The 72089-nt window shown below is 37.5% G+C and overlaps 2 protein-coding genes across 4 annotated transcripts; one reads left to right on the top strand and one right to left on the bottom strand.

The window, feature by feature from the left end:
- Positions 1–24205: 24205 nt before the first annotated feature.
- LOC103723518 (myosin-1-like) lies at positions 24206–60286 on the top strand. 3 transcript variants are annotated; one of them, XM_008814448.4, is made up of 23 exons: positions 24206–25219; positions 27236–27337; positions 27429–27572; positions 27668–27818; positions 27929–27956; positions 29256–29421; positions 29660–29723; positions 29854–29867; positions 29955–30039; positions 35422–35525; positions 35622–35760; positions 38950–39068; positions 39155–39307; positions 39385–39474; positions 45150–45227; positions 46262–46420; positions 46509–46712; positions 49444–49649; positions 49749–49884; positions 50235–50364; positions 50515–50661; positions 50758–50837; positions 59180–60286. In XM_008814448.4, the coding sequence occupies exons 1-23, from the start codon at positions 24794–24796 to the stop codon at positions 59846–59848; spliced, it is 3594 nt and encodes a 1197-aa protein (XP_008812670.2). In that variant the 5' UTR covers positions 24206–24793; the 3' UTR covers positions 59849–60286. The 3 variants fall into 3 exon arrangements, with proteins under 3 accessions (XP_008812670.2, XP_008812671.2, XP_008812673.2); XM_008814449.4 differs by having other exon boundaries at positions 27239–27337; XM_008814451.4 differs by having other exon boundaries at positions 25057–25219; positions 27223–27337.
- Positions 60287–64049: 3763 nt separating this feature from the next.
- On the bottom strand, positions 64050–69948 carry LOC103723516 (DNA-directed RNA polymerases II, IV and V subunit 12). Its single transcript, XM_008814447.4, has 3 exons — positions 69693–69948; positions 69464–69556; positions 64050–64391 (listed from the first exon to the last, which is right to left on the bottom strand). The coding sequence occupies exons 1-3, from the start codon at positions 69730–69732 to the stop codon at positions 64369–64371; spliced, it is 156 nt and encodes a 51-aa protein (XP_008812669.1). The 5' UTR covers positions 69733–69948; the 3' UTR covers positions 64050–64368.
- Between the last annotated feature and the right edge of the window lie 2141 nt (positions 69949–72089).

Here is a 72089-nt window from a genome sequence, read left to right on the forward strand (position 1 = left end):
TAAAAAAAAAGTACTCCATAATTGTTTGATTTATAATATTGATTATAATCAATTAAACATAAAATTAAGAAAGCACCCAAGTAGTATTCTTCACATATCAATGATCTTTTTGCATGACTTGAATATAAGGCGTATTTTCTTCAGATGCTATTCAATTATCTATGTTAATTTGCTAGATAAATATATATAACATATGTTATATATGGAAGGATATAAAGAAATATAGAAAAACTACTGATTGAAGAAGGGAGAGGTGATAGGTAAATAGGAACCACGTATGTGCGCAAACAAACTTAGGGCATCGGCTAGTTGGTGAAATAGTTTTATAATTATATGGGTATTTTTCATGAATACCCTCAGAAAAAGTTGATTTGACTATTGGATACCAATATGCTGAAGGATATTGGTACAAGTTTGACAAAAGTAATTGCTTTTAGACCTAGTTAATCTTAAGGCTATTGATGCAATAAAAACAATAATTGAAAAAGAATTTAGACAAATTGAAACTTAACATGGTAACTGAAAGTTTGACAAATAAACATTATACTTCATAATAAATATACACCACTTCATATTCACCCTAAAATGATTAGGGAAGACAGAGAAATTTATAAGAGTGAACATGGAATATATTTCTAAACTATACTGCAAATAATATTGACTAGCAGAATATGGTTGACCATCAAATACTTTTTCCTCTTAAATAAATAGAAGTATTGCACATGACAAAGTAATATGATTGAGCTTATCCTCTCATAGATGAATTCAACACAAGTAAAAAACCTATGTAATGTATGAGAACAATTGAATACATGAGCAAATTTAAAAAATGGTTTTGGTAAAATCCAATAATTTAAGAAATGGATTTGGGCCCATCTTAATGCAAAATTTTGAATTTGTAGATTGTCTATAAATAAAAATTAAGATCCACACTTTTGCTAAATTAGGCAAAAATCTAGCATAATCAAACTTGACAAAAAAAAAGCAATGGAAGCCCCCAATACACTTATTTGAGCAAGTATAACCTCTATGCTCATCCTTACTCTTACCTTTATAAGGTAGCTAATTTCTTCTTTTTATCATGTTGAATAATTCATATTCATTTATTAGATCCTATAATCTCTTCCACTTGGCATTGATTCAAAGTCTATCTAATCTAGATTTAATAAGTTCAATCAATATTCAAGCACTCCTTGATAGAGTAACTTAAGACCAATTAATCTACCATTATCCCTCTTATGTATGCAGATGGATGGAGCAAGGGGGGAGGTAAGGTGGCAAGCCGCCTCCAAAAGCTTCTAATAATCCTTATTGGATAGTAGACCTAGGAGAGAGAGAGAGGTCATTTTGCCCCCCCCCCCCCCCCCCCTCTCTCTCTCTCTAAATTTAGCATTTAATTAATCCTAGTTGCCTTTTAAATGGTTAAATGATTAGGATAATTTTAGTTAAGAACTTTCATTTCAATGGACAATTGATAATCCTTGTAAGATATTATAAATTTGTTAAGCATTTCATTTGAGACTCTTTTTAACCATAGCCCGACTTTATTTCTCTTCCTCCCATATTATTAAAATGTGGATCTCTACGAACTACAATCCAAAAGCCACATACCAAGCTAAATTCCTATGTTGATTGTGCTTGCTATAACACAAGTTATAATAAAAGTTTCTAAAAGAAAAAATAAAATTAAATGATGAAGCAACAAGTGGGAGACATCTATTGAGATGGGTGTGTGTTTTGTAATATAGTGGGCAATGCATATTTGGATAGGTGACACGTCTCCCATCTTGCAAACGGATGGCTATAGTCCATAATGTTGGCATGCCAAACATGGTTGAAAGATGAGCAACAATCGTCTATTTACGAGATAGGTAACGTATCACCTACTAAAATATGCATCACTCTCTATAGTGTAAAACAACCACCACAATGTGTTCTGACTTCTTTTAATTCCTAGTGCATTTTCTGTGGAAGATATATAGAAAGTTAATAAATGCTTACTTTGTAATTGTTATCTTAGTTTATTGAGAGAAGTGAATTGGTAACTTAGAGATTTCATCTTAAAATGAATAACTAATTCATATACAACTTTCTTTTTGGCAATTTATATACTTTGTACATATTGAGATTTGAGAAAGGTGTGACAAATCAACAGGGCAAATTGGTTTGAGTGAAACTTTGGATTAAACTGGTATTATCTTCTTTGTGTGATGTTATATATATATATATATATATATATATATATATATATATATATATATATATATATATATATATATATATATATTATGTTTTAGATTTCCTCTAAAAGAAGAACAATGCAGTTGTGACTCAAAATTTTCTCTTGAATTTGCATTACTGCATCAAGAAGGGTGTCATGTAGTGTAACAAAAGTGAATGGTGCAAGACAACTAAGTGACCTTTTTGAGTGATTTCTCTGAGCTACCATAGTTTTGCTCCTAGAGAAAATCTACTTCAAAATAATCTCTATATGATGAGTAATAAAAGGACTTCCGCATGCCTCATTTCAATTTTGCAAGCAAAATGTGGATCCATCATTGCTACCATGAGGGAGGGATATAAAGGCATTTGGTCAAAGTAGTTAATAGTTTGATCTATAAATGGTCAATATTACTGGTCATTAGAGACTTTCAACTATTTTGCTAGATATTTGTGTTTATTAGCATAGTTGAAGATAACATGAGTGAAAATCATATTTACATAGAACTGGACATATTTGTAGATAAGTGAGTTTACTTTACAAGGTTTAAAGTTTATGCTGAGAGAAGAGTTTTGAAGAAACTGAGTGTGTTGGAATAGACGTTTTCTAGTGATATTGCTCCTATATTGTTCAAGGGATATGGAGGTGCCAATTCTTCTGTTAGTAAAGTCATTGATGGTGGGTATAAGTGACCCAGGCTTGAGTCCCACTCTGACATCAAATTTAGCCGGCTTCACTCTTCGTTCTCAAAAAATTATTGAAAGAGACATATAAGAATATGGTGCAGTGGCTCATTTGCATGTGTGTGAATGGTAGAAGTATATTTTTTTTGCCTTGTGAGTAAATAGTCCTCCAAAGAAAATTTAATGATGTTTTTAAATGGATAATATCAAATATCAGCTTCTTTTTTTCTTTTTTTTTGGTGAAAACAATAGGAGGGGGATAGGAAAACCTCACCCGCATAGCAACCTCCACTGGGCCTCCCTTCCACCAGGAAATGTTCGATGTAGGCTGCAAGTTTCCGCGTACCCTTCCTGACCCATGGGCTCCACTGGGATCAACACGTACATCACCTCAACGCTACCTCAATACCGATAGACCAGATAGCAACTCCACCGGACAAACCAGATAGGGACAATTGGTCCCCTCGTTTAATCGACGCCCGCGCGTTTCAAACATAGGTCACCTCGGTAGAATCTAAGCCATGTTCCAACCGTGCTACCACCTTGGTGGAAATATCAGCTTCACTCAACAAATTAATAGACTAATGATAAACCATTGACAAATCAATATAATTAACAATATATATCTATATCAATCAAAATTGACAATGATGTAAGGATCAATAGTATTAGAAGAAAGTATTAATTCACAAAAATACTAGTTATAAAAATATTATTATACTAATATTAATGTTATCCAAAATTAAACAAAGTCTAGCAAATTGGCAAGATAATATGAAATGAAGACATGCAGCACATTGCTTCCATAGAAGTGTTTGGCCACCCCAATAAGAGCAGGATCGACAAACTTGGATTTCATTAGGATGAGTGTTGGCATGCTAGTATATTCAGAATGAACTGAACTTTAACTGTCTCTCTATTCTTTTGAGAACTGCTTTGCCTTTCAACTGTCCAGGAAAAATGTTTTAGAAAAAAGAAATTGAAGAACTATTTGAAAAGATGGTAAATATTTTATTGTAAACTTTAGTATTAACAAGAACAACGGATGAGAAAACAGCAATAAAGGTTCCCTTATGCCCAACTTCATAGAACTGAGGCTATAGCCTAGTATCATTGGGCTTGTGAAACGCCCAATAGTAACTTGTTAACATAAGATATTTCATTGCTGAACATGCCAGCTAACTTGGTCCGTAAAGTCGCTTAGTAATTATGCCAAAATCCTAGGTTCAAATCCTGCCTTCATCAGGGTTCAAAGAAGTATTTGTGGAAGTCTATTGCTTTTCTTGCAACCTACTTCCCATGGGCATCTTGCTACTGCAAAAAGAAAGGGGAAAATTAGGAGTTTACTAATGACCCAATAACAACTAGTAAATATATAAAACTGAAAAAGAAGATGAAGGTGACAATCTAGATGAGAGCAGAGCCCAATTCAAAATTACCAACTGAAGCTCAATCCCAGACTCAGACTTAGCTCAACCAAGAGCAGAATATTTAACCTTTTTTTCAGAATAGCCATAAGTTCTGCAAGATAGCTAACAAATCAAAAGCTAAAAATTTTAAAATTTCTTTTCACTTCATACATTAATGATAGATATTGCAATCTTCACCAAGAGATATGGATGCCATTCTTCAGAAGATCCTTGCCTGCTTAATGATGCAAAAGAGGAAACCTAGTTCCTCAATACATGCATGCATGGAAGTAGCTGGACTTTGGCATTGAGCACCTAGCTAGCTTGCGTCCAAGTGGGTTGTGGGCTGTTGGGCTGTACGATAAAAGTTGTAAGATGTGTTTGTTGAGGGGGATGGAGGATTGTCTAGGCGGTGGTTTACCCTGTGGTGGATACTAGTGGTTCGAGTCTGGAGGAGTTATTGTCTATCGTTAGCCTCTATGGTAAAATCAATCAGACAGATCTGAGAGGCGGTAGTTTACCCTGTGGTGGATGCCAGTGGTTCGAGTCTGCTTATCTCATCGCGAGCCACTTTATGCACATGCTAAGATGGCTTGCCATTAATGGTACTATTAAAAGATTTTTAAGCTGATGTGTGGGGTGTCTCAAGGCATAGGTCAAGGGAGAAGCACACCGTCACATAATTGCCTCGTGATGGAGGGTCCCTCAAGCCAAGAGATGCAGTCAGCTCCGCCCCATCTTTTTTTTTTCCTCCCTTGCTCCTCGATCCATTATTTTTCCCACTCGCCACCTTTCTCAATTATAGAAGTCACAAACCCACACATGGGCTTGTTCGTTAGTTATGTTCTCATTTCCACTCTTCCCTAATGTGTCCCATTCCAAAGTTTTATAGTTTTTATTCCTTAAATTTTTCATAACCAGATTAAATCTAGAAGCAGCCCTACGTATCCATAATTTGATAGGGCACGTGGCAAGCTGAAATATTTGACTGAATTCTTTGATAGAGCTCCAATGACCAGCTAGGCCTCGATCTGATCCAAAGTCTTTAATAGGACCACACTAGATTGCTTGAGAGATGGTGATCAGTGAGTCCTAGCTACGAATCCATGGATATTTGAAGAGTTGCAATCGGATTAGAGCTCCTAGTAGGTAAAAGGTCCTTTCAATTGATCACCTTTTTCCTGTTTCTATAGTTTGTGATGGTCACTGTTATGGAGTGGGTCTTGGTGACATATTAACCTCCTGCTTTAGCTTTTCTGACCCATCTCCTTGCCATCACTTGTGTTGCTTATCCAAGTGGGGCCCAAAATAATATGCATGGGGAGACACATAGAAAAAAGAATGAGGTGCTTACCACTGATTGGTAGTCTTTAATGGTTTTGTTAGAATCCGGGTTGAATCCTAACTCGACTCGACCCGATTAGGATGTCCATGTTGAAACTTTTGATAGATTAGATGAATCCAATCCTCAAGATGATAAAGTTCATCTTTGGACATGTTTGGACTCTAGCAGAGTAGGGCTCTATCCTTTAAATAGGGGTGTAGCATGCTGCACTCCGTCTATCTATTCTTCTTTTTCTTTCTCCCTCATTATTTCTTGGGTTCCTATACTAAGCCTGGAATTTTGAGGCAGTAGGCTTTCTGTATCCTCTCACTTGTTTATACTGATATCAAAACTTCTTCCCCTTGACTTTGCTCTTTTCCATATCCTTCTCATCAGATTTGCAATCATTGTAAAGAGAAAAAAAACCAATCTTGAGATTCATTGCTAAGTCTTTACTTTATTAATAATTTATTTAGTACTGAATCATATTAAGTTACATTGAGCTTTGGTCTCAATATACTTGAGTTTATTTTTAGTGGAAGTAGAATGGTGATGATTTCATCTTTACTAGAAGATGGTGATGTTTTTGTCTTGTAGTAGGAAAGAGTGTATGACCCTCAAACTTATGAGAAGAGAGCTATGGGAAGAGAGGTAGAAAGTTTTTATAAAACATCTTTGTAAGAGGAACTGTACGTATTATTTTAGCCTTTATTTTATTCTGAATAAATTTATTTTCTCTCCTAAATTATTTCTTCCACTATTATTGTCTGATTAAGTTGGTGTTACTTCTAGATCCTGGGTCGGCATATTTGATCTACACTGAGTAGCATATCATTCTATGTGGAGTGATTGATTAAAACCCTATTTGATTTTGATGAGCTCAAAGCATTAGAGTATATATGTTGTTTACTAATGAATTCAATTGAGTGTTTCAGTGAAAATCTTGTCTAAGTGTCTCAAGACTTGGTTCATAATATTTTGGATAAGTTAAGAAGTCAGTTTGAACCAAAGTCTGAGACTCGAGTCGACTCCAGAGTATTACGAGTCGACTCCAAGCATATCAGGATCACTGGCACGGGCTCGAGTCGACTCCTGACCATTACGAGTCGACTCCAACTGAGAACAGACAGACAAACAGAAAGCATCAACTCAAAATCTGTCAGCGAGTCGACTCCTGAAGTGCGCGAGTCGACTCCGATGTTTATCGAGTCGACTCCGGAGAAGTATGAGTCGACTCCAAGGAGTTACAGGCAGAAAAGTCAGAGAGCGGTTTTCGACCCTGAGATTCGAGTCGACTCCTGTGGAACGCGAGTCGACTCCGATGGTTGGCAGGTCGACTCCAAAGATAGTGAGAGTCGACTCTCAGCAGTACACAAGGCAAAAGTCAGAGAGCGTTTTTCGGACTCTGAGATTCGAGTCGACTCCCGCATTGCACGAGTCGACTCCGAGACACCGCGACCCCAAAGAAGACAGAAGACCAATTTGCTGTCTCTGAGATTCGAGTCGACTCGCAGACAGCTCGAGTCGACTCCAAGGCAGCGCTTCACTAAAAACACAGAAGACTAAGTTTCGGAAACTGAGAGCCGAGTCGACTCCGAAACAGTTCGAGTCGACTCCAAGACTGGACGAGCCAAAAGACAGTAGATCGAGAGTTCGGGCTCTGAGCGCCGAGTCGACTCCCAGGATTGTCGAGTCGACTCGAGTGGACCAAGTTCAAAAATAGATCCACGGACTCCATGGGATGAGCCGACTCCGAAAATGCCAAGTCAGCTCCAGAAGTTGGCGAGTCGACTCCGGGTCAAGTCGAGTCGACTCCCAGTCGAAGAGGCGACTTTAATTCAAATCCGGAACAGTTGCCGAGTCGACTCCAGAAAAGCATGAGTCGACTCCCGCTACAGCCGAGTCGACTCCTGATCGCGCGAGTCAACTCCAACCCACCAACGGACATATTGTCAGGCTGTGCAGAGTGTGCAGAACGGGCAGAAAAAGGTCTCTAACGGCTAGTTTCCGTGGGGGATGGCTTAAATAGCCACAGAAGACTGTAGCAAGGTAGAGAACAACCATTCCACTCAAAGTAATCAAGCTTTCAATCTCTGCAACCTGGTTTTCAACGGAAAAGAGGGAAGAGCAACATTAACTGCATCCACCTACTTCTTCCCAATATTGAAAGAGATCTCCTCCTGCATTCAAGTCGACCAGACATTCAAGAGGAGACCCAAAGTTCAAGAAGCCCTACTCTACTCCAACTCAAACGTGTTTGAGGGCTTCTAACTTCTCTTTTGTTTATATTGTTATTTATCTGCTTTTGAGAAGCTCTGTTTTTCTGTTACTTCTTTTTACTTCCATCTTGTCTTTGCTTGGTTCAATCGGGGGATTGAATCAAGGGTATTGAGGTTGGTTGGTGAGCCGAGTGTAAAACCAACGTGTAAGGGTTCGATTGTGATCCCGGAAAAACAATCGGGTTGGTTCTAGTCGGTGAGCCTGGGAAAACCGACCGAGTTCGTTGTGAGCTCGTAAAACAATAAGTTTGGTTGTGAGCTTGGAAAACAACCGGCTGTAATCCAAGGGGTTATAGTGAATTCCCAAGTGAGACTTGGGGAGTGGACGTAGGAGCAAGGGTTAGCTCCGAACCACTATAAAACATTGTGTTTGTGATTGTTTGTCTCTCTCTATCTCTCGCATTTCATTCACCGCACATAGAAACTAATTAATCATCTCGCAAAAGCATTAATTAGTTATCCACAAAAGTTTTAATAGCCAAATTATTTTAAAACCCAATTCACCCCCCCTCTTGGGTTGTCTATCTGGGCAACAAGTGGTATCAGAGCCTAAACTCTTCTACCCTAAGAGTCAAAGATCAAAATGACAACCCCATTTGGATCTTCCCACATTGAGGGTCAGTCCACCCAAAGACCCCCATTCTTTAATGGATCTGACTACTCATATTGGAAGGCTAGGATGAGAATATTCATCCAAGCCCAAGACTATGAGATGTGGACCATTGTAGCAAATGGGCCATACATCCCATCCATTTATGTAGAGGGGGTCACTGTACCCAAACTCGAAAAGGATTGGGATGAACACGACATGAGAAAGGCACAACTCAGTTCTAAAGCAATGAATGTGCTTTACTGTGCACTAGATAGGAATGAATTCAATAGAGTCTCTACTTGCAATTCTGCAAAAGAGATTTGGGATAGACTTGAAGTGACCCATGAGGGCACGAATCAAGTCAAAGAATCCAAAATAAATATATTGGTTCATAAGTATGAACTATTTAAAATGGATTCTAATGAAACAATCACTTGCATGTTCACTAGATTCACTGACATTGTCAATGGCCTAAAAAGCCTTGGCAAAAACTATACTAACAGTGAGCTTGTCAGGAAGATTCTTCGATGTCTACCAAGGTCATGGGAAGCCAAGGTGACGGCAATCCAAGAAGCTAAGGACTTGAACAAGCTTCCACTTGAAGAGCTCCTTGGATCCCTAATGACTCACGAGGTAACCATGAAGCAACACAGCGAAGAAGAGTCCTCACATAAGAAAAAGGTAATAGCTCTTAAATCCACATCATCTAACAAAGATTTGTCTTGCAGTAGCAGCAGTGAAGAAGAAGATCATGAGGAAGATGATGATGAGGCTCTTCTTGTGCGCAAGTTCAGAAAATTCATCAACCACAAGAAGTCCTATCATCAAAGGAGAGGCCCCTCAAATTTCTATCGCAAGGATAAAGGTAAGGAAAGGGAAAATGAGGGGATTGGATGCTATGAGTGCAAGAAGCCGGGACACATCAGAGCTGAGTGTCCCTTACTTAAGAAGGGCAGCAAGTACAAGAAGAAGAAAACCCTTGTCACCACCTTATCGGACTCCGACGCATCATCTTCATCATCGGATGAGAAACAAAAAGAAAAGGCCAATTTCTGCTTCATGGCCAACGAAAATGAGGTAACATCCGAAACGCATCTAGATTTTACTTTTGATGAACTTTATGATGCATTTAATGAACTAATGATTGAATATAAGGCTATAAACATTAAGAATAAAGAGCTAAAACTAGCTAATCAAACTTACATACATAAATATGATAAACTAGTTAAGGATAAGGACTGTATCACCAAATAAAATCTAGAACTTAAGACAAGCAACCAACTCTTAATTAAAAAAACTAACACCTTAAGTAAAGATAATGAAAAACTAACTAAGGAAATTTCAGAACTTAAAAACAATAAACAAATCTTAAACGAAAATCTCATAAAAGACTTGAATACTCTAAAAACGGAAAAACAAACTCTAACTAAAGAACTTGGAAAATACAAACCTTTGGTTGAAAAATTTACTTATAGTTTTGAAAAATTAAATATGATACTTAATAGTCAACGTGCAGTATTCAATAGAGCAGGTTTAGGATATAAACCTAAAAATAAGCAAAAACTTCTTAGTAACTTCTTTGTTAAAGCAGGAGAAAGTAAAACTAAGAAAATAACCTGTTTTTGTTGTGGAAAATTAGGACATAAGGCAAATGTGTGTAATTATAGAAAAGGAAAAATAAAAGAAAAAATTAAAAGGGTATGGGTTCCAAAAGGAACCAACATGACTAACCATGAAGGATCCAAGAAAACTTGGGTACCTAAGATTACATGATTTGCTTGTGTAGGAGTGTCTTGCAGCCAAGGTCAACAAAAATTGCTGGTACTTGGATAGTGGCTGCTCAAGACACATGACGGGTGACAAGGATCAATTCTTCACCCTTGAAGCTAAGAAGGGAGGTGCTGTGACTTTTGGAGACAATAACCAAGGTCACATCATTGGTATAGGTAAGGTTCAAATTACCCCTTCTACTTTTATTGATAATGTTCGATATGTTGATGGTCTTAAGCATAATTTATTAAGCATTAGTCAATTATGTGATAGAGGCTATAATGTTATGTTTAAACCATCACTATGCATCATAACAAACCCAAATGATAATAGTTTAGTTTTTAAAGGAATAAGACGTGGGAATGTGTATGTTGTAGATCTTGAGGATCTTGCCTAACACAACCCATGCTTAGTTGTTAATGAAACTAAGGACAATGATGCTAGTTGGTTATGGCACCGTAAGTTAGGTCATGCAAGCATGGACACAATATCTAAACTAGTTAAAAGAGATTCTGTGATAGGTTTGCCAAAACTAAGATTTGAAAAGAATAAAATATGTGAAGCTTGTCAATATGGCAAACAATCTAGGAACTCCTTTAAATCCATAAAATGTGTCTCTACCTCTAGACCTCTAGAATTATTACACATGGACCTATTCGGACCAACTAGAACAACAAGCCTAGGTGGAAATAAATATGGTCTAGTCATTGTAGATGATTATTCTAGATACACTTGGGTTATGTTCTTAGCACATAAAGATCAAGCTTTTTCAGTATTTAAAAAGTTTCATAAGGAAGTAACCAATGCTAGAGATACTACAGTAATAGCTATTAGAAGTGACCATGGTACCGAATTTGAAAATCATTTATTTGATGAGTTTTGTAGTAAAAAGGGAATAACTCACAATTTTTCTGTACCTAGGACACCACAACAAAATGGAGTTGTGGAGAGGAAAAATAGAACTCTAGAGAAAATGGCTAGAACTATGTTATGTGAAAGTAACCTCCCTAAGTACTTTTGGGGAGAAGCCATTAATACTTCTTGTCATATATTAAATAGAGTTTTATTGAGACCCATTATAAAGAAAACACCTTATGAACTTTGGAAAAACAGAAAACCAAAGGTAAACTACTTTCATGTTTTTGGATGTAGGTGTTTTGTTCATAATAATGGGAAAGATAATCTAGGAAAATTTGACTCAAAATCTGATGAGGCTATATTCTTGGGGTACTCTACAACTAGCAAAGCCTATAGAGTCTTTAATAAAAGAACCCTAGTTATAGAAGAATCTATACATGTTGTATTTGATGATTCTAGTGACATCTCTTCTAGCAAGAGAGTTAATTTTGATGATGATGCTGAAATTCTTGAAGAAAAGATAGATGAGATGACATTACAAGATGATAATCAAAAATTAATTGAAGGTGCATCATCAAGCCAAGAGGCTATTGTGGATCATGGACTAACTAAAGCTTGGAGGTATGCTCACGGGCATCCTAAGGAATTAATTCTAGATGATCCATCTCAACCTATTAGGACTAGGGCATCCCTTAGGAACTTAAATAATCATCTAGCCTTTGTTTCTCATTTTGAGCCCAAACACATAGAAGAAGCTGAAAAAGATGTAAATTGGATAAATGCAATGCAAGAAGAATTAAACCAATTTACTAGAAACAAAGTATGGAATCTAGTTGAAAGACCTACTGAATATTCAATTATAGGTACCAAATGGATTTATAAAAATAAACTTGATGAAAATGGTACTGTAATAAGGAATAAGGCTAGATTAGTAGCCAAGGGTTATAATCAAGAAGAAGGTATAGATTTTGATGAAACCTTTGCTCCGGTAGCTAGACTTGAAGCAATTAGACTTTTACTAGCTTTTGCATGCTCTAAGGACTTTAAGTTATTTCAAATGGATGTAAAAAGTGCATTTTTAAATGGGTATATTAATGAGGAGGTATATGTAGAACAACCTCCTGGTTTTGAAAATCATCAATACCCTAATCATGTTTATAAATTGAACAAAGCACTTTATGGTTTAAAACAAGCACCTAGAGCATGGTATGAGAAGCTTAGCAAATTCCTATTAGAACATGAGTTCTCTAGGGGTAATGTAGATACTACATTATTTCTAAAGAAGAAAAACAAAGATATGTTGTTAGTACAGATTTATGTTGATGATATTATTTTCGGTGCTACTAACAATCGTCTCTGCGAAGAATTTGCTAACTTGATGCAGAGTGAATTTGAGATGAGCATGATGGGAGAGCTGAATTACTTCCTTGGACTTCAAATCAAACAATCTGAAGGAGGCATCTTCATCAATCAAGCCAAATACATCAAGGAGATGCTCAAGAAGTTTGATATGGAGGGAAACAAATCAATCAGCACCCCCATGAGCTCATCATGCAAATTAGACCAAGATGAATCAGGTAAATCTGTAGATCAGAAACTATATAGAGGTATGATAGGATCCTTATTGTATCTTACTGCAAGTAGACCTGATATCATGTTTAGTGTTTGCATGTGTGCTAGATATCAGGCTAATCCTAAGGAATCACATCTAATTGCAGTAAAGAGAATCTTTAAATACCTAATAGGAACAAAGAATATAGGGTTATGGTATTCTAAAGAATCTAGCCTGAACTTAATAGGTTATACAGATTCAGACTTTGCTGGATGTAAACTTGATAGAAAAAGCACCAGCGGGTCATGTCAATTCCTAGGAGAAAACTTAATATCATGGTCTAGCAAGAAACAAAACTCGGTTGCATTATCTACTGCTGAAGCTGAATATGTTGCAGCCGGGAGTTGTTGTGCTCAAATCTTATGGATCAAACAACAATTAGAAGATTATGGCATTAAACAAGATAAAATACCCATTAATTGTGATAATACTAGTGCCATTAATCTAACTAAAAATCCAATTCAGCATTCAAGAACTAAACATATTGAGATAAGACATCACTTCATAAGAGATCATGTACTGAATGGTGATGTGACACTCCAATTTGTTTGTACTGATGATCAATTAGCTGACATTTTTACAAAATCCCTAAGTGAAGAGAGATTTAGTGTGCTTAGGAGGGGATTAGGAGTGATTGATCCATCCTAGTGGTAGTTTCTACTAGATTCATTGATTTTGATGATTAGATTGTGGTTAAAATAGAGTTTCTTTTCAATGATCATCAAATCAGATCATAATTTAGTGATTTTCCCTCATTCGGCACGAACATAGCATGATTTTTAGGTGCGTGCCAAAGTTCGAGACGACTCGAGTAAGTTTCAGAGTCGGCTCGTAAGGGAGAGTCGACTCGCGCTTAGTCGGGAGTCGACTCGAGGTCGATGGCAGCAGAGGTGGAGTCGACTCGCATACAGTCGGGAGTCGACTCGCGCATAAGGAGAGTCGGGGTCGATAGGCGCATAAGGAGAGTCGACTCGCGCATACTTTGGAGTCGACTCGAGGTCGAGTCGACTCGCGACTCAGAGGAGTCGACTCGCAGTCGGGATCCGACCTTTTAACCCTAGCTCCATCGTTTTCAAAACATTTCTATTCTCCGCCGCCACTGTTCACAAGCCCTAGAGCCGACTCCTAGGTCGTCCCCGGTCGTCCCCAAGCTTTTTCCGTCGACTTTTCACCGTCCATTAGGGCTTTTCCTCCCATTCTAGGTCACTATGCCTCGTAAAGCCGTCGTCCGAAAGAGGCCCCAACCCGAGGCCGGTCCCGAGAGGCGCTCCAAGGCTCGGCACGATCCCGCGAGGTCACAACCTCCGGCTCGTTCCCCGCCGAGGGCGGTTCTCGCGAGGTCGTGCGCCGGGAAGGCGGTCTCCACCGGGAGATACGTCGATTTCGACTATCTCTCCCGGGAGGGCTTCACCATAGGTGAGAGATTGCGTGTCCAGGGCTTAGAGTATTTCCTTACATTAGATCTCCCCACTTACCCTGGATTAGTTAGAGAGTTTTACGATACCGTCCATCGGGGAGATGGGGGTATCGAGGGCACGGTAGCCGGTGTCCCTCTATTCGTTACGGAGGATCTTATTGCCCACATCCTCCACCTTCCACAAGTAGGGGTGGCTCCCACACACCCCGAGGACAGGACTGAGGCCCTTACGGCCATACTAGGATATCCTCCTCAGTCCCCTTTAGACGAGGTATCCGCTAGCTCACTTCCTGTTGAGGTGCGGATCCTCCTGAGTATTTTGTCTAGGTCCATTTTCTCGAAGACTGGCCGCTTCGATTTTGTGTCTGAGAGGGACCTCGCCCTTATGTTTTATATTCTTCAGGACACCCCAATCAACTTCCCCAAACTCATTTATAGATATCTGTGTGAGCCCCTAGATAGACCTAGGCTCACCCTCCCCTACGGTATGATGTTCACTCTGTTGTTTAGGGAGTACGAGATTCCCATTCCTGAGGGGGAACCCTCTAAGGCGTTGCGATGGACTGATCGCATGCGTCCGGGGACCCTACACAGGATGGGGTTTCGGAAGGTAGAGGGAACATGGGTTAGGAAGTCATTCACCTCCACACATACCTCCAGACACTCTCCTAGCCCTGAGCCAGATCTGACTATCCTGACTTTTCCTCCACTTCTGCTCCTACCACCTCAGCCGGACCTTCCTCCTCAGCTCCACCACCTATGGAGGTCCGGATCGCTCCTGAGCAGCTCCTGGAGTTGCGGCAGGAGATTGTTAGAGACCTGCGAGATGAGCTACTTCGGGAGCTCCGAGGTTCAGTGCCAGCTCCCACTCCTGCACCCACATCTTCTGAGTTGGTCCCTTCCTTGACAGTCGTGACTGACATGACGGCCCATGTACGGAAAGAGATCTACAACGTGAGGAGTTTGATTCAGGCTCAGTTCTCCAGTATGAGTGAGGTCACGGGCATCACTCGGAAGATGCGCGATGACATCCGGAAGGACATGAGCACCACTACCCAGGGGGCCGAGCGCTTGTCGAATGTGCTCATCGACAAGCTGGACGCACTGCAGAAGTCGGTCCTCGAGCTCGATACGACACAGAGCAGGGCCATTCAGGCCGTTATCCGACAGCTCGAGAACGTCACCAATGCGGTCCAAGCACTGGTTGAGCGCATGCCTCGGGGAGCCACATCCTCGAGAGGAGGAGATACATCCTCGAGAGGGGGAGCCACATCCTCGAGAGGAGGAGCTACATCCTCGAGGAGACCGTAGCTGCTTTTGTGTTTTATTTTGACATGTACTGTTTTGCTTTACTTATTGTATTCTCAAATGTATTTACATACACATCAATACAATGAGTAGACATCTTATCTTCATTTCTGTGCAATTTGATCTATGGTTGATTGTGTGTTCTGCTTACCTCTTTTTTTTTTTTTTTTATACGATGACAAAAAGGGGGAGAAATATTGAATAGATATGTAAATGGAATCAACATAAAAGAAATCAAAATGAGAATCAAAAATTAAAACATAATTTGTTCTTAGTGGATTTGGTACCTCGAGGCTCATTATCTCTCTTTTGGGGCTCCTAATGGAGTAATCTCCAGAATCTATTCAAGGGATATTCGGAGATTAGCTGAATCCAACTCAAGAACAAATTGACAGATTTTCCCTCTAAATACCAAAATTTAAAATTCAAAAACTTTAATATACTAAAAGGAAATTCAGAGAATCAAAACATAGTAGAATGCATATGTTGAGGGGGAGAATCTGAATTTTTAAGAAAGCCAAATCATTAAATATATATAAGCCAAACAATTGATTGCATGATATGAAGGCTTATATAATTCCAAATGAAAGGGGGAGCTTTAACTCCAAAATTTATTGTTTCACACCTTTCAAGCTTGGATATATTAAATTACCAGACATATGAATTCATTTATGGATTTTATTTCCTTGTTTATTGAGCAATTCACTTTACATATACTCAAAGTTTTGTCATCATCAAAAAGGGAGAGATTGTGGAGTGATTGATTAAAACCCTATTTGATTTTGATGAGCTCAAAGCATTAGAGTATATATGTTGTCTACTAATAAATTCAATTGAGTGTTTCAGTGAAAATCTTGTCTAAGTGTCTCAAGACTTGGTTCATAATATTTTGGATAAGTTAAGAAATCAGTTTGAACCAAAGTTTGAGACTCGAGTCGACTCCAGAGTATTACGAGTCGACTCCAAGCGTATCAGGATCACTGGCACAGGCTCGAGTCGACTCCTGACCATTACGAGTCGACTCCAACTGAGAACAGACAGACAAACAGAAAGCATCAACTCAAAATCTGTCAGCGAGTCGACTCCTGAAGTGCGCGAGTCGACTCCGATGTTTACCGAGTCGACTCCGGAGAAGTATGAGTCGACTCCAAGGAGTTACAGGCAGAAAAGTCAGAGAGCGGTTTTCGACCCTGAGATTCGAGTCGACTCCTGTGGAACGCGAGTCGACTCCGATGGTTGGCAGGTCGACTCCAAAGATAGTGAGAGTCGACTCTCAGCAGTACACAAGGCAAAAGTCAGAGAGCGTTTTTCGGACTCTGAGATTCGAGTCGACTCCCGCATTGCACGAGTCGACTCCGAGACACCGCGACCCCAAAGAAGACAGAAGACCAATTTGCTGTCTCTGAGATTCGAGTCGACTCCCAGACAGCTCGAGTCGACTCCAAGGCAGCGCTTCACTAAAAACACAGAAGACTAAGTTTCGGAAACTGAGAGCCGAGTCGACTCCGGAACAGTTCGAGTCGACTCCAAGACTGGATGAGCCAAAAGACAGTAGATCGAGAGTTCGGGCTCTGAGCGCCGAGTCGACTCCCAGGATTGTCGAGTCGACTCGAGTGGACCAAGTTCAAAAATAGATCCACGGACTCCATGGGATGAGCCGACTCCGAAAATGCCAAGTCAGCTCCAGAAGTTGGCGAGTCGACTCCGGGTCAAGTTGAGTCGACTCCCAGTCGAAGAGGCGACTTTAATTCAAATCCAGAACAGTTGTCGAGTCGACTCCAAAAAAGCATGAGTCGACTCCCGCTACAGCCGAGTCGACTCCTGATCGCGCGAGTCGACTCCAACCCACCAACGGACATATTGTCAGGCTGTGCAGAGTGTGCAGAACTGGCAGAAAAAGGTATCTAATGGCTAGTTTCCGTGGGGGATGGCTTAAATAGCCACAGAAGACTGTAGCAAGGTAGAGAACAACCATTCCACTCAAAGTAATCAAGCTTTCAATCTCTGCAACCTGGTTTTCAACGGAAAAGAGGGAAGAGCAACATTAACTGCATCCACCTACTTCTTCCCAACATTGAAAGAGATCTCCTCCTGCATTCAAGTCGACCAGACATTCAAGAGGAGACCCAAAGTTCAAGAAGCCCTACTCTACTCCAACTCAAACGTGTTTGAGGGCTTCTAACTTCTCTTTTGTTTATATTGTTATTTATCTGCTTTTGAGAAGCTCTGTTTTTCTGTTACTCCTTTTTACTTCCATCTTGTCTTTGCTTGGTTCAATCGGAGGATTGAATCAAGGGTATTGAGGTTGGTTGGTGAGCCGAGTGTAAAACCAACGTGTAAGGGTTCGATTGTGATCCCGGGAAAACAATCGGGTTGGTTCTAGTTGGTGAGCCTGGGAAAACCGACCGAGTTCGTTGTGAGCTCGTAAAACAACAAGTTTGGTTGTGAGCTTGGAAAACAACCGGCTGTAATCCAAGGGGTTATAGTGAATTCCCAAGTGAGACTTGGGGAGTGGACGTAGGAGCAAGGGTTAGCTCCGAACCACTATAAAACATTGTGTTTGTGATTGTTTGTCTCTCTCTATCTCTCGCATTTCATTCACCGCACATAGAAACTAATTAATCATCTCGCAAAAGCATTAATTAGTTATCCACAAAAGTTTTAATAGCCAAATTATTTTAAAACCCAATTCACCCCCCCTCTTGGGTTGTCTATCTGGGCAACATTCTATATGTTGTCAAAGTAAGGTTGAAGTGTGGCTAAGGGGTGTGCAACATCGCCTAGACTTTTTAGAGCAATAATTTGATTGTCAGTAGTTTTGAAGGTAATTATTCGACACAGTTCTAGAACTTCTAGTAATTCGTTGTACATTTACGCAAACATGTAGTTGAACCTATCACGGTCTATTTTGATATCATGGCTACATTGTCTTATATGGGGGATCCCAAATATTGTGGCAGGCCAACATATTGACATTCATTTTCAATACATTTAAGATATTATTGCATAATAGAAGGAGGTCTAAATTATATTTCTATAAAAATGATACTTGTCGATCCCTTAATCAAACCTATAACTAGCTAGGGATACTTACCAAACTCATGTTAGTAGTTTGGGACTTCATAGATTATGATTCACATCCTTCCCTGGACACCTTGCTAGATAACAGTGATTGTTATATCATACTTGATCTATTATTAGTCAATTGATTGAGTTTTTTTGTCATGTGATATGATTGATAATTACGCATGCCATGTTATTATGAATTGACGATATATCACGAGGTAAAGGTTGGCTTTCTCATGCAGCAACCTACCTTGGTGCTACATAGCGAGCAAGATTAGACATTGAAAATCTCAGCATCTAAGATATGCTTGGAGAGTTTTCAATTCTATCACCTTATGTAGGACAAGGAACTGCATGAAAAAGCTAAATGTAAAATCTTGATCATTCATTTAGCATTGACTAGATTGGGGAGCTAAGGTAAGCTGCTAATATAGCAACTAGACCTAAATTTCTTATCGGGTTCAAAGTGTCACATTCTTATTTATTTGAGAACTCCGCCATAGCATGTGCATTATATCGCATCCGCTGTAATGACAATTTTGTGCAGAGTAGTAATTGAATGGATCATTGATTCATCATTGTTTGAGTTATGTAGATCATTTGTATGGTTATCTTATTCTCTTTCTATCTTGAGACATTGCCATGGAGTGGAGGCCGATCATGACTAAATTGGATCTTACGAAGCATGAGTAGGAAAATAATCAGGCTAAAATAGATCGACACGAGAGCTTAGAGGAGGCTCTTTAGCAACACATCTATATGGAATTTTATGCAAGTGGTTAGTGCTTATTGGTAGCATAAAATAGTTAGTCTGGACCCTACATATACTTATTCATTATAGTATATGATCTATTTTGGTTTTGATTTTGAGCACAATACTATAATGGATTGAGCATGATTATAAGCCAGAGTTCATGAGAGATTGGACATGCTCAATCCGTTGTGGACAAATTAGTCAGGGCATAAACAAGATTTTTGTGAGTGATGCACCATGCTAGTTAGATAGAAACTTAACATGATGCTCCTATATTATTGTTCTTCTTGCCGGTCGCATGCCTTATTACAGATATGAAAGAGAGGAATGAATTGGAAGTTCTAAGGTAAGAATTTGTTTGAAATTTGACATGCACAAGTGGAAGATGCTAGACTTAGGTCGTAGTTGAACTCAGACATTAATAAGGACATCCACGTCGAGCCTTTCCCAAGGACAAGATGAAGCCAATCTTTAGGGAATAAAGTTCGTCCTTCTATATGTTAGATTCTTGTAAAAGCAGGAATCCACCTTATAAACTGGGTCGTAATGCCCCAGCTTGAATCTAGGGGCGGTCCAACACATTTGGGGGCCTAAGGCGAACTAATTAAGAAACTAGCTATGCTACTATCAATGTAACCTATTCGGCGACAGGCGATCACGAGGGCATGGACAACTGACACTGCGGTGCGCCTTCTTTTGTGCCGGGGCCCTAGGCGGTTGGGCCGGCCCTGCGTTGAATGAGTCTATCTATTCTTCTCGCCCTTTCTGGCCTTGTCTTTTGGGTTCCCGAGTCCAGAATTTTGAGTTGTGGAAATGGTGAGGTCTTGAGCAGCCTCTTCTCTCATCGATGGTGGCGATGGTAGTGATACGGTGATGCCGAAGAACATTGATGATGTGGCTTGTAAGGTGAGAAAGTGATTCGAGGTAAGCTTCCACATCTCCTCTTTTTTGCTGACAGATGTTTCCGACAGGAATTCTAGAGGAAATACTCTCACTTTTGCTTTGTGTACTCTAGTGGTTTTGGCCTCGTGGATAAAGGAAGCAAAAGGGTGCAGTCCCCTTGGCATTATGGGCAGTGTCGTGGAAGAGCCTGCACCTCCTAGTCTCCTTAGTTCACATGCTTGTGTCCTACAATCCCCCTGTTTCCTCCAATCCCTTCCAAATAGAAAACAAGATGCATGACAAGAGGCGAGTCATTGAACCTTGCTTAAAAGACTAGTCAAAAGATATTATTTAGATTTTTTAATCCTGTATAAATATCCAAGATCTATTTACTGAATAATCGATGTGAAACTAAACACATGCTCAAACGGGTCCTTACATACTTCCTTGTTTAAGCTCTCACATCCTCATCAGGCTAAAGATTCAAATCAATTCAAATTTAATCACAAGTACCACGATCGACCTATGGTCAACATCAAGAAATTCATGCTGTAGCGTCTCCTAGTTAACATAGGCTATGAGACAGCTTCGCTCTGATACTATTTGTAACAACCCAGGACCTCATTTAAAAAGACTAGTTGGAAGGTATTATTTGGATTTCTTGATCATGTATAAGTACCAAAGATCTATCCAGTAAATAATTGATGTGAGGCTAAACATACGCCCATATGAATTCTCATATTAATATACTCCTCATTGAGAACAATTTCATAGTAAAGAACAACCAACTAGACAGCGAAGACTTGGAATCTACCCAATAGTTTTGAATGTTGAACAACTAATATGAGAAGCATGTTAACATCTCGAGTTCTCAGCAAAAAATATACCTTCTGGGGAACCTTTAACCATGCGGGTTGTGGGGTGGACCACCGCTTTGATCATGTATTCATGTGGGCTGTAGCTTATATGGTGAATCTAACAAATGATATGTCCCATTCAATACGAAGCCTAAACTTGGATTAAAAAAATGAGTTCGGCAATTCAAGATTCCAACCCATAACAAAAGCTGCTCCGCTTTTCAGATTTGCACTGCATTGTGCTATTACTTATTGGGCATGCTCTTTTTTTTTTTTTTTTTGGTACAACGGCGGCTCACACCCTACGGGTGTGGATACGGCCTGCAAAATCTGAAACAAATAAAACTAAAAGAGACTCCGGCACTGTGTCGGACTCCCTCAAAATAAAACCTTTAGAATGGTGAGCCGCATAGGAAGCGACCCAATCAGCTGCACAATTCGCTTCCCTGTAGACGTGTGTAGCCTGATAGGTTTCATACGCCTGCAGAGGTCTGCGAATGTCCAGAAGCAGCGGTCTACCCTCACCTGCACGACCTCGGCCCCTGACCTAGTCAATCACAGTGGCCGAGTTGCCCTCAAGAATGATCTGGTCTGCACCCAGTATCTATCTCGCATAAGATATACCCTCCCAGGCGGCTCGGAGCTCAGCACACACCACCGACGCATGCTTTTGGGAACAACACTGTAGATCCTGTGCTCTTCCAGAAAGATACTAAATAATTTTTTTTTTTTTTTTTTTGATGTGCAGGAAGATAACCACAACTACTTATTCCTATAGTGGCGCAAATGAGCATCTCATAAATCAGGCTCATAGGAACGAACAACTATGATTGGCTATATATACGACTATATGATGCATGCAGTGTAAGGTATAATTTGGCCACAAAGTTTTGAAATTTTTCGAAAGATTTATATGGTCAACAATTAAATTAATAGTAAACAATGGTATCTAACATGAGCAACTTCGACTGTTCTGCTTTTTTGGATAAGTATTCTTCTGAAAAAATATAGATAAATATAATTAAAGTTTATTTTTCAAGTGTATTTAATGGAATAATTTTTATTGAATAAAGTTTTAGAACTGTGGGACATGTTATTTTTTTTTTTTGGTAAACGTGGGACATGTTTGAAATTAGGAAGAAAAATTGGAAAGCATCTTTTGATTCAGTTTGAATCTAGTTAAAACTTTTAGTCGCTGTTTGGTTTCCGAATAAACAGGAATAAAATCTACTTTTTAGCTTTATTTAAGTTTGCCCAGCCAAACATATTTTTTGTGCACTTGAATAAAGCCCCAGTTATGAGGAGTACTTTGAGAAGAAAAATTATGGAGTACCTTTTGTCACTCTTTCGGCTGTAACTGGATTAAATTTTTTTATGGTAGGGGGCAAATAATTTAATTGAACTAGAGACATAAGTACCTACGAAAGACTCAAAAGAGAGAGATTATGCTGAAAAGCTTTAGACATTTAAAATTAATTTAGGAACCAAATATAGGTGTAAATCCTATACCAAAATTTACATCTAATTAATTGGTAAACCAAAACTACACTAGAAATTTTCTTGATATGATTTGACATGATGGTTGTTATATGCAACATTGTAATGCTCATCATAATCATTTAAAAATCCATCTAATCATATTTTCATTGAAATGATATCTATAAGGGAACAACAAATACTCTTAAAAATTGAGAATAGTTATTATTTAATTTGTTATGTGCACCATCTTATCATTTGAGTGCCGCTTCACTGGAGCACATTGTGATGGTAGCGGCATGCAACCTTAAAATAGATATAATCAAATCAAAAGATTGTGATGGTAGTTGCATGCAACCTTAAAATAGATATAATCAAATCAAAAGCTGCAGTGAAACAAGCTACATCGTCTTCTTGCGGTCACAAAGGACAGCAGCAATATACGGAATGCTCAGGCTACTGCCTATAAAATCTTCGGAAATAGATTTTAAGTTTTTCTTTTTTATTTGTCACCTTGTATCAAAATAATAATAATTTTTTTTCTTATTTCATCAAAGATCACTATTTCTTGCTTTTCGGGCCTATTGGAACTCCTTTGTTTAGATTTATAAAAAGTAGTAGACAATCAAAAAGAACCTCTATTTCATGTTTCCGAAGTTCAGCGAAACCGGTGAAAAATAATTCTTCGAAAAGAGTATGCTAGAAATCCCTAAATTATTTTACCTCATATGACTAAAATTTTTACAGTTTTGCACCAAGTAGTTCCACTTTTTCGGTCCGAAAAGTGCATTGTTGGGACTGGGCTGGAATGCCAAACAGCTCTAGATTCAGGAGTTTCAGCTATAACCGAATACGAAGGAACAAATCATTGATGTTGAATTGTCTTAAATGATTTTTTTTTCGTTCATTCCTGCAAACCGGTCACGTTACTCCGACTCCATCGGTTACTTCAAGATTGTCCTTTGCCTTTTCCAAGTCCGAAGCCGTCGAAATGGTCATAGAACACACAACCGCTAAAGATTGCCATCGCTTATGAAAATTCAACTATCTTGATGAAACAATTTGATAGGGTTGCACTAATATTTCAACATTGTTTTCCTATAAAATGATGCACAAACAAAATCTTAATGGCTAATATTTAATGATTGCATCAACCTGGATTTCTTTTTTCTTTTGGCAATGACCGTGTTCTTTAAAGCTCGTTGGCAGGCTCAGCTGAAAACGGAAAAGACACGTTAATTCAAACGTATTTTGGCAGGCTTTGGCAGGCCTCCTTTTTGCCGGCTTTTCCCAGCAAACCAAAAGATAAAAGACAAAGAAAGTTTAAAAGCCTCCTCTGTGCCGTCAGATCGGTTATTGACGGCTCTAATTTAAAAAGAGGCCCATGACGTGGGCCACCCGGTCGGTCTCTCTCTCCCTCCTCCTTACGCCTCCACCCTTTCGTCGAAGGCCCGCATCAATTCCCCCGCCCTCCCCGCCCCCCTCATCTCCCGCATTTCCTTTTTTGACCCTTCCGATTCCTAAGGTGAGATACGATTCCTTACAAAAAAGAATTCAGTCATTAATGAGAATTATTGAGGTCAAATTAGTCATCCAGGCCTGGCCGTTAACTGGATTTTGGAGTCGTAGATCGTACTGGGCCACGCGTTAAAAAACCTTCCATAAAAAAGAGAGGAGGTTGTGACGACTGCCGCGACGAGCCCCAGCTTTCTCTACCAAACGAATTATTATTATTTTTTATTTCTCTCTCGCTCTATCTCTCTCTCCCCAGTTCGATCCATAAATCAATATTTTTATAGAAGGAAAACACTGTGGAAGTGGAGAGAAAGACCGTTTCTTGTTTCCTCCCTCTCCACGCGCCTTTTTCCTTCTCTCTTTCTCTCTCTCTCCCCTCCACCGCCATTCCCCTTTAATCCCTCCCAATAACTTCGTTTTTCGATCTCCTCATTAAATTCTTCTTATCTTCATCCAATCAGTTGAGATTATTTCTTTTCTTCTCTTGATTTTTTTGCAGTTTTTCTACCGTCCTCAGCATCAAATATTGCTATTTTTTTCCCTTTTATAAAGGATTTTTCACCTCCTGGTGGTGATTTAGATAGGGAGATCGTCCACGTTTATATATTCTTGGATTTGTTTGTTTGATTTTGTTCTGGGGTTTGAAGAGAAGAATCTTGAGGGAAGAGTAGTAGAACACGGCAAGAATTTGGAAGAATCGGGGGGATCGATCTTGGAGGTTATCTAGGGTTTGAGATCAGGTAGGGAAGAGATTGGGATCGTCCGATCGAATGGCGTCCGTTGAAATGCGGTCACGAAGGGCGCCGAGCTCGAAGAAGGCCAAGCCGGAGAGATCCAGGGTGAAATCCCGCTCCCCGCTCTCGCTCCCGCTCCAGTCCGTGAAATCGCTGCCCCAAGGTTATAGATTCGCCGGAGGCTCGCCTTCCTCCAAGCCTTCATCCATGGAGGAGGCCGGCGACAAGAACGAGTCGAAGGGATCGAAGGCAAATGTTGCTCCTTTGGATGAAGAGGATACGGGTAGTCTCGAGGTGAATGATGACTCCCCGTACAGTTCGAGGACGACTTCCAGGGAGGAGAGATGTTTGGAAGGAGAGGAAGATGGTTCATCCGAGGATGTAACTTCTCGATTGCCTGCGGTTTCTCCGTCAAGGATTGAGTCAAGGTGGAGCGATACTAGCTCTTATGGCGCGAAGAAGGTAAGTCTTTGTTTTTTCTTTTTGTTTTTTAAAATTACGTTCCTTTTCCGTGAGGGTGAGACCAGATTTATTTACCGCTATGGTTTTATTAATTCTACTTGTAAGAATTAAATTTACACCATAGTTCCATTTCTCTGTTCTCGGTAAGAGAACATATGTTTTATTATCAAGAAAAGGACAAAAAATGCAGGAGCATGTATATGTTTCGTCGTAAATGGCTAAAGGTGCGATTTTGAGCAACAATTTCTCCTTATATTTATGTACTTCCATTGTAATTGAGATTGGGAGATTTATTTTTAACTTAGTTAGCTAGATTTGAGAAAAAAGAACCAATCTTTTCTAATTTATCCTATTGTTCATCATCATCATACGTCCCACTCTTCCTCGTGTTTGTCACTGTGTTATTCATATAGATGGCTCCATCTCCTCTTGGGTTGTATCAGTTTTCTTAGGGCAGAAAATTTTCTATAACTTTTTTTATTTGCTCTACTTTCTGATGGAGTCACATTTTTAGCTATAGCACATTGTGCTGGGAACCATGCCTATCCATCCAACTTCACTCTTAAGGATCCATTGGTACTCTTCTACATTGCAACTTTGCAAGCCATGCACAGTGATCCGTCAGTGATCTTCAGTGTTGTGGTTGGACTTGTCATCATGGGTTCTACTGTGTGAAATTTTTTGTCTTCTTTTAACTGTTATCCGTCTCTCATGTAGTAACAGTTAACCTTTCCATTCTGTCAAAAAGTCATTCTTCAGGGGATTATTCTGGGATTAGTTTTTCTGTGTACCCAACCCAATCCCCCTCTCATTTCTAATAATAAGAAAACGGCATGTTGCCTTAAGATGATGTTTCTTATCTCTAACAAGTATGCCCACTATCTGCAAGAAATCGTCATAAGGATAGTTCTGATTTCTGTGCTTTGGTACTCTTATTTTCACATCCATGAGACCAGTCACCTAGTGGTATTTTCTTATGCGTCCGAGGTCAAGACCTCTTAGTCTGTTAGCAGTTGATTTGAGGTCTTACCCTCCCCATTGGATTACATATTATCTTAAGGCTAGAACTTCTTTTGATAGACAACCTGAGAACCACAATGTTGTTCAGTATCTACTGTGATCCATACTTTGAGAATCATGTTGATCAGGCTGTTCAATTTGTGCCTGAGTCCAAATTTTCCATGGTGTTTTCTCCAAAGCAAGTTATAGATAGAGATGCAGCTTTTCTGACAATAGGACAGTACATATACTAATATATTTCTTTTACAATCAGATGTGTATGGCCTTAATCCTAGCTTTGGCATCATAATGTAGAGCATCCTGGCAGAAGATATTTCTGCTTAAGGCTTTCTATATTCAAGATCTTTTTATTTGTTCGGTGCATCAATGTTGCCATTTTATTCCATTTATAATCTCATCATTGTTGTGCATCAGTTTCCTGCATAAGTTTCTTGAGGACTGTTTTTTGTAATCTGACAGCTGGATATAAATTTAAATGTTGCATTTGATTATTTAATAATCCAATTATCCTTGTACTTTTTAAGCTTGGGCTGATGAGTCTGGTTCCTAAGAATTAGCATTGTCAAGTTTTATGCTACTTAAGCTCTTGCATTGTTTATCACTATCTTAAAAAAATTATCATACCTCGCACGTGATATGATTAAGTGGTCTTACTTAGAGTTGATGCAAATAAGTCTGTTTCTCATACTTTGTAATGTTTTATACTTACTACTTCTGCATGTCTTCAATGGGCAAATTTGTTGTTCCTTATTTGTGTATTTGAATAAAGCAACAATGTATCAATTGCTACTTATAGTGTTGTAGGGTCTCTTCTGCCAAGCAAATGGCTTCTGGAAGTTACAGTTAGTTATGTTGGTTTCTTGTTTAGTATCTTAATCTAGATTCCTACAAGTATTGCATACTTTTTTTCCAAAATTAACTGCTGATGTTGGTATGATATGATCAACATACTGTCTATTGATTGTAAGACCTACATGTTGAAGTTTATCGTTTCAGAAGGTTCAAGCTTGGTGCCGACGTACAAATGGCGATTGGGCATTAGGGAAGATACTGTCAACTTCTGGGGTAGAATCTGTTATATCTCTTCCTGAGGGTGAAGTAAGCTTTTCAAATCCAAATACTAAGGAACCTTTGTTTTCTTGCATACCATATTCTAGCTCTAGCTTGTCATCTAAATTTGCATTTTCAGGTTTTAAGGCTGAGCACTGAGAGTCTGTTACCTGCCAACCCTGAAATTCTTGATGGTGTGGATGATCTTATGCAACTCAGTTATTTAAATGAACCGTCAGTATTATACAACCTACAAGATAGATATTCCCAAGATAAGATATATGTGAGTATTTTCATCAAGTCATGCTCCCTGTAGACTTGAAAGTTTCATCATAATAAATTTTCTTAACACAAAAATCTTTTCATCTTGCAACTTAGACTAAAGCAGGACCTGTTTTGGTTGCTATCAATCCATTTAAAGAAGTACAACTTTATGGAAATGATTATATTGAAGCATATAGGCGAAAAGCTGGGGACAATCCACATGTTTATGCAATAGCCGATACAGCCATTCGCGAAATGGCAAGAGGTAATTTATCTCAAGTATGCAATTTGTTTCATAAATACAGCATTGAATTTTTATCTAAGATATTTAGCTACCTTGAGCTTTGACTTATATTTTGGTTGTTTTAATTGCAGATGAAGTTAATCAATCGATTATTATAAGGTTGGTAGTTCTTATCCAGTTCTTTGATAAATGCAGGTCATGTTCATGAAGTTCCTTTTCCAGTATTCTTTAAATAAAGACTGCATTTTCTGCATTCGCCTTTTTCTATTGCTTTTTGTTAGAGTCAATGCTATTATAACATATATAAAATGATGTTTGTTTCAAGTGAAAGGTAGAACTTTTTCCTCTGTATGCATGATGTTCAATTTAGCAATATATCAAAACGAAAAACAGAGTCATGCTTTTCAAATCACTGAAAGAGTGGGCTGACTAAGAAAATAAGCAGCTCATTAGGAAACTAAAGTAGCAAACAGGAAGCAGATGCTCTTTCTGTGATGTTCTTGGCTGTGTTCTGCACAATTGAAATGTTATCTTTTGCTTGCTTTTGTAACTTAGGTTTTTTCTTTCCCAACCACCTACTAGAAGAAGTTTTATCTGTATGTGATTGGAGTTGTTGAATAATATGCAAATAAGATGATAAACATTGCAGAGACTTCATTATCTTTGTTGAAAAAAATCAGTTGGCTAATACAAATTATAAGTCATGCCATTGTAAAATTGTAATATTTTCTGTCAGTCATTTATTTGGTGGTGGTTCGAATATCTAATTGATTTGTCGTTTCAGAATTTATATTTCTTCTCCAGCTCTTGAAATAATAATAACTTAAACCTTATTTCAGATTCTTTATGAGTTTCTGTCTTCCAGCTATAGGAGGTGATTATGACCTATCACTGATTGAAGTGCGATGCATCCTAGATGCAAAGAATAAGATATTCATGAACATAGAAGTTGCTCAAAATGTATAGGTGACCCATATGGGTTACACATGGAATATTTGCACCATAAAAATGCTTGCTTGATATTAAATTTAGAATGTCAGGATCATGACTTAATGGATGCTCTTTGTTACTTTATTTTTTACCCTGAGATTGAGCCATGATCAAGCCATGAGATCCTTGTGAAATCAAAATTGCATTTGGAGTTGAGTAAACTTTATAAAAGCCTATAAAAGAGCTTGAGTTTATTATTATTGTTGTTATTATTATTATTATTATTAAGGAGTTCTTTCTATTTTCTACAGTTAAAGTAGGGAGGAAAATATGTGAAAGAATAAGAATACAGGTCAATAGTATTATCATGTTTTATTCTGACTAATAATTTTCATATTTTAATTCTGAGAATCTGTTATCTTCTTTCTGTTCTTTGCCTGGTTTTTGTTAAATATTTCAAGTTCAGAACTGAAATTAATGAAGCAAATCCTTGTGCACTTAATTCACTAACCATGGTCTTCTTTCTAGTGGTGAGAGTGGAGCAGGAAAAACTGAAACAGCAAAGATTGCAATGCAATATTTGGCTGCTGTAGGAGGGGGTAGCGGCATAGAATATGAAATCTTGCAGACAAATCCTATACTCGAAGCATTTGGGAATGCAAAAACATCAAGAAATGACAATTCCAGTCGCTTTGTAAGTTATTTAGTTCTGACGATTTTTCATCTCGTGAGTCATCATGTGTCTGTATTCTGTAATGTTCTATTTCAATCCTTTAGTTAGCCTAAAATATTTATAGTTGAGTAAGGTAGTTGATTTCTGAAATCTGCCTCTTCATAGATATTCAGTTTAGCTGTTTCTATGTGCAGAACATTCACATTAGAAGTTAAAACAATTTTATATATTTCTATTAAATCCTTGTATATAACTTCAGGGTAAGCTGATTGAAATTCACTTCAGTACAACTGGGAAAATTTCTGGTGCCAAGATTCAAACATGTAAGAAGATTTACTTTGAAACACTTTCTTTGGCTTGCACATTATATTTTATTCCATTATTTTTCCAAACTGACCTTGATTGCTGCACCCTTTTTATGTTTCTTCCTGTTCAACTTATATGTGCGGACAGTTTTACTTGAGAAGGTACTTTATCTGCCTGGTGTGATGATCGTTACTAGTTTTTTGCTTTCTGTCCCATGATGCATTTTAAATTTTTTATACTGTTTGCAGTCAAGAGTGGTTCAATGTGCCATTGGAGAACGGTCATATCATATCTTTTATCAGCTGTGTGCTGGTGCTTCATTATCTCTTAGAGGTATACCATCTCCATTCATTTATTCCCTTCACCCGCACCCCCCCCCCCCCCCCCCCAACCCAAATGCATTTTGTAACATGCACATAATCAATTTTATTTTCTTGTGCTTTTGCTATGTAGTTCTTAAAATCATATATGCATATTGGCATTTTTAGATGGGTCATAATAAATTAGGTAGAGGGTTATTGGTAATTGTGGTACTTCGCCTGCTAACTGCCCATCCTCAAGTACACTAATGTGCCTTCCTACTGCACACAATGCTTCTGGGCTTTTAATAGGTTAACAGTAATGGTCAAGAAGCGGAAAACTCATAGTCTTAAAACTTCTCTTGGTCATTCTAATGGTTAGTCAATTTAAGGGAACCTTGTGCTGCCATATTTCCCTGAACTTCATCTATAGAACTTAAAGTTGGTGAAAGTGTAAGAGTTTCTCTTTCCTTTATTAAGATCTAGTGGTGGCTTCTGTGAAGTATTTTGACTTGGCATTCTTTTATGAGCCATTTCTAGGCACCTAGAAGAGAGACTCATCCTTAAAATTTTTATTTGCATTCTCATAAATTTGAAGAAGGAAAAGATTGAGGATATTGATTATCTAACTAGCTGAATTGGAATGTTAGAGATATAGAGCATGGATTTCACCTGTTTGGGGATTCTTGAAAGATGACCTTGCTTTCTATGTGAGCTATGGAGGCTCTGGATCACATTGTTTTTCTGTACTTTGGGGATATCGGGTCCATGGTTCTCTCTTTTGAGATTTTGGCATTACCAGACTGCCAGACATAAGAATGTTGGCATCTTTGTTTTGTAATCTTGGTGATTCAGAATGCATCTTGTGATTACTAGAATTTGTTATTTTTTCTTATTTTTTCCCCTATTAACAAGCTTTAGCATCTAAAAATTTTTAAAGGACTAGTAGAACAAAATTCTACATGATTGCTGTGGGTCGTTTTCTTGAGATTTTGGAAGTTTTAGTTGACCACCATGATATCTCCTTTTTTATTGTTTTCTAATTGCAGATCTAACAAATAACTGGGTGATGCTTGTGACTTCTAAAAAACATACTACAATTTCCCAGAATTAGGGTTGCTCAAGATTGATATATTTAAGCTCACTAGAGACAACTAACCTGAGTGGTAATTGGACTAGTTAAAACTGCTAGTATGCATGCCTAATCTGGAGCCATTTGATAGAGGGGATCATAGTGAGTCTGATCCTGTGATACCATGATCATGATTGCCACATGCTTGGGGCTCATTCTGCCAGAAAATTCTTGTGTTTGCATGTCTTTTAGGCTTTAAGCACCTTTTATTTGCTACAGTTTATCATCAATTTCTTTTTGTTGTATCACTTTTTCTTCATGAAAGCCTAAATAAAGGTTGAACTGTATGTGATTTATCAATGCTCATAACATGCTTCTTTGAGCATATTTTGACTTTTTTTGTTATATCAGAAGTACATACCATACATTTTGTATAACTTGTTTGACTGTTTGCCGTACATGAAGTGATTCTGTCCAATGTATGAGCATATACATGTATATATAGAATCTGTACATCTTGGAGGTGCTTGTGACTTTTAAAAAAATGCTACAGATTCCTAGAATTAGGGTTGCTCAAGATTCATAAATTTAAGCTCACTAGAGACAACTAACCCGAGTTGTAATTGGAGGACTAGTTAAAACTGCTGATATGCATGCCTAATCGGGAGCCATTTCATAGAGGGGAACATAGTGAGCCTGATCCTGTGATACCATGATCATGATTGCCACATGCTTTACTTGGGGCTCATTGTGCCGAAAAATGCTTGTGTTCCTTTGTCTTTTAGGCTTTAAGCACCTTTTATTTGCTACAGTTTATCATCATTTTTTTTTATTGTATCAGTTTTTCTTCATGAAAACCTAAATAAAGGTTGAACTGTATGTGATTTATCAATGCTCATAGCATGCTTCTTAGTGCACATTTTGACTTTTTTTGTTATATTAGAAGTAGATAGCATACATTTTGTATAACTTGTTTGACTGTTTGCCGTACATGAAGTGATTCTGTCTAATGTATGAGCATATACATGCATATATAGAATCTGTACATCTTGCAGCCCGGTGGTACTTGTGACTTCTAAAAATCATGCAACAGATTCCAAGAATTAGGGTTGCTCAAAATTGATAAATGTAAGCTCACAAGAGACGACTAACCCAAGTTGTAATTGGAGGAGTAGTTAAAACTGCTGATATGCATACCTAATCTGGAGCCATTTGATAGAGGGGATCATAGTGAGGCTAATCCTGTGATACCATGATCCTGATTGCGACATGCATTGCTTAGGGCTTATTCTGCTGGAAAATGCTTGTGTTTGCATATCTTTAAGGCTTTAAGCACCTTTTACTTGCTACAGTTTATAATTAATTTTTTTGTTGTATCACTTTTTCTTCATGAAAACCTAAATAAAGGTCGAATTGTATGTAATTTATCAATGCTCATACCATGCTTCTTTGTGTATATTTTAACTTTTTTTATTATATTAGAAGGAGATAGCATACATTTTGTATAACTTGTTTGACTGTTTGTTGTACATGAAGTGATTCTGTCCAATGTATGAGCATATACATGGATATGTGTATGGAATCAGTACATGTTGCAACATTCATGTCTGCTTCTCATTTGGGTGTGACTAGATGTCCAAATGGGATTCATTTCATTCTAACACATGCTATTCAAATACATGGTATCGGAGCCCAGATTCAGAACCATTAAGTGGGGGCTTCTGAGACCAGTTCAGGGATTGGAGCTATCAACCATTTATTTAACCAATGGATGGGATCTTGGCATTGGGACTACTACTGCTAGAGTACTGATGTTGCTAGTTTTGATGTGATATTCGAGGCTGTTTTGACTCTGCTTATGTATTATCCATTCATCGAGGGAAAAGTGGGATCTAAAGCATGCTTTAAGCCACTGATGTATTGTGAATTAGCGACTAAAACAAGCCTTTAATTTTTAATTAATCAATCCCATTCATTTATCCTGTACTAAGATTGGTATTGGAAGGGCCTTGTAGCCGTGACCAACCATTTCCAGCTATTTGAATTCAATCTTCAATTTCGTGATGGTCTTCTGAAGATTCCGGAAACCAATTTGATTTAACTTGATTCACCTTTGGTTCAAATCCCCTTTACTCTGTCAACCTCTGTAAGCTCCCTTTTTTTCTTCCTCTACCCCACTTCGTTGTTTCCCTTTAGTAGGGTTTATGGGGATTTTGCATCTCTTTGTACAAATTACTTTTTGAGTTTACTCTTTACACTGGTTACTTCATGTTAGATAACATTGTTATGCTTAAATGTATCTGAAAAACTCTTTTGATTTGCCTCTCTTCTTTAAATTCATTTCCTTTTTAGCATCAACTGGCAACATTATAACATAATCATAACTATCTAGCCTTTTTCCAACTATTTAGGGTCGGCTTTATGGATTCTAATTTGCCAAGTATTTCTGTCTAGGCCATATTTGATGTTATTCCAAGTTTCTTTATATCCTTCCTCACAACATCCATGTTAATTTAGGTCTTCCTCTTATTTTTGTACAATCTTCAACATAAAGTAAAGTACCTCTCCTTATAGGAGCTTCCTTAGATCTTAGAATATGTCTAGGCCATCGCAATCGATTTTCCATCACTTTATCCTTATTTTTTTCAATTCTTATAGCTTCCTCTAATATATTCATTTCTTAACCTATCCTTCCTAGTTTTAACATTCTTATTTCTGCCATGCTCAATTTGTTTACTTGTACTTTCTTTATTGCTAAGCAGTGAACGATTAGCATTATGTCAGCTAGCTAATCGTTTCTACTCCTAAAGTTCCACGAAATAAGCAAAATGATGTTTTTTTTTCTTATTGGAGCTAACTTATGTACCATCCTCTTTCCATTTAGTGTTGGCACCCTTGCTTTCTTACTTATGTATTCCCGGAATGCCTTTTTGGATCTTTGTCAATGTCTTGGCCAAGGAATGCCATACCAGTCGGTAACAGTGCATACCTTACGTATCGGTACTGAATCGATATGCGTACAAAGGGTGGTATGCCCAACCGACCCTCGTATCGGATGTACCGACACAGTAATAGATTGGTATTGGTATGGGGTCCAATACCAAGTTGACGTACCTTGGTCTCGGCTATTCAAGGAACTTGAGAAGTGGATGAACAATGCTTGCTTGGGGAAGAAATTAAAGAATTTCTTTGGAATCCTACAAGATCAATTTATTCTTTTTTCTTTGACAGATGATTAGAGCTTCATTTTGGTTTGACATTCAATTCAGACTGTTTCCAAATTTGCATTATATTCTACAATTGACAACGACTTGATGTCAACCCAATTCATTCTTTCATGGGACAGCTTTGAGCAGGGGGTTATTTATGCAGGCAGTAGTTATGTTTTATTTGTTTTGTGAATGTAATAGACTATCCCTGGCTTATCGTTTTCACTTATTGACCATGATAAATTGTTTTCTTTTAAGAATGCCAGCCTGAGCATTCATGTTATTTATGGAGATAAATTATGATATATGCTTGTCTTTAGTTAATCAATTACAAACATAAGCTATTAAAAGAACTCTTCTTAGTCGATATATTAAGTTTATTCAAAAAATCCTTAATGAATAGATGATTCCTCATGATGATCAGAGATCATGAACATACATCTAACCCTCTAAACTTACATGCTTACCTACACTATGAGACAACCAATCCTGGGGAAACGTCGGCAAAGGATGTGCGTTTTTTTTTGTTGACATCATTGCTTTACTAGTCACAATCCAATACATATCACTGTTCTTTCTTCTTTAATCAATACCATACTGCATGCTTGCTTTTCCAAAATAAGTAGATTTCTCCAATCATGGTTTCTTTAATTCTTCTTTATGTCCATTTCCGTTCTATGCTTGTCTGATCCATGAGCTAACTAATCCTAGGGAAACATTAACAAATGACATGCAATGTTCGTTTTTGTTGTCATCGTTGCTTAACCAGTCATAGTAAAATACATATCACTAGTTTTGCTTCATTAATTATTACCTTCCTGCATGCTTGCTTCTCCAAAAAATTTGTCCAATCATGATTCCTTTAAGTCTCCTTTATGTCCATTTTGGTGAGTTAAACCTCTAAATTTTAGTAATTGTTTTGTGTTTATTAATATAAGTTTTATTAGCATTTTGACTCTTTTTCTTCTCAAGAATAATGGTCTCACTTTATGGGCTACATCATTTATAAGTTTTATAGTTTGTAAATTATTTGTCTAGGTTCATTTATGGACTTGTATAATCTATGTTTCTGTTGTTTATTCTTGTTCTCACTTCATACCTGTTAAACTTTTTTTTTGTTTTTTTTAAAAAACAGAGAAACTAAATTTGAGAAAAGCCGATGAATACAAATATCTGAAGCAGAGCAATTGCTATTCTATTGTGGGCGTTGATGATGCTGAAAGGTTTCATACTGTGCTGGTACATCTTCTGATTGCCTCTCAAATTCATGAATTATATTTTTATTAATAAAGATGTTTTTTACTAGTGTTTGTAATTATTGTTCTCATGCACCAGGAAGCTATGAATATTGTTCATATCAGCAAAGAGGATCAGGATAATGTATTTGCAATGCTAGCAGCAGTTCTATGGTTGGGCAACATATCTTTTTCTGTGATAGATAATGAAAACCATGTTGAAGTTGTTGCAGATGAAGGTATAGTCTTTTATGTGTAGTATGATCACTTAAAAGATTAAATTTAGGTGTTTGTTCTCTGTAGAGTTTTCCCATTTAAAAGACTGATGTTTAAGAATCAAGATAATACTTTCAATTCTCTTTGTATATTACTCTTTTTTTTCTTTTTCTATTTCTTTATTCATGCTGTAAAAAATGTGGAATCAATTTCTCTCCTTTTCATTCTTCATCTTCTTTGCTCATAATTCTTGATTTCCTCGTATCTATTGAAGTTTTTCCACTGTACTTCCATCCATATTTCTTGTTTTTTCTTTTGTTTACATCAGACTCTTTAGATTATGATGAAATTTGATATCTATACTACTGCTAAAGGTAGAACCCCCATGCCATTTTGTCCACCCCATTTTGGTTTCTCCCTTTGATAGCCTACTACTTTCACAAAATACCCCATCTATATCCATTTTTTCTCATCACCTTGCCATACTTATCTTGCTCGTTAGCAAGGAAATTTTATGTGGGGCCCATTTGTAGCTCGTCATCATTCCCTATCTTTTGTTTTATTTATTTTTTCCTTTCTCACTCTCTACCCCTTCCCTCCTTTACCAGAAAGTTTTCATCACGGCCAGGATAACTAGATGTCTTTGTTTCTATCATTATTGGGCACCTCCCAATACAATATATCTAAAACTCTTGGCCCTATTATTTGCCCCAGATAAACTGATAAAATCAGATATGTCGGCCAATATAATATATTCATATTGGCTGATATTCTTAATCACTCTTTCACTTCCATAAATATATCTTTAATAAATAAATATTGGAATCAATACTTAAATATAGTTATTAATCTGGATTTATTATATTGATGGAGATATCAATATCTTGATCTGAATATATCAGCCGAGATCTCAGAAAATCTCGGTTGTTTCCATACTTTTGCACTTACCATGTACGCCGAGATAAATAGAGATCTCGGTTCATCACAGTCTTGTCCACACACCAAGAGAGCCAATATATTAAGATTTCAAAACCTTGCTTAGTAGACAATGGAGCCAAGGTTCCTTCCTATACCATGGGCATGTAACCCAACTGGCTCGCACCCCTCCTTCGTGGCCCCAAGACATGATTTTAAAGATATTGGTATATAAACCTTCATCCTGTTTACAATAAGAATCCCTTTAATTGAGCTATGTTTTACTAAAAACTTTTTGATTATGTTTTCTTGGCTAATAAAAGTTCTCAACAAATTGATTCTAATAAGGAAACAACTGTCAGTATGAAATATAAAACATAAAATATTTCTTCTAAGTTCTATCAGATCTTAAGATTATGTCTTGTAGCTTTTGCTAACTTTGACCCCAATTTACATTTTATATCTGTGCTTTTCAGATAGCACCCCACTTCTGAAATTTTTTTATCAACTAGACAGGGAAAATATATTAACTAATGGGACCTCCCTGAATCATATGTAATGGGAATTATAGATCAATCACCGAATTTTCTTTTTTAAGAATATACTCATTGTTGTCATGACAGTTGTCTTTGATCATTATAGTGGAAATCAAATTTTTTTTCCTTTTTATAATCTACAGGGAGAAATTAAGCACACAGAGACACACGTAACATTTTTTATTTTTAGATATTTGAATTTCAAAGGTGATTGGATGGGCCTCTACAAAAAAGGGGTATTGGATGAGTTGAAAGACATATAATAGCTGTTTTAACAATACTCGAGCTATGCCCCTAAGCATTGATAAGATCAGGCCCCAAGCCCCACAAATCACCCTCCCCCCCCCCTCCCCCCCCCCCCCCCCCCCCCCCTCCCCCTCCCCAACCCCAACCCCACCAAAAAAAAAAATCACGGTACATGCCATAATATTCAGATTTTCGAGCATTATCAGATTCTTAAATATGACTGATGCAACTGTACACAGCATTGCTCAAAATCCAGAAAAAGAAAGTAAGCTCGCAGTTAAGAAATAACTTGTTTAAAATTTATACCTATGATACAATGTCAGTAAACATGGTTTTCTTTTAAGGAACAGAAAAAAAAGGAAGAAAGGGGAGGAAGACGTCCCTCCTGTTCGTTGAATTTGAGGTAATTATTGTTAGGTCTATAGACCCGACAAGTCAGGACTAGGGGAAAAATGGTCCTAACGCAGCCCAATTTTATCATGGTTCAGAATTTTAGACCTTATCGAACACATGTTTCGGCATTCTGACTATGGTATTGTTGCCTGTTTCTTGTCAGAATGACGCCAGACTGATGGTACCTTCCTGTTTGAATGGTCTTTAAATCATTGGAAAACATGGTCCTGACTCCGTTCTAGTTATGGTCCTTGATGTGGCTGCTTTTTAAGATCTTTGAGTTTACAATAAGTTTTAGAAATAGCAATAGACTCTACTAATGACCATCCAAATTACTTAAAATGTCCTATGATAGCATTTTAAGTTGGTGATGCTTCATCTTGACAATTTTGTGCATATAAAGTGTTCTCTTTTTAGATCTAAAGCTTGAGAGAGATGGAAAATGGATTATTTTAAGGGACAAATAAGCCTTGTGTGCTGACTTCTATGTGCCCGCCATTCTAAACCTGTTAGCTTCACAAGAATTTAATACATGATTGGATTATGATTTGACCTGTTTGCTGCACTGACCTCCCACATTATGATAACAAGGACAAATGACTATTGTGTGGCGTGTTTGGCAAAGTTCAATTTATCTGGTTTTTAAATTATTACATATCTACATGCATGTTCAAACAGACGCCTGATTCACTGCATTATTAAAATAGTATATCTACATAAAATATCAAGTCACAATGCGCAGACACACATGCAAGCACCTGCACTCACATGCTTGATCCACTGCAGTATTTAAAATAATTTATCTATATAGAATATCAAATAAGAAAGATCTGTTATATTTATATGGTGCCTTCTTGCTTAGGTATGGTTGCTGGTTATGTTTATCCTTTTGGAGGCTTGAGCCTTCTTGTCTCTGTTTTACTATCACTTAGGGTATTCATGGATTGTTGTGTTGTAATCCTAGAATAAATCAATTCTCTTAAAAAATTGTTTCAAGCCTCAAACTAGATTGTCAGTCAACATTCTCTGCTTGCATCTTTTTGTGAAGTATGTAAAATTGTAAGTAGTGAACTTCAATGTTCTATTTGTTTTTTGAGTTAAAATTATTTCATTTTGTTTCAGGGGCGCACACTGTTGCTAAACTTATTGGATGCAATATTGGTGATTTAAAGTTAGCTTTGTCAACTCGTAAAATGAAAGTTGGCCATGATAATATTGTCCAAAAACTTAATCTTTCACAGGTTTGTTAGACTTATTGACTAGAAGAATTACTGATTTATTTTAATCTCTGATTTCTTAATATTTTCATTCTGATATTTTTCACTAGGCAATTGATACAAGAGATGCATTGGCCAAATCACTATATGCTAGTCTTTTTGAGTGGCTGGTGGAACAGATCAACAAATCACTTGCTGTCGGCAAGCGCCGCACAGGCAGATCCATCAGTATTCTTGATATTTATGGCTTTGAATCTTTTGATGTAATGTTCTTCTGACAATTAGTTGTCCATTTTGGTTCTATAGAATTTATTCTCATGAGAAATTTCTTGTTTTGCAGAAAAATAGCTTTGAACAGTTTTGTATTAATTATGCCAATGAAAGGCTTCAACAGCATTTTAACCGCCACTTGTTTAAGCTGGAACAGGATGTAAGTTTCTGCAGTCCTCAAGTGGTTGAAACACTAGGAGGGCACATATATAAAAGAACGAACTTATGAAAAACTAATCTGTTTTAAAATGCTGAATGTGGTGATGGAATGCAGAGATAAAACACAGGAATCATGAAAAGTTACCAGTTTTAGGAGTGTCAAACTTAGTGTTAATGATCATAATTTATCTCTCCCATGTTTTATGGTACTTATTTGTTATTTGTTAGTTTTTGCATTCTTTTCTTCCTTGTAAAACACTAATGCATTTGAATATTTTAATATTGTGTTTATATAGATAGTAACTTATTTTGCTATCTCATGCTAAGTAGCTTATATGACATGTTTTCAGTATCACATGGACCCACGTCACCCACCTTTGACTTGTATGTTACCTTTTTCCTGTTTATTTCTACATTGAAGATTCTCAATGAGCTTGATCAACTTTATGTTGCAGAAATATAGGACCATTAGAGAACAGAGTCATATGTGCAAGGTCTTGATACTGAAAGCTAGTTGATATGCTTGATATGTCCCGTCAATATGAAAATGTTGTGATGTACATGTAGTCATGCTGAATCAATACGCTCTGATGCAACACCTGATGTTGACTAGGAATCTTGATATGAATGACTATAACCAGCACACATTGCCCCGGTTGTTTGGGGTTGGATTTTTGGATCCTTGTTTGTCAAGCATTCTTGTTTGGGGCACACATTGCCCCAGTTGTTTGGGGTTGGATTTTTGGATCCTTGTTTGTCAAGCATTCTTGTTTGGGGCAAGAATCCATGGATTCGAAAACCATCGGAACGAGATGTTATGATCGATATTGTACTGATCTAGCATGAAATTGGCACCAGTATGGGTGCCTGGATGTCGAAACTCTGTGTGTCGGCATGTACAAGCCATATTGATGCATACCTGTAGGTGTTGGTGGTGCCATATAAACTGTATCTATACATACCAATAGTTTTTCACTTTTTTTGAAACTAGAATAAGCCCGAGTAAAATGTAGAAGGTCACAATTCAGAACCTCTGGTGAGACTTATTTCAGTAAAAAACCAAGGTCAAAAGTTTATGTGTGTGTGTGTGTTATACACATGTGATGCACGTGAAAAATTATGAGATATCAGTAAAAAGAAATTTACCAAAAATAACTATATAATGTAGAAATATACCAAAATTATGAAGTTAAAATAGCTAATATGATTGAAACAAATTGTATATTTCACCATACTTCAATCTATGACATACTCACCTCTCTTTGGTGCTTTCTACACCTCCAAACCTTGAATGACATGATCCCACTGCTCTCTATTTTTAGTTCTTAGCTTAGATGCAACTTTGAATTCACTCTTCCATCGACCAAAATCCTATAAAATTACCACTTAAACACTGGATCAGCAATATTAATATGAAAAACTGCTTTTGTATATATTAAGAATGTAATGACAAATATGCTGGCCCTAGATTATAGTGTCAATGGTTGTCATTATGATACATTTATATATGGAAACATTCATATACTATACAATACAACAGAATACAATATAGTATAGTATAATATGATATAATTAATTATATTATTTTATATTTTTTATAATTCTATTATTGTATGCTATCATTTATATATCTATGATACTCTAAATGTTAACTTGTCAGCAATATTAATGTGAAAAATGTTTCTTTTGAAATGAGTTTAATCTATTCGTGGCATTACGTAGTAATTTTTTTATTCTATTCTTTGCCACCCGTGTCTATCAACTTCTAAGTAGTGAGAAAGGACATGAAGAGATCCTAACATATTAAGTCGACTAATATGTTAAATCTATTAATTTGAAGTTTTAAGAATTTTGACATGTGGCAAACCTGAACAACGAATGTCCACAATGAATGTTGAGATTGGGAGTTGAAATGTTGGAGGGTTTTTTTATACAAATGGAACCCATCTCGGTCTAACAAGATTTAGTTGTGAGGTTTACAGCCCAATCATGTACGTTCCAAAGACTTTGGTATACATCATGCACCTAAACCTCCTCCTGGATCCTCGCCTAAATGCCATGCGTCTTTCTGTAGCTTATGATGGATATGGCCAGATTTAAGAGCAATCATGAATAGAAGTTATAGTAGTTGAAAGATTTTCAGTCAGAGGGCAGCTAAAATTTGAATGAATGTGTTTATTTTCTTCCCTCTTTCCATATAATATGACAAATTCCAATAGAGGTTATGTCCCTTTCTTTTTGTTTGCATCTACTATTCAAATGGACCTAGTATCAGAACACCAAAGGAGAGAGGTAGGCCTGGTCCATCCTTACTTGATGATATCAATTATATTTATATTATATATATTTGAGATTAGGGGGAATTTACATCCCACCCACTCGAAGGAACTAAACCTGGGTTTTTGCTGGGACTCGACATAGGATCAAATATTTGAAGGATAAATTCAAGATTCAAACCTGTACCCCTTGCTCCTAAGCAAGGGGCTGTGACCATTAAGCTACTGCTTAGTTTGCAATTCGATAGAGTTTGAAGGGCAACTTTAAGTATTTGAAGTTGTACTTGAGTTAAACCTGCCCAAAATCCAACTTGATCAAGGCTTGTCAGATTTGGAACAAGCATGGCTTTTATCTAAGCTAGCTAGTTGTTTAACTTTCCATGCATTCAACCTAGCTAGACTGGATTTGCTTAAGTAGTTTGTTGAGTTAATTTTATTTACAGGCAAAAAGGGTTTTGAGTTATATCATTGCTTTGATATGATCTTTAACAAGTCTATCTTTTGGCTAGGATTAGAGTAATAGTGGATCTGGAAAAGTAAAGCTTGATTTGACCAATTTACATCCTTGCTAATGACATATAAGTTGCTTTGATGAGTTAATTCGGTCATTCTATTATAATACATCTAATATTATATTATTAATTTTTAAATTTTGATTGATGTCTAAGGTGAGTAGCTTGATGCATCTTGAGACCATGTCAAATATAAATGAGTTGATTCATGCAATTAATTGTACTAACCTGAATTTGGTATTCATACTCAAAATAAATACTAAGCACCTCACTAAAAATTAGTTAATTTTGAATCGACACAAAAGTTTAACTTGATCAAGATAGCTTGATGGGGCTTAAAGTTGGGTTATATCTTGTTTCATATCATAAGTATATATTTGGTAGTTTTTATGGCTTTTCTTTTTCAGTTTAGGATAGCTAGGACCCACTTAAAAACACATCTTTAAAAGATTTTAAAAGACACATTTGAGGGTAGTTTGGTAAACTTAGTAGTATACAACCAAGGGGGTGATGAAGATCCACCGCAAGTTCTTGCTTTTAGAGTAATAATATATTGTTAGTTTCTACGCATATGATTAATACATGTACCATATAATTCTAACGAAAAAACAATACAGGATTCGGTATCGGTATCTAAAACCTTGCAACAATCCAAATATGATATGGATACTAATGTCCCGTTTGGCATCAATTTGATTTTTTTTAGAAACAAAAATAGAAATCTTTTTTGTTTGTTAAAATAAATTTTAAATATAAACGTGTTAGGTATAGTTAGTTATTTTTAAAAACATAAACATAGCAATGATGGTGGAGATGGTGATAGTAGCGCTCGAGTGTAGTTGTAGTAGAGGCAATAAAGACGGCAATGGTGCTAGTGGTAGGGGAGATAGCGGTATGGCCGAGGTGGTGATAATGGTTATATTGGTATAGTGAAAGTGGCGACGACAGTAGTGGGCATGGGGCATCGGTGTGGAGGCGATGATGATAATAACGATGGCAGTTGCACCAAGGGTGCTGGCAATGTGGAGGCGATGATGATGGCAATGGCATGCAAAAGGGGGTAATGATGGAGGTGATGACCCCCTTGTGGTAGCAATGGTGGTAGAGGTGACAATGACGGTGGAGGTGATGGCCTCGGTGGCAATGAAATGGTGGCAGTAGAGGTGGTGAAGGTGGCGGTGATAGTGGAGGTGTTGGTGGTGGTAAAAAAATATAAGTTTCTTATTATTGAAATTATTGAAAGTAAGGATTTCTTACTTTCATTTTTTCTAGAAATAATAAAAATAATTAGGAAAAACAGAACATAAAAACAATAGCATAAACATGTTTTTTGTCTCGATTTCTCTAATTTTCTTTTTAAAAATAAAAAAAGAAAATATAGCAATGCCAAACTTGCCCTAAATGTGCTACATATAGATGATCAATGAAACTGAAAGTGAATATTGTTCAACTGCACTGGAAAAATTAATATCTTGAGTTTAACATGATCATATTTTCATATTCTTCTAGTTGATATCATGATTTAGAAGCTTGACTTGGTCACAGGACTCTTCTAACTTCTAAGCTTGATAATGAGAATATGTGAACTGCAGCTTGACTTGGTCGCAGGACCCTTCTGTGCTTAATAATGAGTATGTGAACTGCGAAAATCTTCTGAGAGTTTCTTATGTTTTTATGCTCCAACACTTGTCTATTTGTCTTTCATTCTGTACTATTAAGTCCGCTCTATTTTTGTATCAGTGGTGTGGTCATCAACCTGAGTCTTATACTACACCTGGTTATAGGCCTTAAGTGTATAAAGAGAGGAGATCCTTGGGGAACTCCCATAATGAGTACGAGAGGGATAAGGGAGCCTAGGTCAACTTAGGTCTCCTTCTTGCATGCACCAACAATTAAGATGCTTAAAATACCTCCTACCATGAATTAATATAGCTAGACTCCTATGGGAAGAGTTCATGTCCATAAGTCTATTCTATAACTTAGTTCATATGTTATTCCATATGAAGGATCGTTCTTTAGGGTGAATCAAACAATGTGCATCATGGCCATGGGGCCTTAAAATAAAACCATGCGAAAATTTGTCAAACCTTTTAAAAGCATCAGCAGCACCAGATCATTCCTGTTCAAATCACCATACCAAACTAGATATATGCCAATTAGGTTCTATTTATGGGCAAGCCCACCACCTAGATTTGAAATCTAATCTCGCCATGAATTCTTCCTCATCTATAGTACACTTGATTATTTTAGTTTACACAGGAGTTGTTTAGACAAGCTGTTTTTAGGCGTGTCCTTCGTCCAAGGAGCACTTAGAATATTTGAATGGAGATTCAATAGTTTGGGTCAATAGTTTTGTTTCACGGATGTTTGATATTCTTCTCCATTATAATTCTAGGTACTATGAACCCGATCACTGTTATTAGTCTTGAGCAAACCAAAAGGGAAAAAAGTACATTTTGTAGTTTCTTAGTTTTCAAATTTGCTTTAAACACCACAATTTTCCATATTATGCCCTCTAGCTGATCTAAATTGCATCCTCTCATTGTGTAGTCTTGTTAGCGCACATTTTAGTAGTAAATTTGTACTTGGTTGTTCATGTCCTGTGTTTTAAGAAGCCATAGTTGTTTATTGGATCCAAAGCCATATGAATTAGTTAAATGGTAGTCTATCATTCATCTTACATGCTCCAGTTTCTTCATTGCTTACTTTAATTCTATAAAATCCATCATGTTTCTCTATTACCAGTTTAAGAATTCAATGTACATGGATGTAAATTGAAGTTTGTATTATATAATTTTACTATTTCTAACATAATTGTACCAAATGTTTTTTTCAATTTTTCTTTATATCCAAAATTCTTGATACTCAGTTTTGATTTCTTATATCAGGAATATATCCAAGATGGCATCGACTGGGCAAAGGTTGACTTTGAAGACAATCAGGATTGTCTTTATCTTTTTGAGAAAGTAAGTTTTTTCTATTGTTTACTATATTGCATTTCATGATCAATTTTCTATAATTTGTATTTCAAATGCCAATTATTAAAATAATGATATTTAAAAGAGGATGATTAATCTTCCACATCTAAATCTATTCTAGAGTATTGGCATTGAGAAATCATATAGCAGTCTTTGCTTGATGTTACCACATCTTTATCTTGTTGTGTCTGATTGATCTTTTATTAACAGTGATGGTTGTGCTCGACTTTGATGCAGACTAAGTTTTGCATAACAATATATGTCGACTTTCATGTCCCAGTAATTTCAGTAACTTGTATACATACACAATCATATCAAACACGCCTATTGTGGTCTATTTCGAGTCACCTTTCTTCATTTGTGTTGTGTGGATCATGCGCATTCAAAAGATTGCATGCTGACACAGATAGCCTTGTCAAATCATATTTTTATAATCATGGCACAGGCTACAGGATTCATGGAAGTATTTGAGGACATGACTCACTCCATAGAACCAGTAGACAACCTTATTCTCTTTATCTGATACTGGTTCTTATTGAATTTTCAGAAAAGACCTGGTGGACATATTGCACATACATATGCATTTCATACATGTATGTGTACTTGTCTTTGTTCCACTTGAACTTGACAGCTACTTGATAATTCATGGCTTTATGGCATTGGATGTGCATCAAAACAAGGTCTTATCATTGTGAATAGGTTGCACATGTATATATAAAAAAAAATCTAATATAAGCACCTATTGTGATGCTCATGTACAACCAAAAATAGCTCCACTGCCGGAGAATTAAGAAGTGTATCGTCCGAGCCATGTGTGTATGGTCAAAGTTTTCTTTCCATTAACTATTGGAGCATACCATACAACATACATATTTTACTTTAACCTAAACTACAGTTTTGCTTTTACAATTCTGCTATTATGATAGTAGAAATGTGAAAAATGCTACTATATAATTATTTTAGAGTATTTATCATGACTCATTATTAATATATATTTACTGACTGTCTTCTCTTTACTGCAGAAACCATTAGGATTACTGTCTCTTCTGGATGAGGAGTCTACTTTTCCAAATGGCACTGACCTAACTTTTGCAAACAAGCTTAAGCAGCATCTTAACTCTAATCCTTGCTTTAGGGGGGAAAGAGGCAAAGCTTTCACTGTTCATCATTATGCAGGGGAGGTTGCTAGTGATATCCTTCCTAAATCTGCCAAATAATATTTTTTTAAATTTTAATTCAAAATTATTGATGCTTAACACATGTAATCAGGTGGCCTATGACACATCGGGGTTTTTGGAGAAGAATAGGGATTTATTGCACATGGATTCTATTCAACTTCTTGCTTCTTGCAAAAGCCATCTTCCTCCCATATTTGCATCCAAAATGCTTGCTCAATCTGCAAATGTTGCCAGCAATCCATATAGATCCAGTGCCGCAGATTCTCAAAGGCTAAGTGTTGCAACAAAGTTTAAGGTAAGGGGTTTATTTCTATATATACACACCATGGTTCGCTGTACCACCCTGAACTGGCCGTTACAGGGCATACGTATTGGTTCAGTACCGGTACTCTATACGGGTGTACGAATACTTAGTATGCCGAAAAGACCTCATATCGTGCTATACCGGTGCATTATTAGTGACACTGGTACGGGGTCCAATACCGAGATTGCAAATCTTGATACACACTGTAGTAGATATTAAACAAGATATTGTTGTCTTTTCTGTCATAACAAAAAAAATAAAAGTGTTTGGCAAATTAGAGGAGTCATAACTCATAAGTGTTGCATTCTTTGCTTGTTTATTCTTGAATGATGCCAAAATGAGTTTCAGTATGATTGACTGTTTTTTTGAGTTTGATATATTACTTTTCCTTTTTGCTTACTTGATTAAATACTAAATTGGAATTATGGAGGAAACTTTTAAGGATAAGGGCTTAAAAATTAGTAGAACAAAGATAGAATATATGGAATGCAAATTTAATGAGATATAATATCAATTAAGATTGTTGTATACACACATACACATATACACGCACGCACATGTACACACACACATAGATATATATACATATATATATATAGCACGTATATATGTGTGCGTGTGTGTGTATAGACCAAGGTCTGCCGTACCGGTACCGGTCGGCGTACCGGTGGCGGCCCGGTCCGGTACGGTACCGGCCCGGTCCGGTACGGTACCGGCCCGGTCCGGTACGTACCGGCCGGTACGCGGTGGTTTCAAAAACCACAGCGCGCGGCGCTGTGGTTCTAAAAAAAAAAATCGTACCGGTGCGAACCGGCCGGTTCCCACCGGTACGAGGCCGGTACCGACCGGTACGGGCCCGAACCGGCCGGTTCGGATAAAACACCGGGAAATACCGGTTTTTTTATCGTTTCGGTACCGGTCTAGGACCGGACCGGTACGGCATTCCATAGTATAGACGGTTGGATAAAGTGAAGAGGCGCATTTGGAATATTATTTGATAGGTGAATGCCTTGGAGACTCACTGGAAGTTTTATAGACAAAAGTAAGGCCTGCAATGTTGTATGTTTGAGTGCTGGGAATAAAAGTATATATTAAGATGGATGTATGATACAACTAGGAAGGGTAGATTGAAAAATGAATATATTATAGGATATATAGGAGTTGCACAAATTAAGGACAAACTGATGGGAAATTAATTAAAATGGTATAGATATATACAACAAAGATCTAAGGAGGCTCTTATATGGAGAGGTACTTTTAGTTTGGTTGACAGTTGTAAGAAAAGAAGAGGATGGCCTAATTTAACATGGGTGGAGGTTGGGAGGAAGGATATAGAGAAACTTGGTCTAACATCATAAGCAGCCTTGATAGAGACTCTTGGTGAATGTGATTCTATAAAGCCAATCCCAGTAGTTGGAAAAGTCTAGATGATTGTGATTATGATTTCTAATGTTTGCATATCAGGTTTCTGAACATTCTAATAAACAATTTTTTTAATTCTATCTCATTGACAATTGCCTTGTGCAACTATTGAAATCTATACTTAGTTCAAGAACCCAATTATGGCAATAGGGTTTTAGCAACCATGGTCAGCTGAAATCTTGTAGAGAAACCATGTGATAGCAACTGTCTTCTACTTGGAGCACTTTATTAGCATTTTTTGTGGAAAGATTCTAATGTAATTTGCAATTGTTGGTCCTTTGTATTTATATTTTGAATATTTTGATTCAATCTTGTGATAGATACTCTACTGGTCAAGTCATTGGTAGTCGTGCACCTTAAATTGTTGCTCAAAACAACTTTATCTGCATAGCTTGAAAAAGAACAATGTTGTGACAACTTGTAAAGTTTTCTTTTGATTACTTTATTCATTCAGTGCAGTGGGTCTAATAAATATGTGAAAGTTATACCTTTTGCAGAGCAGAGGAACCAATTGGTAGATTACTCGTTTAGGCTCACTTCTCCCTCTTTTGATTGAAGTATTTAGTAATTTAGGGTACCTTGTATCTTCAAATGGTCCTGTTTTGGTTCAACAATATGTCAGGTTAAGTGGCATAGTCCCTGATGGGCCTGATCAAATTAAAATCACCTTACCTAGAAGCATGCATTCCTTTTGTTATTGGAAATTCTTTTGATTTATTAGTTTTTTCCTTTTCGTAGTGCAGTAAAGAGTAGCTCATATAATTTTACCTGACTTCTTTGAAAGGCTCAATGTTGATTTCAAGGAGCTAAACTTTTGGTCGTTTGGAAAGCCTATTTTATTTAGGTCAATATCTAAGAGACATATCATAGGTATCAGTTGGCTTTACATTGTTTATGGTCATCATTATCAAGTATTTTGAAGTTTCTTTGTCTTTAAAATGGAGTTCTGGAAATTCATTTTTTTGTAAGTTCTTTCATTTTTCATTCATTATTATTTTGCATCTTCTATTGTCTTCAAGGAATATCATCATAGGAGCCTTTTTCTTCCTAGGAAAGAAGGGTTCGTTTATATTTAATTTTTATCCCTTAAGCTATATAGTGGACCATTTATGGCTCATGTAAAGCTTACTTCCTTATTACTAGTCCAATGTATATAGTGAGGTGAAAATTTACTTTAGATCCGTTAATTGACAACTTGTAAACCAAAGTTATGTCATAAAATATACCATCCAAAACTCTCTTAACTATGTCAGAATGGAGTTGGTAAACTAGCCTGCTCTTATTCTCTTTTTTGGTTTAGGGGCAACTATTTCAACTGATGCAAAGGCTTGAAAACACAACACCCCATTTCATACGCTGCATTAAGCCAAATAACTTGCAACTGCCTGCAATTTATGAACAAGGGCTTGTACTCCAGCAACTAAGATGTTGTGGAGTTCTGGAAGTTGTTCGCATATCAAGATCTGGCTATCCTACCAGAATGTCTCACCAAAAATTTGCTAGAAGGTAATAATCCATATACTGATTCTGCAGTTGAGAAAGCCTGTATATCTTTTATTAATTTCCCAAGGTACAAGTATCTTTTTTCTTTCTTACCGTTATCAGGTACGGATTTCTTCTTCTTGAGAATATTGCATCTCAAGATCCGCTTAGCGTTTCTGTGGCAATTCTTCAACAGTTCAATATTCTTCCAGAGATGTATCAAGTTGGCTACACAAAATTGTTCTTCCGTACTGGACAGGTGAGATAAATACTCTAGATTGTAGAATGTGCAAATAGTTGCTCGAGTGCTCATTCAAGTGTGATCGCTCATGTTTTTTTGAGTTCTCCTGTAATATCAAATTATTTTGAGGTGTCTCTTTTTATCTTCCCTTTTCTTCTATGATTGTTTATGTTCCATATCTTACTCATCTTGCTCAATAGCCACTGTTCGGTTGAGATATAATATCAGCTTGACGAGGAGAACATGCAAGTGCCATGACAAATTGTCACAAATTCATTGATGCCTTTTCTTTTTCTCCTTTTTATTTGCCTATTATAGCTACTATATCAACTCTCTTGTTCTTCTTATTGAAATTTTACAATTTATAGATTGGTGCACTTGAAGATACAAGAAATCGTACCCTTCATGGTATTTTAAGGGTTCAAAGCTGTTTCCGAGGACATAAAGCTCGTCATCATGTGAAGGAGCGCAGAAAAGCAATTGTTACATTGCAATCTTGTATTTTCTCATCTCTTTTTAATTATTTGATTTGTTCCATATTGGAGAAATTGTTTCGCGATCTGGTTGTACATATATAATTAGGTGTTTTTGTCTATTGATGTCACTAAGAAAATATGAAAGTTTTAAATTGTTGCTATATTTTTTCAGTCATTCGAGGTGAGAAGACTAGACAGATTTACTCCGGTTTGTTACAGAGACACAGAGCTGCAATTGTTTTACAGAGATATATAAAATCTCAATCTTCTAGAAAAAGTTTTATAGATGTTCGTAATGCTACAGTTGTAATACAGTCTGGTTAGAACCTCCACATTCTACTTTAGATGCTTTTTTGGACTTGGTCTATTTAGAGCATAATATTTGGCTTACCAATGCATCAATTCTACCAAACAGTTATTCGTGGATGGCTTGTTAGAAGGTGTTCTGGAGATGCTGGTTTACTGAACGCTGCCAAGAAACTTGAAGGCACAAAGGTAATATGCATCCGTTTGATTGATCCTATACTAATTCTTCTAGTGTATCTAATTTCAGATTCTCCACATGTATATAAACTTGCAGTATTCTGTGGATCACTACAATAAGAATTCTGGCACCTTTTTTTTTCTCTTTCATTGTATATTAAACTGCAGACATTAGCTAACTTCTTCCATCATGTATCAAATATAGGTATGCTTGATCAACTTAACTATTGAGAACCATATTTGATACCTTCATTTGGTTGTTTAGCAGTTCTTTTGTTTGTGGAAAATCTCAATGCTTGTATTCTTGCTTCCTATAACTCTAATCTCAATTTCCTCTTTTTTCTTTTCCCACCATTAGTAGCCTTCCACTTCTATCAATTGAGTGATCCTTGTGGCTTGACTTACAAGACTTATTCGTATATTCCATAAATTCCTGTCCGACACTTGTTGTGACCTTTTGTTTTGATAAACAGTAACATTGCCTCCATTATGAGCAAGTTGTTTGTCATGATGCATTGCTGCATTTGTGATTTTCTCATAAAAACCATACTTGTGAATATTATTTGATATGAATGATGCCCTTAATTCTATCCCAGATTTTTGGAATTCGGTTGACTTCTCATATTGTTATTGGAAATCAAAGTCAACATTTTTTAGCTATAGAATAAAAGACTGAAAATTGTAATTAATTACTGTTGACATAGGCATATCATAGAGATTTAACACAATATGTTTGAAGCAAGGTCGGCGGAACCGTTCCGAACCAGGGGGTTTCAGCCATTCTAAGCTGTACCAATGGCTCACTGGTACGGTTCTGGCAACGGAAATGAGATCCGTTGCCAGAGCTGGAGGAGGAGAAGGAAAGAGAGTGAGCAGGGGAGAGAGAGAGAGGGAGGGTCGGGACGCCAGCGGAGGCCGCGGGGGACAAGGCCACAGCCGGACCCTGTTTCGAAAAATTCTTTAATTTTGTAAGCCACGGTCGGGCTCCTATTTCGAACAAAACAGGAAAACCGGCTGCGGCCTCGCACTCTGCGGCCTTCGCCGGCCCCCCGGGGCCTCTGCCGGCGTCCGCCACCCTCTACAAGTCTCCCTCCCTCTCTCCTCCTCCTCTCTCTCTCTTTTTCTCTCTCCCACAGTACCGTACCCTCGTCAGTACAGGCCTGGCATGGCCCGTACGGACTCATGCCGCCGGAGAACCAGTACGTTGCCCAATACCGATTCCTCCAACCTTGGTTTGAAGTTTGAACAATAAGCAACAGTGTCTTAGGAGTATATCGAAACTAATCAGGTAAGATTTAATTAGTTTGACGACTATTGTTTAATGGCTAAAGGCTATATCTTGTTCCTGGTAAATAGATAGTTCAGCAGCTGCGAATGATCATCATTATCATTGATTCATCATTATCTTTTATGGGAAGACCTGAAAATAGACAACTATTGCAATAGGATTACCCATTAAAGAAAAGGAATTAGCGGCATAGAAGATGAACAAGAATAATAGAAAAGAACAAAATAAGAAGAAAATATTATTGTGATGCTGAACCTGATTGCATATTATTGGAACATGTGCACCATAAAAAGATGTTTTGATAAGTCTACAGGCAAGGGACAAGTTAAGCCTTCAATATCACTGCTTAGCTCCATTATTTTGGAAATAACTAGTCCAATTGCATATTTAGGAAGTAGGTCATCCAACTTCTGCGATAATTAGAGTTCTTCCAATTATTCCATGAACCTCACATGAATTCTCAAAAGTATAAAGCGCACAAACAACTAACAGACTGGAATATCTTGGATTATCCAATATGTACATTGAGCTACTTAGTGGATTAGCAAGGAGCAGCACTACTCACATCGCTAAAGAAGCACTAGTATATCTGTTACTTGAGATAGAGATTGGAAATGAATGAGTTGTTGAATGAAACTCAAGGAGGCAGTGGGATAAAACTTCACAAGCTTTAAACTTTTTCTCTGGATGGTATAGTGAATGAAAACTCTGAGGCTGCATTTGGATATTGAATAGTTAACCTAGGGGACAATCTCATGATGCAGAAGTTTCCCAATGAAGCCTTGCGAGAAGACTAATTTGATCTTTATAGAGCATTACATGAATAATGATCTGAAGCAAAATTGCAGGAATTCATGACAGTGGTCTATTCTGATGATTATAGCGCCTAATCTGTTCACCTGATTGACTTTCTTCAAAAGGTCATGAAAACGTCTTGGCAGTCCAAATTTCACCTGAATCCAATATATGAATAGTTGCTGCACCTTTTAAAATCTAGGCCCTATGAATCTGGAATTTGGACCAGTTTCTCAATACCTGAATTTTCATCAGTTTGTAGAATTCATCTAACTTATCTGATCGAAAATCTGTTTAAACTGATTAAATTAATCCTGATCTAATTCATCTGTGTCTTTGGATTTCAGACTTGCTATTTTAGATTTTAAGCTGGTAAACACCCAATATTTCAACGATTCATCAAACCAGTTTCGCTCATCTGATCAAAATTCTGTTTAATCTTATTAAAGAAGACTCCTTAATGTTCAGATTTTGAGGCAATCCAATGGTGGATCTTGCAGTAACATTGCATAAATTGGACTTAATTGGTTTTTATTGTCATGGGCTTATGCACATCTGATGTAGGGGTAATATTTTATATAAATCAGAGTCAGATGTGACTTAGTTGCACTGTTTCTATATGAGTCTGGGTCTGAACCTGAACCAGATACTTAGAAGTACTTGAGCTAAGTTCAGCCTAAGGGAGACCGCCTAACTTGATGATCACTGGTTCAAATATCAGGTGAGTACAGCAATGCATGTGCTACGGCAATAAAAGTTCTGCCATCTCAGATTATTTTGACTGTATGATCATGAACCTAATCTTATGCTACTGCTATAGAAGTTCTGCCATCTTGGATTGGTTTGACCCTATGGTCATGAACCTAATCTTAGTTGGCTTATAGCTGGTTTCATGATGGTTCTCAATTTGAGCCCAATTTGACTCATAATGAACCAAACTTCATCCAATGGTCTAATTGACCTTCAATAATACTTCCTTCAAATTAGTCAAAATCAATGAACTTTGAAGCTTCAAAGATGAACCTTGGATATAATTGATTAATATTCAAGCTTGTATCCAGTTTCATAAATATGGCCAGATCTCATGTTAAGTCCTAATCCGACACAAATCAAATTGGAAATGCAACCTAAACTTGTGTGTGGTTTAAATATTAATCTAACCTTCATAACTTAAATCAAAAATGGATAATTATAATCAATTGACACTATGAAATCTCCGATTGCCCCTTCAACGCATGATCCAAGGTCATTTGGTTAAACTAGCAATTTGCCTTTTGTTCTAAAAAATTGAAAATTGACATATATTTATTAATATTGAGTCAAAATGTAACTCAAATATTATTATAAATAATAAATAATTAGCAAAAGGCGTTCTCTTCCATTTGTTATCATTATATCGAAACATAATGTATAATCAAGAATATTTTTTCATGTTGTATCATAATATCTGCATCTTGCATGTTTGCATCTCTTAAATGTTATTTATACAATCTTGGATGGCTTATTGATTTTCAACCAGCTCAATTGGAGATTGCTTATATAAATGAGCACAATTAACTAGGAGTCTTGGAAACGGAGGAGATATGGTCCCCACACTCATCTTATATATTACTTATCTCTACCTTTTATCTTCACTAGGCTGAATCATTTTCAATTCAAGCTTGTGTGTAGATTCACAAAATAAGGGATTGGAGGTGAGTTGGCATCTGATTAACTTTACAATATGAGGGGATTGGGTTGCTATAATACTTTCACGTGCAACTATATTTAACCAAACCTTCTTAGAGAATCCTGAAAATCATTAGGGTCAGATACCTTCACTTGCAACTATATTTAACCAATCTTTTTTTTACCATTATAACCCCAAAGCATAAACCAAGGTTCGCCATCTTAATATCGGTACCATCCTATTGGTACGCGGTACAGTATGAGACGGCAAGGCGTACCGAGTGTCAGTGCGGTTCAAGACTACGTAGTGGTTCCATACAGATACAGTACCGACCGATACGACAAATCTTGAGAAGTACTAATATCAATAGGATTAAAGGCTCAACCTCCACCCATGTTTAATGTAGCAGGATCTCATGATCAAGATGTCCCCACCCAAGAAGAAACTAAGCCATGCAGCTGTTTAAATAAATATGAGGATGTTTGGAACATTCTGGGAAACTTAGAGCTTTTAAAACACGCACTATTACTAATAAAGAGGTTTCAATGCTAATGTTGGGACAATGAGTTCACACAAAAGCTTAAACTGAAAAAGATCTAGCCTTGTGAAAATCATGATATACATATCGTAATATGTACATCTTGTTACAATGGATTAAGCTAGTTGAAAATCAATTACCTGTCCAATAATTTATAAGTAATTTAAAAGAAATACAAACATGCAAGATGTGCATATTATAATAAAAAATGGCAAAAATACTCTTGAGCATAGTTTATTCTTTCGGGTATAATGATAACAAAAGGGAGAGAATGCCTTTGGCAATGATTTATGATTTATATTTATAGGGATGTTTCAGTTATATTTTGAGAGGGTGGGCCTTAGTGCAATGGTAAGAGTTGTTTTATTGTGACCTAGGTGTCACAGGTTCAAAACACGAAAAATAGTCTCTCTACACATGTGGAAAAGGCTGCATATATTTGACCCTCTTGAAACCTTGTCGTGGTAGGAGATTTATACACCGGGATCCCTTTTTTGAGTTATATTTTGACTCAATATTATGAAATATATGTAAATTATCTATTTTTTAGAAGAAAGGGCAAATTGGTAATTTCACCAGACGACCTATGCTTAAACTAAAGAAAATTCGGCTATTGAAAAATTGGTCCAAAATCCAGATTCATAGGCCTAGAATCTACAAGGTGCAGCGACAGTTTGGACATGAGATTGACTTATTTGGAGTGCTAAGATTTTTTCAATGTTTTCATGCTCTTCTGACAGAAAGTCAATCAGGTGAACAGATCAGATGATATAATCATGAAAATTGACCACTGTTGTGAATTCATGCTATTTTACTTCACATTATTATTCACGTAATCAACTTATGTTCACTTTATAGGGATCAAATTAGTCTCATGGAAAGGCTTCACTGCGAAACCTATGCATCACGGGATTATCCCCACAAGGTAGTGGCTTTATTGGGATGATGAACTTCCTAGAAGAGTACTTGTCAATGTTTTTATGAGCAGAACGTAGGGACTTCGCTGAATCGTAAAGTATTAACAGAATGTGTTAAGCCTTCGATGGGCGGCAAAGTATGAAAGAATAAGGCTTCATCCATGGGCAAAGTAGCATAGAGAGATCAGGGCTTTGCTGGTGGGCAAAACATTGTAGACAAAGCCTTCGCTCGTTGGTAGAGAGTATAGGAAGAATTGAAAAAGAACAGAGTAAAAAGGGGAAGAAAAAGAATAATACAACAAGAAGAGAGCGAGAAAGGAAGAAAAGAAAAGGGAAAGAAGAGAAATAAGATTAGGAGAGAGGAAGATAGAAGAAAAGGTGAAAGAATGTACCTGTTTGGGCCGCCAAATTGTTGCAGAAAGATTCTGGAGGGTTGTCAATATTTGGATGAACTGCAAGCAAGCTTGTCCTTTTTGTGGGTAGTGGACTTGCAGAGGGCTACTGATGAATTGGTGAATGGATTCTTTGTTTAGCATTGACTAGCGCATTGCTTAATTATCTTGCACCTTGATGGTAAGGCCTCCCTAGGTTCTAGGCAGAGTGGCAGACTACCTAAGCACTGACTGTGACAGTCCTATATTAGAACGATGTTGTGTATCAATATGGTGTCTTTGTAAAGATGAGTGAGCCTCATGTTTTCAGATGCAAACTTCCAGCTATATTTGGCTGTTTGTTTTAAAATATTGTGTTTGCAAGCTTGCTTGCTTGCTCGCTCAACCATATCTTTATTCATGCATATATGGCTTTACCCTTTTAAAACATTAATTGCCCTTCAAACTACAGCCCATTGTGGTTGGCCATTACAGTTCACAATAAATGAACTCGCATTATATATTATGACATCATAGTGCTTGTGGCCCTTTTGTAGAGTGCAGAATCGATAGCCATTTGTAGATTAACATGTTCATAGCCTATAAGTAGATTATAAAATTTATAGCCCTTTGGTACTGTAACCGAGGAGTGCATGTTGCGGTTGTTGATGAAAGGATTTAAGAGTAGAGGTTCCAATGCAAGCTTTGTGAGAAATCCACCTACGGGACTTGGGTCGATAGGTGGAAACCCTTTCCCTGGTGTGCTGAGGAGAGGGTCCTAGGTTTGAACCATGAAAGAAATTTGGGACAATTTTTTCTTGAAATTTGTCTATTTTTTTATTTTATTATTATTATTATTATTATTATTTATTTTATTTTTTGAAAAGGAAAGATGTTCTCCCATCAAATTCATTGAAAAAATGAAACTGACATAAACATCCTCAGGTAGGGGAGAAAAGTTCAGAAACATGGAGGAAATATAGATACAGAGACTATAAGAAGTGGGTAGGGGGATATTAGTTAGACGAGAGAAGCATGGCCTTGTTTCGAGAAGGTCGCAAGGTCTTGAGCTTGTCATCTTCCTTCAACATATAGACCCAATTAGAAACTAGATCCTATGCTCCATGCCACACTCCTTCCTCATTGGTCTTCTTTTCTCTAAAGTCCCTTTATTCTCTTTGGCCATATGCTCCAGTCTATAGCAGCTGTGATGATGTACCAGACAATTCTGTCTTATTATGAAGTGAGTCCATTCAAGTAGTGCATCCCATATTGTCCACAAGAGAATCATTTCTAGCCTGAAACTTATTCGTTATTTCAGACCAGAACTCTTTAAAGAAGAAGCAAGTCAAAAATAGGAGATCAGTAGTTTTGTCTTGGCAGTCACACAACACACATTTTGAGTTCCACTTGTTTTGATTTCTTTAATTAAGACAAAACCTACATGTTATGTCATGTTCAAGTTAATTGAAACCCATCCTAAACCAATATAATAAACCAGACTAGTTCATCTGGAAATAATTTGCTATCTTGGAGCCCAAAATGACTAAGATTAGGCCTAATGCAACCCAACAAATTAATCATATAGAAGGTTATTGTTTTGGCTGAAACTGATCCATTTTGGCTGATACGGTGATACCTAGCCAAAACTGACCGTCCAGTTTACTGTTATTGTCAGTTTCAATTAAACTGGCTAATTTCATGCCATTTTTGTTGTTTATAATTATATTTGGGTACATTACTTTCCTTACTTTAAGTGCATAGGCTATGTGGTATCGAATTTTAGATATTTTTCTCTCTTTCTCTTGGAGTTACAAGAGGAGTTTGATAATAAATTTAAACCTTTCTAGATAAAGTTAAAAAAAAACCCTTAGTACTTAATAAATACTAATGTGAACGATGAGATGCAAGATGTTTTGCAAAATTATTTGTTTTAAAGAAAATAAATATAACATTTGTAGCTACATGCATTTGATTAAATAACCACTTAACTATAAAAATACTAAAAATAATCTAAATTCAATATATGTGTGAGTTTTACTAAGAATGTAATAAAATGTATTTTCCAACAACTACAGTCCAAAAAACAAGTATATTATATATATATATGTGTGTGTGTGTGTGTGTGTAGTGCACTTACTAATAGATATATCAGCCTAAAATTTACTATGGAGATGAAGAACCTATATAATACAACATGCTCTAAAATGTTGGGTAATTGTGTTTCTTGGTTTCTTTTATTGTCATAATCTTTTTTTTTATTTTTTTGAAGTTTTGTTGGTTTTTCTGATCAAAACTTCAAAACCTTGAGCAAAACTTCTGAAGCTGCAAAAGCTTGAAGCTGTAGAAATTGAACCTCAAAAAAATCCAGGTGAAACCAAAAACCAGGACAAGTTTTCAAACCTTGGTCGTTTATGAATTTAACTCATGTATTTGCACGTGCATTCTCCAAAACGGATGCCTACCTCTGCTATGTCACTATCCGTGGATTTGTGATGTTTATTGCAACCCTTTATTATTCTGTCATTCTGTTGTCTTCCCATTTACATTTTTTTTTATGTACCTGCCTTGTTTTGTCGAGTTAACCATGAAGCTTGTAATTTCATGAACAATTTTCAGGAAGACGAAAAAACATAAGACTTGGCCTGTCTCTGATGGGTTTAGCAAGCCTTTCTGTCATTGACACCTTGTTTAAATCATTTTAGTAGTAGCACAAGCAACTCATATTCTTCTGTTGCTTCTGCACTTGGTTCGATTGACTTAATCCCTGTTGCAGGAATCTGATGAAGTGCAGGTGAAGGCATCCTTCCTTGCAGAGCTGCAAAGAAGAATCCTAAAGGCTGAGGCTGCGCTAAGAGAGAAGGAAGAGGAGAATGACATACTCCATCAGCGGCTCCAGCAGTACGAGAACCGATGGTCAGAGTATGAGCAGAAGATGAGATCCATGGAGGAAGTGTGGCAGAAACAGATGAGATCCTTACAGTCCAGCCTCTCAGTTGCAAAGAAAAGCCTTGCCACTGATGATGCAGAGCGAAGATCTGATGCATCCGTGGACCAAAGCTGGGACAGTAATGGAAACCATATTGGAACAAAATGGGGGGAGGAAAGTGGTAAGCGAGTGGGGTCCCGGGTCCTGCACAGAGATATGAGTGCAGGCCTTAATGTTATCAGCTGCTTAGCCGAGGAATTTGAGCAGCAGAGTCAGGTTTTTGCAGATGATGTGAACTTCTTGGTGGAGGTGAAGTCGGGGCATGCAGAGGCAAGTCTAAATCCAGAAAAGGAACTGAGGAGGCTAAAGCAGAATTTTGAATCATGGAAGAAGGATTTTAGTTTGCGGCTAAGAGAGAGCAAGGTGATTATAAACAAGCTCAGAACTGATGATGCAAATTCAGATAAGGCAAAGAGGAAATGGTGGACAAGGTTGAACAGCACAAGAATTATTTAACTCATTCTAGCATACATCTATACCATTTCTTAGCTCTCATGCTATTGTATCACCTTCTGTGGAAAGAGAAAATCTACACATGTTCAGCTCAAAATTAGTTGAGGATCGCAAGTGTTTGGATGGCTGAATGCCAAAAATATAGCCTTAATTACTATCGCTTATGACAGGAGCCCATAAAACAGTGTCTGAAAGCAGCAAGCCAATATGGCATGGATCCAGAGTATATAAAAAGTGCTTGCTCGGGAATTGTGGGTTACTCGAATTACCTTTATGTTGCACAGAAGTTCCAACAAACATATTGCACTTTCTTCCATGAGAGGATAAATAGGTCAGTTGTGGTAATTTCTGTAGTTTGTGATTAAAGAGAAAAGTATAAGATAATTTGTTTGTATTCTGTTATTGTCCACTTCTCAATGAACCTAGTTTTGAACCAGCACATGGTCCAGTACGCTAGAAGCGAAGTCAGGCAAAACATTAAGGCTCTTGTTTTGTTGCTGAGAAAGTGAACACAAAAACATCTTCTTTTTTTTTCTTCTTGGTTTTTGTTGTGGAAGTGATGTAGGACAGAGGAGAAAAGAGGGAGAAAGAGAGAAGGAGAGGAGAGGAAGAAGAGAAGAGGAAGGAGGAGGAAGAAGAAGAGAAGGGAGGAGGAGGAAGAAGACAAGGAGGCTAATTTTCATTCATCATTTATCGTCCTAAACATGAGCATGGATCCATATATATATATATAGGGTTACAAAATAATAAATAAACTCCTACAAATAAAACAATCCCAAAAAGGCTTTAAAATGACAATATGCAAATAAATCCAAATGATAATATGTAAATAAATCCAATCAATATAAAATATATCCATTTAAAATAAATCAATCGAAAATAAAATCAGGCTGGCTGAATTGGCTGGGACCCGCTGAGCTGGCTGGATTTCGTGGCGATCGGCTGACCTGGCACTGGTGTCCGCACTCTTCGGGTTGGAAAAAGTTGACCTTGACGAAAGTGGCTTGGTAAAGCTCTGGTAGTACTCTAACAAGTTTGGGTCAATCTGCTGTAGCTCCTCGCGCGGGATCCAAGTGTAACCGGACTTTAGTAGACCACGCCAACGAACTAGAAAATGCTGGATGCCTCTATCACTGTCAAAAACTATTTGCTCAACTAAAATAGAATCAATATACTCTTTTTGTGCTCGATGGAGGAGAAAATGAAACGAAAATGACACGGAATCAGCAATAGGATAAGCAATTGGCTCAGCAGAGGGTTTAGCAAAAGAGCCATCAGAAAATGCAACCAAATCTTTAATATTAAAAGTAAGGCTATGACCAAAATCAAATGAAAAGTCAATGGCATAGGCGTCAGTGCCATCCTTGTGCAACATCCTGAATGGTCCAACACTAAGAGACTGCAATTCTTTAAGACGGATCATTACATAACCCAAAGTTTGAAATTCTTTGGTATGCTTGTTGGAATCAGCTTTCACCATAGATTGAGCAGTACATGCATGAATGTGCCGTGTTAGTGCATGTGCAGACTCGGAAATCCTAAAATGTGACATGGGCAAGAGATCTAAAAGTTGTTTAGTCATGTAACCATGCGCTATCTCAAATGGACTCATGCCTACGGGCTTGTTGACTATATTATTGCATGCAAATGATATGAGTGCTGTGCTGGTGCTTCCTAGGGTATCAGGTCTGTCATTACAATCTTCTTCAACATCCTGAATGTCATCGAGGTTTGGTTCATAGATTTGCTTCTCTAAGTCATCTGTGTCACCTCCCTACTCTTGCTGAGCAATAACGAAAGATTTGTTAGCATATTGGGAGGCAACGTGACCAAAACATTGGCAGTTGTAACACTGAATTTTGGAATGTGGTTTGAAAAGCTCACAAAGGATTCTCTTGCCATTAGTGTCTCGGCTTGGGACAGGGACAGCAGGAGGGGGCCTAGGAGTAGTGGACCTTACAGAAGGCTTGGACCCTGAAAAATTAAGAGTCGTGGAAGTGCCCTGAATGTTCGGGCGCCTCTCAAACATGGCCGATTGGGTACCTTGTCTCAAATTGTTCCATCGATCAAGCATATCATTTTTATAGTCAACGGGCAAGTATTTTTCTAAAAGTTTTTCCTTCATTTCAACCCATTCAGTTATGGCAGGTTGACGTCTCCTAGCCAAAAGTTATTTAGTGTTTTGCCAAAATAGCTTGGCTCGACCAATGAGCTTCATTCGAGCAAACCGGACCTTTTTGTCTTCAGATAAATTATACCACTCAAAGAAGTGGTCCATTTCGTGCAACTAGTCTGAGAAGACCTTTGGGTCAAGGCGACCATCAAAGGTGGGGGCCTCAACCCGAATGCCGTTCATCACATCGTCATCATGGTCACGAAGCTGTCTCGGTTCCACATTATAGCGATGACCTCGGTCAACATTAGGGAAGGTGTCCACTCCTCTAGGGAAAGGGTAGGCACATTGACGGCCTTGTAAAGGTATATGGTCAAAATTATCCTGTCGAACTGAGTCGTGCAGTCCTAGGATTTCATCGAAGTCTAGACCTGGAGAGTGGGTGACGTTATCTTCCTTGGATTCAATGAGTCTCTGTAGGGAGGACTCAACCGATTTGAGGCGGGCATTGATTTGGGTAGACTTAGTGGTTAGGGGAAGACTTAGTGGTTAGAGGAATGCTGCCAACAACTGTAAGTTAGCCTGGTTGGCACATAGCTCCCTGCAGAAGGATGTCCTCATTCAATCTTGGATGGTGGCAAATGATAAATTGATAAGTCTCGATATATCAGCTGATAAGAAAATCTACTTACAATTGCCCAACCAAAGTCTAGCCCAGGTTCTATCTGATGAGAGTCTCTCTGCACCAATTGCAGGATATTTAAGGGGTTGGGTTGGTCAATCCATTTTAGCCATCGAAGCAGCAGCCAAAGATGGAGAAAACGAATAGCTTTTTTATTTTTCTTTTATTTTACAAACTCATCTTTTCTATCTCACCTTTTTTTTTTTCCACTTCTTTAGATAGCTTTGTCAATCAACAATTTTCAATATCAATGCCTAAATATAATAGTTAGTATCGGATTGACCATATTAACCAAATTCTTAGCTTGGCACTAGAATATCAATCAAATCTTTAGAAAATTCTAAAATTTTCAATCTTCCATCAGCTGAGATAAACTAAGATTTCGGCCTATATTGGTCTTTGTCGCCAGCTGAGGCTGCTCGCTATTTTAATGCTCTCTTTCCATGTCAACCTACAACAACTACCCAGTGTCCAACTTTCATCATGCCGGCATACAATCCATTTGAAACCCCAGTGGATGAATTAAGATAGATAGGGTTCCTCGTTTCTCCTTGTATGCCAATGTTTTAAAATTTTGCCACGATAGAGAGCACACCTAAAATGTGCATATGGAATTTGCAAGAGATAGAGGACATTGATATAGCTCTTCAGCTGTTCTATCCAACACCTTCAGGAATTCTGCTTTGCTTTGATTTAGTTTAGATTAGTTTTAGATAAGCTTGCGAGTTGGAAAGTGGTTGTGCCAGTGTATATAATATTGATATGGGCAATTCAATCAAAAATAATGCTTGCAGACCATTCCATTCATCTCTCATACTACTAGCGCCATCATATCTCCGACCTCTAACGTTTTCAATATTAAAATTATGACAAGAAAGGACAGAACATCTCCTTCTTCAAAGTTAATGAAGCAGTGTTTGAAATATGAATGAGATTTAAAAATCGCGTAGGACACCATCTCTATGAATGAAGATAAGAGCCATTTTGTTCTCTTCTAGACTAATCTTGAGCTCCACTTACAAGAATATAAAACTCTGTATCACTAACCTCCTTGCAAATTGTGCTTTGTGCATTATTCAAAAATATCTGCCAGATCTCCTTTACTGAGTAAGCTTGCAATGTTAACCAGCAAATTCAAAAGTATCTGCAAGTTCTCCTCTTACACAGATTCAGCAAGCTTGCAATGTTAACCAGCAAAGTGTTAAACCGATCTCGAGTCGCAATTTATTCTTTCCAATTTGAGAAGAGGATTGCTTATGAATACTTTGTCTTACTAAATCCTGTTAAGATCTCTTGAGCCGCAATTTATTTTTTCCCTGCGTGGACCAAGAATGCATTCGTATTACATTCCCCAAGCTATAACATAAAGATGTTCAACTTCGTCCTCTAAAGAGATATTTGGCCATAGAGATCTTTCCACAGAGCATTCCAATTCAAAGCATAAATATCATGGTTTACACATTTTATATATATGCAGGAACTCCACCAACTGATAAAATACTAATTTCTGACAGGACCAAGAAATGCTGTCAAGATGTATAACGAAATTACTAAGCAAACAGCATATGATAACAGTCAGCCATTAAAGAAACAAAGTTCAGTCAGACATAATTATCCATATAAACACAAAAGACCACGAGCATTGTTTTTTAAAAAACTCCGACACTGCAGTACGCCATTCAGTAGACAACAGCTTCCACCACCAAGGACATCCTTTCACATTTGTCCTCAGCGCGCTTCATACTGAACAACTGCACAAAATATTATTTGTGTAAGAAAGGATACAGAAGCATCTTAAAAAATTACAGCAGATCATGCAAAGACATAAAATACAAGAAACAGTTGGAACAAAAGGCAGCATATAATTTACTACCATTTAGAAGCCATTCTTATACACAACAAACATAGTGAGACAACCAAGTTCCTGAATTAGGAATTCAAGCTGCAGACAGCCTTTAATAAATCTGTTATGAAGCATTTCAAATATAACCTCCATGCTACAGTGGTCTCAAAGATGTCACACCAAGTTCTACTTTTGGCGAGTGTTACCTCGGAACTGGGCAATCTAGTTAGAGATGGCACACTAAGAAGAAGATTCATCTAGTCTAGCCAGCAGGAATGCCAGTCTCAGTAATATTCGTATCTTATTTGAAAGCCCAAGGGAGAGAACTCAAATACTAAGGATTTGTTTGGATATTCCTACAGGATTGGGTTGAATATCCTGTAGCATTTGTGAATTGGGCTATCTATTTAAATCATGGCCTTGTACCAACCAAATACCACCCATCCCAAATCCTGTAGGAAGAAAAAAAAAAAAAAAAGACCTCCATAGGTCTTTTTTTTTCCCATAGCCCAAAAGCTAGAATTTGGGCTAGGTTTGGCCAGACTCCTAGAAAATACAAGATCGATGGGCAAACAGGCCAGATTCCTATAGAATTTTCAACCCAATCCTGTAGAAATATCCAAACAGGCTCTAAATAAGAATTCAATTAGTGGATATCAGCAATACTTGGCCAGTAAGTGGATACAAAAAATTGGAAAGCTCGCAACAGGGTGAAAAATCAGAAAATTCTCTTTTATGCCTAATAGCTATTTAGGCTTTTCAATTTCCACTCACCAAAATAAATCCAAGAATTCAACTATATGAATATTTCTTAAGAAGTGAAACAAAAAGGAAATAAAAGGATTAATAGCCAAATGCTTCCTCCACCTCTTACCAATTTTTCTTATCCTACGTCATCAACATCCTTGCTCTATCTCAGCAGCCACATCATGGTTATACATACAATAAAACAGAAGGATGGGATTAACTCAGGCAACTCTGGGTTGAGGTGGACTGCAACTAACTGGCTTATGGTAGGGTCAGGTATAGGTCTGACCTGCTGATGTTCCTAATAGGTTGGGTTCCGGTCAGATCTGAATCAGATAATGGTCTCCTTTTAGTCAGGTAAACTCTAAATTCACTGTGACCAAACAAATTTTCATCCCAAGAAGCAAACCATAATAAAAGGATGATGCCTGCACCCAAGATTAACCAGATCTTTCAACAGAGTATATCAATTACATGGAAGAAGCAATTTAGTAAGTCAAAAAACTGAAACAATTTATGATTTGATTGTTCAGATGAGAAGTAATGAATTTCAAGATGCCGCTGTCCAGAGATAAGAAGTGAATTTTAAGGATTATAAAAAGGAAGACATGATGCCATTACAGATTGCAGAATAGAACAAGTTATGGTTCCATCATCTGAATTGACAAAATAAACTGGCTTTTACAGAGTTAAGTTTCTTGGATATAGTCAAGATCACAATTTCTTGAAGTGCATGAGTGCTGATTATTTGAAGATGAAGAGACAATGCTGTTGAAATTATCAGATAGGATGTGATCCATCAATTCACTAATTCAGTCGCACCGTTGAAATGAAGATACAAAAAAATGATGACAAAAACAGGGTTGTAGAAAGCATAACTTCTTAATGAACCATTTATAGGTTGAGCAGATATGTAATCCATAGAATTTGATAGATGCAATCTTCATCCAGCCAGTCATAGAAGTGGGAAATGTAGGGGATGAGTCTATTTTGTCAAGCTATTTGAATGTCAATTATGTGAAAAATGAAAAGACAACCCTATCATGGTCATCAATAGATTAATCCAATGTTAGATGCTAGTGAATAAAGATATGAAAAAGATGAAAATGGAAACCTTGAAAGCCATTTTTGACCTTGTCAGATAACATAGATTAATGGGCTGCACCATCCATTTGCCATAGCAGCAATTAAAACATTAACAGTACATTGTAAAGCATCGCATCATGGAAAACTTAGTGGTAGTGAAGCCAAAAGCAGGCATAGAGTGTAGTAGGGGGACGAATTTGCGGTGAGAAAGTAACAATAAAGCAAAAAATGAAACATCTAAGAGAAAAGGGGAGAATAAAACGAGTGAATGAAGAAGGACATAAATGATTGAGAAAAGCTAAAAGCTAAGTCATGAAAAGGAGCAGTAGAACATGACCAACACAAAAGACAAAATGATAGGAACAATTGAAAGCATAACTCGCCATTCAAAACCCAAATGACTTTTAGTCAATGCCCAAAATCACAGAAAACACACACACACACACACACACATAAAGAAGAAGAAACCAATATAATACTAAAACATGTTTCGGAAAAATTAGGCTGTTATTTAGCAGAAGTATTAGAAGAAAATAGACAAATCCAACAAGGAAAAAGAAATCTCGGGAAAGGTCAATTGGAAAACAAGTACAACCAGAACAGTTCGTGCTCCCCTTTATTTAGAAAATAATGACAGGTGAAAATGTTAACAAATAAAAATAAAAATGTTAACAAATCCCTACTTACCACTAATGACGTTGAATTATTATTGTTTACTAACATTTAGTTAAACAATAATATATCACTCACCCATTATCTTTCTAAATTTACTCAGTAATTTCCTTAAAAATCTCTCCATCTCAATCACTAACCTACCTGTATATTGCACTTATTCCTTTTTTACCACCTTATTTAGAGTTACAATTTAATTTAGTGAAATATAAATGATAGATTTAAAGTTGGTAATATTAGGAAATTTAGTTGTTGCTAATTTATATCATGAAATATTAGTTGTAAATACAAAACTTAGATTTCTCAATCCCATTGTAACCAATCACCGACATATCATTTAATATAATAGGGGAACTCTTCTTAGAGGCATTCCATAATTAAGAAAAAAAGGCATAGCCCAGTGCACGAGGCTCCTACCACTACAGAATCTAGGGAAGGTCATATGTATGCAGCCTTACCTCGATTTGTGAAGAGAATGTTCCATGTTTCCAACCCATGATGCCCAGGACATAATGGAGCAACTTACAATTTAATCAAGGCTAACCCTCCTAGGGGAATTCCTTAATAGGTCCCAAAAATATAGGTTTCATCCACTAGATTAACGGCTTAAGTATACCTTTCCTCAGATAAAATTATTATTGTTGAATGATAAGTTATATCTAATAATATTTAATAATGGTTATCAGGTATTATTTATTTATTTTTATTTCAAAGCTATATCAAGCTGAACATAAGCAGCTTGGCCCAACTCAAGTTCAACTCATTTATTTTTGAGCTTAAATGTCAACTCCCATTCTGCTTGCTTATTATCAAGTGAGCCAATAATGAGCTAAATAATAAGCTACTCATGAACATGTCATTCATTTGACAACCCTACCTACATGTTAGTCAAAATGTTATTCTTATCATTTACCTAGTGTGCCAAACCCACTTCAAAATCTTCAAGAAATCTCGAAAAGTGCCACAAGTGTCAGATTCATGCAAACGTCGATTCATGTGCCTCCGGCCTTACTTCACAATCTTACCACCCCTTTTGGCATTATTAATGGAATATCCTTAACTATTTTACAAAAAATGGAACGAAATGAGATTTGATTGTTCCTCGGTTGAAAAGAGATGGGATTTTCCACCCTTTTCTTGTGTCGAATAGAAGATTAGGAAGACTAGTAATCCCTCCTAAAAGTATTTGTTCCTACACACACCAACTTCCTTACTCAAAACAGTTCTAAACAAATCTTCTTTCCCACATCCACTCATGATTCTGGCAATTAAGATTCTAACATGGATAAAAATAAATATCAACTCAAGCAGGGCACATAATCTTAAAGCATTAACTTGGTTTAACTAAAACAAGTTATACAAACCTATCATGCTACAGATGCCCCTACCACTCCATAAATCAATTTAGCCAATACAAGCCATAAAAGTAGAAGTCAGCACAATCAAAAAGAAATTTAAGACTTGCTATATATGGTATTGGAATAAACTGATCAGTACAAGTAGGTACAAATTGTTATTTAGCTCAATGTTTCCTTTTTTTTTTCTGACCGCAATCTTCCCCAATCAAAGGAAGGCCTCTCCATAATCTTCAAGATGTACTTACAGGACACAAATCTTTTTGATGATCATAAGATTCTCGTTGTCATTCGCAGTTGCTTGATAATTGGTTAATATTTTAAGTTCATATGAATGCTTATGTACCACATCCTTAGCTTTCATGACCTTAAGGTATCTTGCATTCCATTACATCATCATCAAATGGCAATAGTTTGTGCATCAGGAAGAATTGAAGAATAAAGAAGTGACATTTCGACTGATGGGTTTCAGAGGAGGAGAAACTAAGGATGGGCATGCAGATGTGACATCATGTAAGATGCCATAGCAGAAGATTTGAGAAAAAATGGTGGAGAATGGTTTGCAGATATATACAAAACGGACGACTTCACCCAAAAGATAGAAAATACATATTTCAGAACAAAGCAGATCAAATTATTACTTTCTATTGTCATGAAGAAAGATTAACAGGGTTGCATAAATTAAGAGAGAATTCCAGTGTTCAATGTAACTAGTTGTTTCCGAAATGTAGTGCAAACAAATTAGTAGCTAATATGATGCAATCAGTCTCCAACAATCATCATTATCCATATTCTTTTTCACTTTACAAGTTCCTGAAATGATTTAAATCCGGCAGAGAAAGACACAATCACATATAGGAACTATTGCTACCATTCAAAAGCATTATGATGGACTTGGGGATGAGAAGCGACAAGCACAACAAACCCAATTCTCGAAAATAAAGAGAAAGGGCCATTGGACGCTATTTCTAATGGTCAGCAGTTCAGCACAGCAATAACAACGATGAAATCACTAGTCTCAAGAATCGCATCCTTAAAACCCATGAAATAATTAGAAAATTAGGAATTGTACGGAGAGTAACTCCATGGAGAAATCAGAGCAGTTTTCGTATGCACATACTTCTCCGAGTGCGCTTCTTGTACAGGATGCGGTATCCACACTCTCTGCATTGAATCACATCACCAGGTTTCAAAGTATTCTCTGCCCCGCAATCTAAGCATCGATTTTTCCCAAAATTTTTTGATCAACACAAAAACCAATCAATCAGATAAGAATCGAGGATGGAAGATATGATCAAAAAGAGAAAACGAGAGGAAGATGGAATCTATGATCGCTGTATAGACTATACCTCCACAAATATAGCTCACAGGCTCAGGCTGGGGATCCATTGACTTCAGAACCGCAAGCTAGGGTTTTCCTTTTCTTTTTGGGAAGAAGCAACCAGGTTTTACGAGAAGAGGGTGGGCGAATTACATGGAAGAGTGGAAGTTTGACTTCCAAACCGGATTAGTTGCGGGAGGCGGCGCTCGGAGGAGGGGCTCGGAGGAGGGGCTCGGAGGAGGCGGCGCTCGGAGGATGAAGAATAGCGATAGGGATTCAGGAGAAGAAACCCAAGCGCTGTGCTTTCAATTTATCCCGCTCCATTTCGGGTTGGGGTCGGCTCTGCGGGTCGGGTCCAGATCCAGTAAACCCGAAATAGACCCAAAAAAATAATGGGCCGGGTCGGGTCCAAATTTAATAAACGCAGATCCGACCCAGCAAATGGTTTGGGTCCAATTGTAGGATCCGATCCGGATCCGTGGGTCAGGTCAAGTCGGATCTATGCAGATCGGGTCGGGTCGGGTCACGGGTCGACCCGACCCATTTGCGGCTTAGTTGGGACAAAAACAGCCGGTTTGGTCTGACCTTAGGATAAACCCATGTAGACCGAAATACCTGGCCCAAAGATCAATATGGACCAATCTCTCGGCCGGACACGGATTGTATCTTTCGCGCGGAAGAAGGATACTTCCTTAGCGTGAGTCCACCATTGGATTGTGCTTTAAGAGCTGTGCAGGGATTGATGGATGGCGTTTGGGGTACTTTGAGAGCTGTGCAAAATGCGGTCCAACAGTCAACATCGTGACAGAAGATTAATCATTCTTTTGTGCGAAAGATCCAACCCAACTCCTCTCAACCACGTCTTACACGACTATTGCTTGAACTTTCTATTGTTCGGTAAGATTAGATAGGAAGTAGAGACGTTCATACTTGATAGAAGAGATAAAAGATGGTGAACTGACTTCCAAGTTCTAGCTAAATGCTGGTGAATGATTTTGTTACTAAACATATGTTGCCTTCTTGTCGCACTCTGAACCTAGCACCCGGGTCCGACCACGAGACACAACCGCATATTCCCTAAATCAAAGCCTTAGAGAATATGCAAGGCCTAAAAATTTATTACAACCTCAATATCAGGATTATTAGCATATCATACGTATGTGTATAAAATACCTATAATTATGCAGGCGGGTGTACAAGAATTTTTACCTCTTTGCTGACAATTCAGACAGACTAATTACTTGCCCACACCACAATCTACGAACTGGGGTGTGCAGAACCCTGCTCAACGTCCTCTTGCCTAAAATAATGTTCTTCTAAAAAATTAAATCAATATCAAAAAAATATCCGAGGTATTCGACACCCCAGAATCCTCTACTAGTCTACTAAAGGGTTCACCATTACGTGGTAACCCAAGACTACCCTCTGAGTCCCTTTTTCAAAATTTCTGGATTAACTAGAGAAAGAAAACACCAAGATAGAGAAAGAAGTCAATCTGAAAACCCAGGACCTCTTGAACGGTTGCATAACGCCGACCTGGAACTCTTCCTATGGTTGTATAATGCCGACCCAAGACCAATACTGGCTCGAAGCTCCAAGTCCAACAACATAGGTCGGGACACTTCTAAGGGTCAACAGCCCAACTTCACAAAGTACCTAAACCCGCCACTGATCCACTAAAACATGTAGAAAGAGAACAAGTAAAAAGAGAGAGTGATAAAGAGAATGAAATAGAGAGAGAGTAAGAGAGAGAAGAACTAGAGAGAGGAGAGAGAAAATAAGGGAAGAAGAAAATAGTTGTGAGGCCTCTCTCCTTCCCTCCCTATCCTTCCTGAAATAGACGAAGGCTCTCGACGGTGATTGTGGTCGGTGACTCCAGCGGCTGACAACTCATGGCGGTGTCGGCGGCGTGCCATGCTCAATGACGACCAGCAAAAGAGAAGAAAATAAGTATCCAAATAGGGAGATCCTGTTACCCGCAATATTGTTACTCACCAACCAGATTCAAAGCAAAAATGGTGGTTGTAGTGGTACCTGGTGTCACACCTTTGAAAAGGTCGGAATGGAGTAACCAAAATTTTCTCGAGTTCTCCCTTTTTTCTGTGTGCGGCACTAAGGCAATGCCCCTGCCAAAGCCTCAGTCAGCCTACCAAACTTGCTCACAGCTTAGGATCAGCCCCGCACGCCTTCGGCCCAACCCTTGGACACTTAGCCAATCACTCACACACCCTATCTCAGAGATGCACGAGGATGAAGGGAAAGGAGCCTTTCATTTCCAACTATCATTGCAAAATCCTCCCTCACAAGCCGAGGGAATAGCTTAGCTTCCGACGCTCCAAAAAAACCCTTCCAGCCCACAAATGGCTCGGCCAAACACCCTTAGCCGTGGCCTGCACTTAGCCACACTCGGCCTAAGTGTTAGCCA

The sequence above is a fragment of the Phoenix dactylifera genome, unplaced genomic scaffold (genome assembly GCF_009389715.1).
Source record: "Phoenix dactylifera cultivar Barhee BC4 unplaced genomic scaffold, palm_55x_up_171113_PBpolish2nd_filt_p 000853F, whole genome shotgun sequence".
NCBI lineage: Eukaryota > Viridiplantae > Streptophyta > Magnoliopsida > Arecales > Arecaceae > Phoenix > Phoenix dactylifera.

Excerpts from the sequence above, each read along its gene's own strand:
- LOC103723518 (XM_008814448.4), top strand. The coding sequence starts at position 24,794 with ATGGCGTCCGTTGAAATGCGGTCACGAAGGGCGCCGAGCTCGAAGAAG. Across the intron at positions 25,220-27,235 it reads GCTCTTATGGCGCGAAGAAG|AAGGTTCAAGCTTGGTGCCG; the intron begins GTAAGTCTTTGT and ends TTATCGTTTCAG. Across the intron at positions 50,838-59,179 it reads AGAAACTTGAAGGCACAAAG|GAATCTGATGAAGTGCAGGT; the intron begins GTAATATGCATC and ends TCCCTGTTGCAG.
- LOC103723516 (XM_008814447.4), bottom strand. The coding sequence starts at position 69,732 with ATGGATCCCCAGCCTGAGCCTGTGAGCTATATTTGTGGAG. Across the intron at positions 69,557-69,692 it reads TGTGAGCTATATTTGTGGAG|ATTGCGGGGCAGAGAATACT; the intron begins GTATAGTCTATA and ends ATCGATGCTTAG. Across the intron at positions 64,392-69,463 it reads CAAGAAGCGCACTCGGAGAA|TTGTTCAGTATGAAGCGCGC; the intron begins GTATGTGCATAC and ends TATTTTGTGCAG.